We start from the raw sequence: 72,089 nt of genomic DNA, 5'->3' as shown, positions 1-72,089 counted from the left end.
GTCATTGTTATGTAATGGGGAAAATAATCGCTTGAAAGTGTCATGGTAGCAATTGGATCATTACCTGAAGAATGTCCAAGCATATATTGCCATGTAGATCAACATTTGGATGGAAGCAGGTTGTCTCAAACTTGACTTTAGGAGGTTTAAATGGGTAGTCATTTGGGAAGGAAAGTGACAGCTTGTACTCTGTTCCTTCGAACACAGTATCTTTGCTTCCTGTATGGTTCCTTTCCAGAAGAATATGTTGTCCTCCTCAGGGAAAGCAGAGATACCACTTTCTCCATTCATCTGTAATTCCAGTCACACAACAAGAATTATTAGGGTAATTTCCAAATCATAAACAAAATTTCTATTTCCCTCTTAATTGGGCTTTAATCCCAATTCCCACATGTTATGTATCCTCACTGAAAAGTAATAAATTTGCTTGCACAGCCCTCCATGTATCCAGCAGGTTTGCTATTTATAAGACCTAACTTGTCAATCTCTGACATCTAAAGCTAAATACACTGAAGAGTCTATGGAGTAAATAACAGTTAACAAACTTCACGAATAAAGAGACCTTAGAGAGAAATCTTACCATCAAAGCCATCAATTCAGACTGCAACCTGTTTGATATAACCAATAACCACAAACAGAAAGGCATGATCAGAAACAAAAACGAAGTCGAACATAAACTGCTCCAAAATCCTCTAACAGAATTATATGCGTGTGTAAAGTATAATCAAGCAAAATTCCGAGAATACTCAAGCTTAAAAAAAGTGAAGAAAAGAGCGAATGAAAAAGAAACCTTCTGAGAACAGACTGAGAATCAACGCTCTTTGCTGCATGAAGAGGCTGCTTAGAAGGTGTGATGTTGCCTGGAGCAGTTTCAGTTTGACCGTTAACAGTAGCCATAATAATGACAATTACGATCCTCAGTTGCAACCCAAATTCGATAGAATCGAAGAACAAAGAGCAGATCACAGAGAATACAGATAGAGCTTATGACGCAGGAGGAAGAGATAGAGAACCAGAAAGAGAGAGAATGCGTATGTGTGTTTCTCTATCTTCGTCCTTCGCGAAAGCAACTGAGAGCGAAAGCGAAATCAGAACTGAAAGGGATCGCATGGTGGTGGAAGAAAGGTAGATTTAAAACGTTGTGCCTCCCCTGAAAACGACGTCGTTGGGAGGTTGACGTTTGTTTCCTTTTTAGGGCATGGAGCACTTGAGCGAGGGGTGAATTTCGAGATTCAAATAATTTGAACGTTGAGTTCTCCTCTTTTTTCTTTTTGGAACGTTGAGAGGCGCAAGAGATTCTTATTCTTGTGGCCCACCTGCAACGGCTAGTAGGAACGGCGACTGTAAACGCTCCTTTTCTTCGTTTTTGTTCCCCCCCCCCCCAAATTTTTTTAATCCATAAAATGGTCCTTTTAGTTTTTTTTTAGTTAGTTTCTTTTTTCTTTTCTTTTTCTAAATATTTTATAACAAATTTAAATGTTTGTGCCCACCAAATTTCAATTTTAATTGATGATTATTAAGTATTAAGTCAACTAAGAATATAATCTAAATTCGAAATCGAATTATGTCTCATAAGATATGGTTCTGTAGAAATTCTTTGGTAGGATAAAAAAATGAATAGAGTTAAATAAAAGGGAGAAAATTGTGATTTTAGCATTGTTTTAGGAGAAATCCGTGCAACGTCGTATTGGATTGAATAAAATTAATAAAACTGACAAAATTACAAATTAGAAGTCCATAGCTACCTTCACAAAAGTATAAATTGGTCCTTTTTTTTTGATTTTTGACCAGATAGATAAAGGTACTTCATTAAAGAACAACAAAGATAAATACAAAGCCCAACAAGTACAACTGCACTAAAGACAGCCCAAACACAAAGGGAAACCAAACAAGCTCTAGACAAAACCTAACCTTACAAAGAAGAGAGGGAGCCGCCACCGTTACCAAGAATTCAGTCACCATCGACCATTCACTAGAAGCAGTAGGGAAAGAAGTGCCATTACCAACACCAACACAAAGCCATTATAAGGGGTGGGGGTTCGAAGAACCATCCAAAGGACCCATCCCCTCTTCTTGGCAAACAACCCAACTGGTTGAACAACCTCCATGAGAAAACATCATAGGAGTAAAAGCACCCACAGCCACCAAAAAAATAGACGAAGGATGAGAAGGTGTTCTCGCCGACAGTTGCTGAGCGAACAAAATTGACGGAACAAAGACGTGCCCTTCGAATTCGCATCCACGAACAAACCACAATGATTCTCTGAAAGATGAAGCCATCAATGTGTAGGACCGTAGTATCAAATCCCAGCCCCAAAAATACAAACGAAGTCGCCATGAGAGGTCTGCCGTCAATGAAGCCCTCAGATCTTAAAAAGCGCTAAAACCAGACAAACCACCGATAAAAGCCTAAAAAGACATACAAAGAAACTAAGGATAACACAGAAAAACGGTCATCTCCTCCCCCAATCGAGCCGGGGGAGGAGATACCGTGAAGAAAGCTCCTCCGCTTGACGAGGGAAGAAAACTCTCACCACCCTTGCATTTCGAGAGAGGGAGAGAGAAAGTGGGCTTTGTATAAAATTTGGTCCTTAACTTTATTAAATCTTAATATTATTGATAAGTAATGGTTTTAAAAATGATGCTATTTATTTTTATAGATTCTTTGAAACACACTCGATTAGTTGAAAATAGAGTTAAAATCATATATATATATATATATTATACGGTGTGTTGTCTCTTTTTTTTTTTTTAAACAAAATGTCAATTTTATTCAAACGCGAATAAAAAGTTACCTAAAAAAGCCACTCAGATTAATCTGAGGAAGGCCTAAATGAATTAAAAAAAAAAAAGAGTGACCGAACGAAACAGAAATAAAAAAGTAGAACGTACCAACGGCAAACATTGCATTGGTGATGACTAGAAAGTAGCAAGAAGCTAATACTATTCCAGTTCTAATTATAAGATCCTATTTGTACACTATAAATGAGGTCTTATAATTATGACCGGAGGTAGTATAAACTTGTATAAAATTCATAACAAAATATAAAAGTAAACAAGAAAAAAATTAAGAGAGAATTACCATGAGATCTCAAAAAGAAAAATAATTAAAAATAAATTCCAAAGATTATCGTTTTCTACTATAAAACTTGTTATTACATACTATTTAGATTATTATTGAAATTTTTTAGTAATTATTTTTCTTTCTAATTCTCCCAAAAATCAAAGCCCTATTGGTGATGATTAGGACAAAAATGACGTGGGCCATGATCTTGCATATGAGTCTAATGCTGATTGTACGTTAATGATGACATGGCAGTTAATGTGAGTGGCGATGGGGTCACTGACTCGAGATCATGATGACATGGCGCCATGATGTGTTAGCTGAGTAGGCATTTATTTCAGAGTAACAGGTATTATTTAAATGTGTTCCTTATACTACATCAACAAAATTTACTATATCCTCTAGTTCATAATATAAAATATTGGTTAGGAGAAAATCATAGTCCAAAATATAAGATGTTGTTAGGATAATTAATGTGATTTTCTAACTTTTGGTCCTATTAAATATAAAAGAGAGAGGAAAGAGATGAGAGATAATAAAAGTGTAACATCAAAGGCATTTTTATCTTTTTTTTAGGGGTTAAACAGAAAAACTATCATTTTAGGACAAATTTAATAAATAAATTTTTATTTTTTAATATGTGAGAAAAATTAACTAACTACTTATATTATGAACCGGAGGAAGTAGTTGTACTACTCAGAGTTACAGCCAATGTGGGCATGCGGCTTCCAACTTCAAGCACTAAGCAACACCGTAAACCCAAAGTCTGGTTCATAACGGTTAATTGTTGATCTTGTTCCCCGTTCAGTACTCAAATAGCCGCAATATTCGTACTAAAATAAATAATACTACCTTCGGTCCTAATTATAAGAGCCAGTTGACTAATTTGAGGAGATTAAAGAAGTAAGTTGAATTAGTTATTTGTCCTAAATAGATATTGTTTTTCCTAAAATATCTTATTAATCAAGTGTATTGACTAGAACTATTATTGTTAGAAGGGCTACTTTGAAAAAAAAAAGTATAAATATAAGAGATAAAATGGATTGTGATCTTATATTTAGAACCAAAATAAAAATTAAATAAGATATTATATTAAGGACTAGAAATAGTAACAAGGAAAGTCGTTTTCGTGGTACAATCAGTAACCTCACCTACAAAGTACCGGACGTATTAGTTATAACTTGTATACAAAGTGACTTCATACTTTTCACCCAAAAAAAAAAAAAAAGTGACTTCATACTTTTTTTTTCCTTTTTTATATTGATAGCTAGTTAGTATCAACAAACCTGCAAGGCAATCATTATGATATATAAAATTAAAATCAATTATCTTTATTTAGTTCCTATTTAAAAAATCATTTCGATACTACTATGGATGCACACGAGAAACATTTCTACTTTTTATTTCCTGTTTACCCCATGTAACATAACACCCAGACAAATCTTTCCCACCTCCTTTTGTAGGTAAAGTATTTTTTCTGAAAGAAAAAAAAATTCAAACTTGCATATTACATTATTAGATAAAAATAAAAATCTAAAAGTTGATACATTCATGGTCTTGCTAGACATACTCCTCATTAGGTCCTACTAGGTCATACTTATCGCAATCCTCATATCACAATATGTCCTCTCAAACATGAGATTAAAAAGATTTTGTAGTCTTTTCTGCCAGACAGATTTTGTAATGTACGAACAAAACTAAAGATGTGAATTAAAACACGGTTATGATTACTAATATCTGAAGGAGAAATGTACAGGCAAAACTAAAGATGTGAATTAAAACACGGTTATGATTATTAATATCTGAAGGAGAAATGTAAAGGCAAAACTAAAGATGTGAACTAAAACACGGTTATGATTATTATTAATATCTGAAGAGAAATGTACAGGCAAAACTAAAGATGTGAACTAAAACACGGTTATGATTATTATTAATATCTGAAGGAGAAATGTACAAACAAAACTAAAGATGTGAACTAAAACACGGTTATGATTATTAATATCTAAAGGAGATTTCACGATTAAAAGTTGAGAAACTTCTTCTCTTTCAAGCTTTCCACTATCTCTCTAAGAGATATGTCTAATGGAATAAACTCAATTCCCAAGGTTTTAGTCTTTTCTTGAGAAACTTGATACTTGGGCATCAATGGCTCATCCATGACAAACCTACAAGTTCATTGAGCAGCAAAGAAAATAAATTAGCAAAAATCAGGAAAAAACCTTGAATCAAAATATATAATTTGGGTATAAAGAAGTGCATGTAGAAGCCATTTTGGTCTCATAAAAAATGACTGAATGATTAAATCACAAGCCAATCTCATCAATCCTGAGGAACAGATGTCCATTATCAGCAAATTTAAATATATTGTCTCTCATTCATCCTCTAATGCCAACCCCACCTAGGAGATAAGGCTGTTGCTTCTACTGCTGCTACTCTGTGTGCGCGCGCGCGTGTGTGTGTGTTTTTTTTTTTGAAATAATTTTTGTCAAAATGTGTCTATGTGCATGCGCGCGGGTGGGTGGGGAGTAAAACTTGCAGATTCTCCTCTAGTCCAAGGAGAAGGGCATGGTCAGCACACGAGATGCAGTACATATCTGTGAAGCAAAAACTAGATTTTACAATATCAAGTTTTTCAGGTCCCTCCTCATCAACGGAAGAAGGAAAAAATGGAAGCTGACACAAAACCATTTTTTGATCCAAGTCACCACTTACTGTCAATTGTGTTCAGAAGCCTTTCATCTGTATTCTTGCCGATCCTACTCAGATGTCTTCCAGAACTTGGCAGGAGAATTTTTATCTTTGCTACATGGTATTGTCATTATCATCTCTTCTTAGGCTCTTTTGCAAATCTATTTGTACTTTATCTTACTGTAATTTGTAAAACTTTCGTTTTCTTAATATCATTTTGTCTTACCCCCCAAAAAAAGAAAGCTAAAGGAAAGAAATCAACAAAGTACTAATTGAAGGCAATGAGTACAAGTATTAACACCAGTGTTGTGACTTGGTGGATATTCTATCACATGCTAAATGCATAATGATATATACATGAACAAACAAAGAGTGGGCTTAATTTTTGATGCATCTAAAGACGTCAATACGAAAGAAAATTCCAGGTTGTTTGTGAAGAAACTCAGAGATTAATTCCCTCACTCTCTCTTCTGTTTGTCATCATCATCATCATTTGTTATTGTTGTTGTTGTTATTACTACTTCTTTCTTTCCTCTAGGGTGCGAATTGTCCCACCCCTTGTAAATATGTATCACTTCCGTTCAGAGTTGAATAAAGAAAATCTCAGCATTAATCTTTAGATTTAGCTTAGTCATTACAAATATCAAAACGACCTGGTGCCAAGGTGTTCATCTCTTAAAGCCAATTGCTTGGAGCAATGGGCATTATCCCTTCAGGCAGAAGGAAAAAAAAACATTTTATGCATATTGCTGTAGCAGGCAGCAATTCATAAGTAGTCTCATATAATCATATAATTGAGATGACAAGATGTGAAGTCAAAAGTTATATTGGCTTATGGAATTATGGAAACAGATAACTTACTTTTCTGGAAGTGGTAATGTTGGGTACAATTCGTGTGAAATCTTTACAATCTCTGAGAAGTGTGCCACAGTCTCAACCAAACAATATCTTCCACTAGCTGAAGGAATCTCAAATGCTAGAATATGAGCACTTGCAACGTCTCTCACGTTGACCCATCCTACAGTTAAATTCGGAGATGTTTGTGCACCTGCACCAAAAAAGCAACACAGTAATGTTTGTGTAGGAACCAAATCAAGAGGATATTCAAAAGGGATCCCAGTCAACCAGGAGTTGCTGAAACAATAATAAATTAAATCAATATTCAATCGGATAATCAGATTTATTAATGAAGAAATTTATTGACAATATGACATTAAATATTAAAGCAAGAAAATAATGCTTAGGTTAGACTATGGCTTGTTTTTTCATGACTTCCATCTGCTAAGCAGAAAATGGGAATTCAAGTAGTCTTCTTGACATTTTGTTTCTAGAATGAAATTTTTCGAATAGTATTAGCTTATATTTCTTCTTTATTTTGTTGGAGCATACAAGTGGGTTGGCTGATCCCGAAACTGCAAAACCTTCATGCAGTTATTGCACACAAAGGGAGAGAACAATTATTGCAAGTCAACAGCAACAGTTAGACCCAAATTTTCCTTTCAACTATCAAAAGCGAGACAAAAAATTTCATTTGAACATATGCTGACAAATTCCATACCAGGACTTCCATACAGTATGAACCTTGTGCGCACAAAAAATTACCAGTTAATAGCTTTAAAACTGTAGCAGAAGAGTCGTTAAGTGATGGTTGCAAAAGTGATCCCAGTACGTATGCTGGGTGGATAACAACCATGTCAATGTTGTTTTCTTTTACGAATTTCCAGGCAGCATCTTCAGCTAATGTCTTGGAAAGCGCATACCAGAGCTGAAATAGCAAAAGGAAATTGTCCAGGGCATACAAGATTAAGACTATGGTGTTTTTTTCATTTAAATATTTTTATCATATAAAACTATTGAAGCAGTTTTGACAAGCTTAAGGTGAAATCTCTGCATTGCTGCAATAAAATGATTTGACTTCTGTCATAAATGCAATAACGTGTAGCCTTTATGCAGAATGGAGTTCTATGGAAACATTGGAAACTTGAAATCCCAGCTCATCAGCATTCGTTACAATCAGATAAGCCATGATTATTAATGAAAACCTTTGTTTCAGGGATGGTCTAAGAAACATGGCACATACCTTAATCTCCCTGCAAAATTCTGGCTTTGAAAACCATGTCTCATCAACTACGACTTCAGGAGTTCTAGGTTGTCCATTACATAACACTGCAGCCATGGAAGATGTTAAAACAACTCGTTTCAGAGATGGCAATTTTGCACATGATTTAAGAAGATTAAGAGTTCCCTTGACGGCTGGGTCAATAAGTTCAGTCTGCAATAAGGAGAGCAACAGTTAGGGACTAGGAAATAAGACAGCTGTTTCGTATGAAGACAAAATGGAAACTTAAATCGTTGACAAACTTGTGATTTATTTAAACTCATGGAAAGCCTTCATATTCAAAGCAAACTCAAATCAAACTTAGTCATGGTTCTCTATTTACGTTGTTATTTTGCTAATCTCCCAAATTTGCCTGGTTGTAAATTGGAAACAATAAATTGCAAGACTAAGTCTAACTTTATAAGAGTATGATCGGTCCCTCAACAAATACTTCCAGATCAGACCACCTTCGGCTATATAAATAACAGATTTACACATAAAGATGAAACTTTAAGCTAAAATACATTACTTCAGATGCAACACACTACACCGTTACAAAGAACATTACACAAAACCCACTCTGATACAGATACAAATGACGCTGTAAAGGAAGGAAAATTATTACACTTTCAGATTCAAGCACAAAGGATGACAAAGAGCAAAGATACAAACCGCACATAATGAACTATATATAATCTCAACAGAACAGAAACTCTTGAGCATAGAACATAACAGGTTTGCCAATAATTCAAGAGGAATGGTTCTCCCCACTCCAATCCCCATGCCCGACTTAAAGTTCTTCTCCCCCCTTTCACCCCCTCGAACTCCTCTCTTTATACACCCACTCCCAACTTTCTGACTGCTCCCTTACCTTTTTCGTCATGACTGCCTATCTCTACTCCCCTAATTTTCTGTCTCATCTGGTTCTTACTCCTTGTATTTTCTTCTAGACCAGCAGTTCCTCCTTTTCGGCCTTTTTGCCATTCGTATGTCTCCTTCTGTGAGCTTTGGCGGCAATAGGTGATGGGGTCTTATCAGAGTATCAAGCGAACTAATATGATTTCATCAAACAGGTAATGCAATATGCTTAGGGACAGGGCAAACAAAGGTCCAACCCAATACGTCTCTCACCATTCTCTTTGACCCTCTAAGCTACACAAAGATGAAAACATTGGTCAAACAGATTTTTTAAAAAACATTGCTCAAACAGATTAAAGCGCTTAATAAGAGTGCTTTTCTGCAGGTCAACCACAGTCAACTATCTATCAATTTTAGAATGATATGAACCTGTGGGTCTTTAACATCAGTACGGCAGGGAGAGGCAGTGTGAAAGACACCCTCACATCCCTCAACAGCGGGGTCAAAGGAACCTTCTTCCAAGAGATCTGCTTTAAACAGGTGCAATCTCTCCTTGGCTCCATCAAGATTGAGCAGATGATCTACCTTCTTGGAGTCATCTGCAGCGAGTTAGAGAACACCACAAATTGATTACTAACCAAACTGAATCACAATTCTGATCAAAGCATGGATATAAATGAAAGCATACGAAGGAGCACTAACTAGGGTCGCGAACAGTGGCCTTGACAGTGTAACCACGAAGAAGAAGAAGCTTGACGAGCCATGAAGCAATGTAACCAGAAGAACCAGTGACGCACACGACCTTTCCGTTTCCGGCGTTGCTGCTCATTCTCTTTCTTTCTTCTTCAATTTCATCCCTTTCACTGCTTCGTCTTTGCTCTGTACCAGATCGTTTGAGTCTTTTAGATTCTTCGAGTGATTATTGGCTCCACTGTCCGTCATTAGGCGCTTGCTTGCAGCTACATTCATCTTTATTTTAATGTTTCGAGCAAGCGATCGACGTTTGAATCCGCAATAAATTATCATTTTCCTGGCGAACGAAGACTTTCTAAGGTCTTGATAACATACAAACATATATATATATATACGCGCGCGCATATATTTAAACCAAGATTCTCTTTCTTTTTGTCGGTTTCGGCGAGTAACAAATTACGTACTACCTCCTGTGTTAATTATAAAACCCAGTCTACTAATTTGAAAAGATTAAGAAATTTAGTTAAGTTAGTTATTTGTAATAAATAATATTATTTTTTTTAAAATATTTTTACTAGTCAAGTTTGTTATCTATAACTACTATTATTAGAAGGATTATCATAAAAAAAGTAGATAAATATAAGAGACAAAGTAGATTGAGGTTTTATATTTAAGACTAAAATAAAAGTCAAATAAGGTCTTATAATAAGGAGCAAAGCTAGTATGATTTATCTTTGATGCGAACTGAACTTTATGGTCTCAGATCAACCGCAGGCTGGATTATGCCATCTCCCATCGTACCTGCCTACGTGTACTTTATTTTTGTAAAATTACCAAATTGAAAATTAGCAAATGTTCAATTTGGTAATTTTTTTCTCTTAATTAAATTTTTAATTTTGTTCTATTAACAGTGTTAAGCTCTGCATAAACATTAAAAATACTAATAGAACAAAGTTACAAAAGCGAACATGACTAAAAAATAAAATTAAATAATTTAATTAAGAGAAAAAAACATATAGGTATCAAATTAAAAAATGAGAGAAAGTATAAGTACATCCACAATCCAATATGATTTTTTTCTTAAAAAAATAATTAAATTAATTATTTATAATAAATTAGTGTTGTTTTCTCTAAAATAAAATATTTTTATTAATCATTTGTATTACTATGAAAATCTTTTAACATCTATAATTATTTTAAAATAAATAAATAAAATATAAAAAATAACATAGATTAAAATTAAATTAAATTTTCAACTAACTAATCACAAACTAATTACTCATATGATCCTAAATATAAGATCTATTTTATAGTGTAATTTATATTATAAAATGAGTTTTATATTTAAAACCGAAAGAAATACAACGAGAGACGAGGTGAGATTGCTTAGAACAAATATGCCCACTTTTTTTTTTTTTGGCGGGGACAGAAACCAAATATGCTTCTTCTTGTCTTCTTTTTTTTTTTTTTTTGTGTTTTTGGACTGAGACCAAATGTGCCCATTCGAAGTCAAAAAATAGGTTCACACACGCACAACACCAACGTTTCCATCTTTTTTTGTCATCTTAACTTTTTTGAAAATTTTGATGCATCTTAATCCTTCTTCTAGGATACAAAGAACTGCAAATTAAAAGGAGGATTAAAATTGATTTAAGTCAATAAAAATGTAAAATAAATAAAATTTATTTCTTAAGAAAAACAGCTTTAATTGTTGCTGTAAAACTAACCAATAATTAGAGGGAAAAAAATAATATTAAAAATTTCAACTTTTTTTGATGAACTAGAAATCTAAGAAGATTAAGAAATTGGTTAAAATTCATCTAAATCAATAAATATGTAAAAAAAAATAAAACTTATTTTCTAAAAATAACATTAATTAATGCAGGGAGAATAAACAGTAATTAATGAGAAAAAAAAATGATACTCCCTCTGATCTTAAGTGTAAGACCCATTACAAAATAAGTGTTATATTTAGGACTGAAGGAGTAGTTAAAATTTCAAATAGATATTGATATTCTTTATAAATAAAAACATGCCATTCCTAAAAAAAAATCACTTTTTTATGTAGAAGCGAATGAAGTTCAACTAGATGGAAAATGCCTTGGACTACAATTGCATTTCTCTACTTATTGTCCATTTGAAATAGCTTATAAATAGTTTTTTTAATTGTGATTTAGGGATATGAGGTAAGTACATGAGAAAAATTTTGTTTCGACTTATGTTAAATGTGCTTATAAGTGCTACCAAATAAGCATTTATTGTTCTCAAATACATTATAAAATAGGTTTTATATTTAGAATTAGAGGGGTACTAAAATTTTCAGATGCATATTGATATTCTTTATAAATAAAACATGTCATTCCTTAAAAAAAAAATCACTTTTTTATGTAGAAGTGATTGAAGTTCAACCAAACTGAAAATGCCTTGGATTACAATAACCTTCACCTTTTTATGTTCATTTGGAATGACTTACAAAAGAAACTTTAATTATAATTTACGGAATACGAGATAAGTACATAAGAGGAGATTTGTCTCAATTTATGTGAAATATGTTTATAAATGCTCCAAACAACCACTTGTTCTCAAGTTTCCTCACTTTTTCCTTTGAAGAGGGATCTTTGTTAGTATTTATCTTATGCACTTAAATCTATAATACACTCTTTGCTTCGAGATTTTTTAGGCATTCTATATTTTTGCAGGGAAGCTTTACTTAATTTTGCTACTATCTATATGTTTCCTAAATTTCTGATGAAACTTAAGGAAGCCCTGAGTATGCAACATTCTAATTTTCATTTTTTTTTAAGACTTAGGGAACTAATTCTATCAATATTAAGGATGACTTGGCTCTAGGATTAAGTTATGTTTTGGGTAGACTTTTTTTTTAAGGCACAAGTATCCTCCTATTGGAAGTAATCTTGTTTAAGACACTGTCAGTTGCTACATATAGGCATCTCTTCCAGCGGAGATCTAAATATTGGTTTACCATATTGTAAAGTAGACTTTTCTATATGCTCAAATGACATTTCCTTCCTTACTTTCTTCATTTTTTTCTATTTTATAAGTATAATAAGAGCGAGATGCACTAGTCTCCTCAATTATCATTTGAGATCAACTGTCAAAAGCTCCGGAAGAAAGGTTCCAAGACGGCATGAAGACTTAGACCTAAGATCTAACATTCTAATTTCTACTGAAATTTGATTTTAAATATAAGATCTGTCTCTTATATTTATTATTTTTTTCTAAATTAATTTACCTAACTTATAAATTAATGTATAATCTAATGTCACATGGGACTATTTTAGAAGAGATCATATCAAATTTGTTATGATTAACTAATTTATTTAATATTTTTTAATTCACCTAAATTAGTTAAGTAACTAATAATAGCAACGTTTATCCGTCAAATTATAGTAAAAAAAATTGATCCATTCAATGTCACGTGCAAAACACAAGGAAGAATTATAGTTTTATTACAATCCTTGTATCACAATTATGTCCCGCAAATATGGTTTAACTTATTGCAAAACATACAAACATGTTTGGAAACACGCATGGTTTGACAGACGCAATCCTTTGATAGCTAAACACGACCGAAGTCTAGCATAATAAAAATGATTATGATTGCCAATATAATATTTGCAAGAGATAACATGATTAAAAGTTCAGAAGGTTCTTCTCTTTCAAGCTTTCCACAATCTCCTTAAGGGACACGTCTAATGGAATGAACTCAATTTCTAAAGTCTCTGCCTTTTCTTTGGAAACCTCAAATTTGGCAATGGCTCATCCATAACAAACCTAGCAAGTTCATTGAGTAATCAAGAAAATAAATCAGAAAAAATAGGGGAAAGAAACTTGAACCAAAATATATAACCTGGATTATATCATTATATAAATACTGAATGCACAAGCCATTCGGCTCATGAACTATGACTGAAGGATTAAAATCAGAAGCCATTATCATTAATCCTAAGGAACAAATGATCATTATCAGCAAATTTCAATAAACCCCTTATTCTCCATCCAAGAAAAGATAATAAAATCCCTCATTCATCCAGTAAGAAAAAAATTGAGATCGAGTGAATTTATACTAGATTCTCCTCCAGTCTAAATAGAAGAGTATGGTCAGCATAAATGATGTAGAACATGACTGTGAAACGAAAAGCACATTTTATAGTCTCATGTTTTTTAGGTCCAGTTTCATCAAAAGGAGATGAAAGAAATGGAAATGGACACACACCCTTCTTTTGAAGACTAAAGGAAAGGAATCAACATGGAAAAATGAAAGAAAAGGAACCTGAAAATTACTAAATCCCAAATCAGATTTGTTTTCTACACTTTAACATGTTTTGACTATACTTGACTTTGTAAATAACAGTACATTTTTTTATAGGAATTCTTGATTTGGGATTATGTAATTTCCAAGTTCTTTTTTTGTCCTTTCCCCAATCAACAAAGTACCGATTGAAGGCAATGAGTACAACCATTAACACCAGTATTGTGACTTGGTCTAAGATGCCAACATGAAAGAAATACATGAATATGTATCACTTGCGTTCAGGCTTGAATAGATAGAGAAAATCTCAACAATAATCTTCAGATTAGGCTTAGTCTTTACAAATATCAAAACGACTTGGTGCCATGGTGTTCATCTCTTAAGGCCAGTTGCTTGAAGCAATGGGCGTTATCTCTTCAAGCAGAAGAAACGAGAACATTTTATGCATATTGCTATAGCAGGGAGGAACTCCAAAGTAGTCTCATATAATCATATAATGGGGATGTAAAGTCAAAAGTTATATTGGCTTATGGAAGTATAGGAACAATTGACTTACTTTTCTAACTTTGGGTACAATGCATGCGACATTTTTACAATGTCTCAGAAGTGAGCCACAGTCCAGCCAAACAATATCTTCCATTAGCTGAAGAAATCTCAAACGCTTGAATATGAGCATTTGCAACATCTTTGACATTAGTCCATCCTACAGCTAAATTTGGAGATGTATGTGCACCTGCAACAAAAATTAAAGCGACACAGTAATATTTGTGCAGGAGCCAAATCAAGAGGATATTCAACCGGAATTCCAATTAACCAAGAATTCCAATATGGAAAGACTTATCACAGAAGAAATTGATGTATTCATGTTTTAATTTATTTTGGCAAGTGGATGGAGCAAATCGGAATAATTTATTATATTTTAGCAAGAGGTGGATTAAGCAAGGGAATTATTTTATTGTATTTTTGTAAATTGTTATTGTAAGCTGATTTGCAAGCTGTTGAGCTTTCTTAATGTGAAACAAAGCTCCTTGTATAAATAGCTTAATAGCTTCCACTTGTAATTATGCTTGGATGAATAATATTATTTTGAAGCCTTGTAATCTCTCTCCCTCCTCCCTCTGTTTCTCTCTCATTTCCCATCAAGTTCTGTTCTGTTTCCTTCGCCCCTCCTCTGCATCTATTTCTCTTTCCACTAAACCAGCTTAGTTTGCATGAGAATAAGTGTGTGTGAGTGTGTCTTGCATCAATCATAGTAGAAAAATTTGAGAGAACCAAACCCTAAAACACTACCTTATTTGGTTTGAGAACTGTCAATTCCCCATAAACAGCTCATCAGAATAGCATAGTCTCTAAGGTTGCCCAGTCTTTAAGGTTGCCCTTGAACTGAAAACTCCTATAAACAACTCAGGAATCTTTTATTATGTATTTGTAATTGGGAAGGAGGGAGGGGGAGAGAATCAGAGAGAGAACAATTATTGTAAGTCAATAACAGCATTTTGACCCAAATTTCCCTTTAAATTATCAAAAGCCAGACAAAGCATTACATTTGAAGAAGATCAAGTAATGAAGATGCTGACAAATTACATATCAGGATTTCCATATAGCATGAACCTTGTGAACATAAAAAAGTACCAGTTAATAACCCTAAAATCAGAGCAGAAGATTCGTTAAGTGATGGTTGCAAGAGTGATCCTAGTACGAATCCAGGGTGGATGACAACCATGTCAATGTTGTTTTCTTTTACAAATTTCCGGGCAGCATCTTCAGCCAATGTCTTGGAAAGTGCATACCATTGCTGAAATAACAAAAGGAAATTGAAGATGATTGTGAAATAATAAGCATGGAAAACATCGTATTTGCATACATTTGAAATTGGAAAATTACATTAGCGTAATCAGCATACAAGGTTAAGACTAAAGAGGTTTTTAAAAATTTTTTTTTTTTAATACTGGGGAAGGGAATACATAGATGTTGTCCTATGAAAAAGGAGTGGGTTCATTGGACTAAATAAAAAAGGAAAGGAAGAAGGTGAGTCAGTACTCACCCTCAAATCTACTCACCCTCAAATCAGCCCTTCCTATGAGTTATTTTCTAAATCCGAATGAATAAATAATTGTAGAAAGTAAACTCTTAATAGGATTCAAAAAAGCAAGCACAGCAAAAGTAAGTTCATAGAAAAAGATGTGTTTGATTTGTAATTTTGGGATTAAACAAAAAATATATGTTTGTTAATGAAAAACTTTGTTTCAGTAGTAGCCTAAGAAATACGGCATATACCTTAAACTCCCTGCAAAATTCTGGCTTTGAAAACCATGCCTCATCAACTACGACTTCAGGAGTTGTAGGTTGTCCATTACATAGCATTGCAGCCATGGAAGATGTTAAGACAACTCGTTTCAGAGATGGTAATTTTGCACATGACTTTAGAAGATTAAGAGTTCCATTGGTAGTTGGGTCAATGAGTTCAGCGTGCAGTGAGAAGAACAATTGTGAGAGACTACTCTGCTTGTTGGCAGAGAGATTTTTTTTTTTTTTGCCCAGTCACCTCATTAAATTTGTTATATGAATATACAATTTTGCTCCTAATTCATTATTCTATAAACTATTATTTTCTTGGAAAATACATACCACTATGTTTTTATTTATAAGTCACTTGTACCCCAAGTCCGTGAACTAAGAAATGCATTAAATTGATAATTTTTTCACCTTTTGCCCTTATTAAACGAAGGGTAGTAAAAAGATATTTTTACATTTTCTCTAACCTATTTAAGTTAATAGGGATAAAATTAAAAAAACTCAACAATTATGCTATAAGTGACTTATATTTATAGACAAATTTTTCTGTGTAAGTAACTTGTAAATAGGAATAGAGTGGTACTGCCATTTGTCCTGTCTCTTAGCATAGTCTTTGACCACAAAAGATGACAACATTGTTGAAATGATTGTTTAAACAGTTTAAAACGTTTGAAAAAGAGTGCTTTGTTGCAGGTCAACCACTATCAACTATGTATCAATTTTAGAATGATATGAAGCTGTGGGTCCTTGGGATTTAAGATGCAGGGAGAGGCAGCGTGAAATACACCCTCACAACCCTCCACAGCAAGGTCAAAGGAACCTCCTTCTAAAAGATCTGCTTTAAACAGTTTCAGTCTCTCCTTTGCTCCTTCAGGGTCACGCACCAAATCTAAGAAACAAAAGTTTACAGAATGGTTTATAAGAAACAAAAGGAAAAGGGGGAAAAAAACAAGAACTGATTCATCCTAATGAAATGGAACCTGGGATCTAACTAAGCACCAAATCTAACACACATATGCTCAGATTCATCTCCATACTCCGGTGTTGGGGGGACATATATAAGGACTTTCATATATTATAATCAAAATAGTGTTTATTTTGAAAGCCACAAGGATATGATCAGAACTTTACTCTTAACTAACAGTCACGACTTTCATGACAGAAGGCATAAGATTTCTTTCAAAGGACTCTTTCATTCTTCTAAGGCTTAAGGTGTAAATTTAACCATAAAGTATTCCCCTATGTACATGTAACATCATAAAATTTTTTTAGGGCACAACAATACACTTGAATGTTCTCAAATGAAGCAAAAATGTCATATCTATTATCTATAACTAACATTTGTTACTTTAGTGTGGTGTGGCCCACTTGGTGTCTAGGCATCATAAAGTAACGGATGCTAACTATACCAAACATCCGTTACTTTATGATGCTTCTATGCGACATGGGTCCTACCACACTAAAGTAATGGATATTAGGTATAAGTAATGGATATGACATTTTTACTCCATTTGAAAACATTCATGTGTACCTTACACTTAAAAAAGCTTTATGGTGCTAGATGCATGGGGAGAATACTTCATTGGTTTGTATAACTTCACCCTTCTTTTAATTGTCATTTGACTTATTGGCCATTATATGATCTGCTAGAGGCCAAATAAAAACCATGTAGAGATATATGTCCATGAGTGAAACATCAAGCCTCTCTTGTTACTCCATTCTCATCGCCAAACTACCCTCAGACTACTGTCCTAGTGTCCTACAACATACCAAAAACTTCTATAGCTATATGCTTGTAGATATAGTACTATATCAACTTCAAAATGTAATAGAATATCTACTTGGAAAAAAAATCTGTTTTTTTTCGCTTTTCATAATCTCATTTACAGGGGATTTATCGTGTGTTCTTCTCAAGACAACATGAGTACTGATTTATTCAAGCTGATGTACAAACCAAACTGAACCACAACTGTGATCAAAGCATGAAGAAGAAAAGCGGAAGCAAATTAGGAAACACTCACTAGGATCCCGAACAGTGGCCTTAACAGTGTAACCAAGATGAAGAAGAAGCTTGACGAGCCATGAAGCAATGAGGCAAACCACCTTCCCATTTCCGGTGTCGCTGGTCATTCTCTTTCCTTCTTCTTTTTCTTCTTCAATTTTCTCCCTGTAGTTTTTGCTCTGTACCTGATCGTTTGACATAAATAGATTCTTCGAGTGATCTTGGCTTTACTGTTCATGATTGCGCTCTTGCTCGCACTTACATATATAGGCCACGATTCTCTCTCTTCATGTCGCTTAAACGAATCACACACTTTTTCTGTGATAAACATATATGGACCACAATTTTCTCTCTTCATGTCACTTCCAGGCGAGTAAACGAATCACACATGCTTTCTGTGATACGAACTGGTTGAGTTAACTTCATTCAAATTTGTGTCAGAGTCAACACAAGACGTGATTACGCTACAGTCAACAGCTGAGCTCCCTGACAAAGGAGATGAAGGGTCAAGCGATTAGAAAAGTAGCTTATTGAAAAAATAGTTTATAGAAAAGTGAAATTGGATAAAAGCTAAATTTGGATTAGAGTTCAGAAAAGCTAGATTGTAAAAGTGAGATTGGTAAAAGGTTGTTTGGATTATGATTGAGTAAAAGTAAGTTTGGTTGTAAAATGACCAAAATAGATATGAGTTTTAATAAATAATAAAACATGATTAAAAAAATAATTTCACATAATACAATGAAATTAAAATAATTTAATATGAAGAAGTCATAAAAAATAGTTTAAATATAAAGTGAAACATGAAAAAATAAAAGTATATTTTTAGGAGCATATTTAAAAATAAAAATATATTTCTAACTTATTCATTATTTTCAACTAATTTTAACTGATTTTTTATTATCTACAAATTAGTTATTTGAGGCTTATAATAAGAACCAAAAGAGATAATAAATTTCTTAACTTTTTCTCTCTCCATATTTCAAAAGCTATAAGCCATAAGCTATAAGTCATAAACTGTTAATTTTAGCTTATAGCTTATTGTAGCTTTTCAGACAAAAGCCCGATTGTAGAAAAGCTGATCCAAACAGACCCAATTGTGTCAATCGAGCTTATAGAGCTTATAAGCTACTTATAAGCTCAAAATAAGTGATGTCAAACAGGCACAAAGTCGCTTTGAACGCCAATAGTGCCAACCTGAGCAATTTTTTAACACATCGACATTGACAATGGGACCAACCAAATTCCAACCATGTGGCTGCTGTGAGATTTCCAATGGCTTATTATAAAAATATAAAATAATAAATATGTAAGAGAAATTTTATCTCGTGAATATACTTAGGGCTCATTTTGAATGACATGAGTAATTTATAAAAATCATGATTTAAAAAATATAAAATAAATATGTAAGATGGGTTTTACCTCAATTTAAATAGACGTGCTTATTGATAATTCCAAATGGGACGTTCTACTTTTTGTAGTGGTGATGTTTATAGAATATGAAATAAATATGTAACATGAATTTTATCTTGAATTGAATAGGTGCTTTGGAATCTAATTACGAACTCAAACAGTTTCAATAGTTGCGTTATCTTAGATGTAAAAATGAAAAGATCTTTTAGTATCAATATATGAAAAAAAATATTAAACAATTGTGATAATTTCCATTTTCCATATAATTGTTATTAAACAGATAATAAGTTGGTCTCAAAAATATGTTTTCTTCTTCCCTACCAAACCCTTCTGTTTTTCAAACGAATGTTACGTCATGCCCTTTTTTATCTGGTCAACTTTAATAAAATATCACTTGCGTGTGATTTTTTCCATTTCATGACGATGTCCAGAATTTTATATGAAACTTGAACATCTCAACTTTAATTATCTGTAGCCAATAATTAAGATTCAAATTCTAATGAAAAAGGTTAAAATACAAATAACATCAGATAATTAAAGAAAGCAAAACATAAAAATCTTGTGACCAAAATCATGTCTAAACATCAAATGATGAAATTTGCATTTTCTTGAAGTACTTCAAGCATAAAGAGATGCAAGAAAGGAGTTGGTTCACACTACTGCAATATAAGATCCAATTTTCTCAAATTCTGTCTCTCTACTTTACACAGTAAAGTGTTTCATTATTAGCCAAAGTTGTCCCAATATCGGTCTTATGTGCCCAAATTCAACTTTTTCCCAACTAGGTCCTAACTACATGACTTGTATCACAATTCTGTCTTCTCAAGCGCAGCATTATTAGGCATATTACAAAGCATATGCAGTTTATAAGACCAGAGGAGATATCATGATTTACAGGTTGAGAAACTTCTTCTCTTTCAAACTTTCTACAGTCTCTTTAACAGACACGTCCAGTGGAATAAACTCAATTCCCAAGGTCATTGCCTTTTCTTTGGAAACCTGAAACTGTGGTACCAACGGCTCACCTTCAACAAGCCTAAGTTAATGAAACAAAAAATTAAATTAAAATATATTACCTAGATATGAAAAAAGAAAAAAAAGTGAATATGCCAGACATGTGTGATCAAATATGATCCAAGGATTATAATCACAAGCCATTATTATCAATTCTAAGGAGCAGGAGATCATCATCAAACAGCTCAAAAGAAATCTCTCATTAATCCCCTAAGTAGAGACATCATACTGAGTGAATCTGTCTACTGGTGTCTCTTTTAGCCCACAAACTGAAGGGTATAATCGGCCTAAAAGGTAGAGAACATATTTGGTGAGTGAAAAATTCGTATTACAAGTTACTATCTGTTGGAGATCAAGATATATCTGAGATACTCCTCCAATTCTTAATATAAGACCTATTTAACTAATTTGATTAGATTAGGAAAATTAAGTAAGTTAGTTAATTATAAAAAATGTGACACGTTTTTCCTAAAACACCATAATTATCTTTCTTAGTGTCATTTACAAGTTACGATCCAAAGCATACATTTCAGGTCATGCTCATTTTGCATAAAGAAGATGAAAGTACTCCATCCGGTTCATAATATAAGATATTAGTTAGAAAAAAATTGTGGTTCAAGATATAAAATGTTGTCAAGATAATTAAAGGGATTTTTTCACTTTCACTCCTCTTAAATATAGGAGAGGAGGAGAGAGATGAGAGATGATAAAAGTGTAACATTAAAGGCAACTTTTCATTTTTAGGGGTAAAATAGGGAAACTTTATCATTTTAGGACACATTTAATGACTAAACTTCCATTTCTTGATATGTGAGAAAAGTTAACCAACTTTTTATATTATGAATCGGAGGGAGTAATGGAAACTGATATCAATCTTTTTTTCTTTTTTTCTTTTTTTTTGGCCATGGCAGCTAGCAGTTCATCAATTGTCTTCAGAAGAAGTGAATGGGATTTGCTAGACACGCATAAGGGTTCAGCAAATGGAGGCCTGAACCCCCATGTCATATTGCATTCAAGAAATTATGGAAATAGTTGACTTACTTTTCTGTAAGTGGTAATGCTGGGAATAGCTCATGAGTGATCTTCACAATGTCTGAAAAGTGAGCTACGCTCTCGGCCAGACAATATCTTCCACTAGCTGAAGAAATCTCAAATGCTTGAATATGAGCATTCACAACATCTTTCACATGGATCCATCCTACACAAGCATTCGAAAGCATTTGTGCACCTGCATCTAACAAACAGTGATAAAATGGCCGTGAAGTGGAAGAAAGAAGAATGTTAGACTATAATTTAATTTTCTGACAGATGAAACAGTAGTTCTGAAATAGCATCTCATGTGCTCCATGTGCTAAAATGGAAAAAGGAATTTGAACTAATAATATCCTTTACACAGAATGAAATTTTAGATTAGTATTAGTTAATAGTTAGAGTACATAAGCCCCATATTGGTTCTTTCTCAAGCTACATAATCTTTAGTTCTTCACGCAGTTATGAATACATGTAACACCAGCCTTCCTCTATCAAGACTTTCCAATGCATTTTCTCCTTGTTTTCTTTTCCCCCTTTACTGAGGATCTGTTCTTATGATTCTATGATGCACTTGTTTAGAATGGAATGTCAAAATCTTAATTTTCTCTATAGCACCTGAAATTACTATGGGATAGTGTTGTGTTTATAGCTTCTATTCGATTACCTATACATGACCGTTTCAAGGGATTCCCCGTCTAAGTCATTTTGGTTCTGTAATTTCATTTTCTTACCATAATCATTAGAATAATTTATCCTCTCCCATCTTGTGATTTGAATTCGATGCAAGTCCACTTTGTTCTTTTTGGTTTTTAATCCTCATACGAACCTCGCAAGTCAACAGTCTATTAACTATCCCAAAGTATCTGTCACTAACTCTCCTATCAATTGACCAGAGCCAGCAAGCATTTCAATTGAAAAGATCACGTAACTAGGACGCAGACAAGTCAACAGGACTTCTGTACAGCATGAACCCTGTGAGTATCCAAAAATTACCATTTAATAGAGTTAAAATTATAGCAGAAGTTTGGTTTAATGATGGTTGCAAGAGTGGCCCTAGCACTACTCCTGGGTTGATAACAACCATGTCAATATTGTTTTCTCTTACGAATTTCCAGGCAGCATCTTCAGCCAAAGTTTTGGAGAGTTCATACGATGTCCAGAGCTGAAAAACCAGAACATGAAACAAGAAGGAAGTTGAAGTTCATTATAAAGTACTGAGATGAACCAGACCAAATGAGGCAAACTGCTGAAACATTCACTACAATCAACATAGGCCATTTGTGTTTTAATGATATGCATACCTCAGATGCTTTACAAAATTCTTCTTTCGAAAACCACGTCTCATCAACTACAACATCAGGAGCTATGGGCTTTCCACTATATAAAACTGCAGCCATGGAAGACGTTAGAATAACTCGTTTCAGCGATGTTGATTTTGCACAAGATTTAAGAACATTCAGAGTCCCCTTGACTGCTGGGTCAATGAGTTCAATCTGAAATGACGCAAGCAACAATTAGAAGCTAGTAAATAAGGCTGCTTTTCTTCTTAAGATAAAAAATAGTAATTCAAATCATTGTCAAAAAATTCATGAAGAGCCTTTGCATTCAACTCAAACTTTGACCGGTAATAAAAATTCACATATGACCTATCAGAGATCATATAATGAAAAAATACTAACCAAAATGATCATAGCAAAAATAACGAGTGAATGCTAACAAAAACCAACCAGTATTGATGGTTTTTGTCCCTGACAAACAAATTTCAGAGAAAACGTTAAAGTTTGTTGCCTGGAATTTATCACTTTCTTTGTATGTGAACGTGATGAGCATAAGCTTAAAAAGAGAGTTCATCCCAAAAGACTAGCCTATTAGGAGGGAGAGCCTTTTGAATTTATAAACCCCACAACACTTGTGAGAGTCCCCAATGTGAGACTCATAACAGTAAAATGCATTTGAGATTCCAAATGACACTTTGCCAATATAATAGCCCATAAATAGTCAAACAAGGTGATTAAAATGAGGATAACAGGTAGAAGCCTATGCTACAGCAAGTTCACGGATTCTGAAACACGTTGATCCAGCTAAGACAAAGGTGAAATGCACTTGTTGCAGTGATGTTTCTCTTCAATCTTTTGATCTGTTAACCTCGCATATCATGGTTGAAGGATCCCTGAGCTATAGTTATCTATTTTTAAACTGCGTAATTTTCTCAAATCTCCCAGAATTTGCCCCAAGAGGACTAATTTGAGTGCTTTGATTTTAAATAGTTGCATAAGAGATTGTTGAAAATCACTGAAGCATTGAAAAATAGTGCTCCCTGCACCCAGAACACGTTCTGTTCTCAGTCATCTATCAAATATAGAATGAAATGAACCTGTGGGTCGTTGACATTGAAATTACAAGGAGAAGCAGTATGGAAGACACCCTCGCAGCCCTCAACAGCAGAGTCAAAGGAACTCTCTTCCAACAGATCTGCTTTAAAAAGCTGTAATCTCTCCTTTGCTCCTTCAAGTTTAAGCAAGTGATCAACCTTCTTGGGGTCATCTGAAGGGAGTTACAGAACATCACAGATTGATCACCCAAAATCGTTCAGGCCAAAAAGATTACTCAAAACTGAACAGAGATAGCAAATAAGAAACAATACTGTCTAAAGTGGATTGGTGGTTCATAAATGTTTATGCAATGAAAAAATTGCTGGGAATCAAAATCAGGAAATGGGTGCCCAGAAAATCCTAACCAAAATCAAACACAGTTTTGATCAAATACATGGAGAGAAATGGAAGCAGATTCAGGAGCACTCACTAGGATCACGAACAGTGGCCCTGACAGTGTAACCACGAAGAAGAAGAAGCTTGACGAGCCACGAAGCAATGTAACCAGAAGCACCAGTGACGCACACCGCCTTTCCGTTTCCGGCGTTGCTGCTCATTCTCTCTCTTTCTTCCTCAATTTTATCCCTTGCACCGCTTCGTGTTTGCTACCAGATCGTTTGACGCTTTTAGATTCTTCGAGTGATTCTCTTGGCTTCGCTGTTCGTCATTACGCCCTTGCTTACAGCTACATTGATCTTCCTTTTTATTTTCTTTTTTCATTTTCAAATGTTTCGAGCGCATGTGATCAACGTGGGAATCCATAATAAATTATCATTTGCTTAGCCAATGAAGACATCTGAAATCGTGATAATACATAAACCAATATTTTGTTTCTCCCTTGTCGTTTTCGGTGAGCAAAAAAATCACAAATGATTTTCTCTGATGTGAAAGACTTGATTATAGTTATCTATATATTGTCAACAACTGTTCGGGGAGGCAATCTCTTGTGCGGCTAATTCACGGCTCGGACACTATTTACTGTTCGATTAAAAAACTATCAGCCTCGGGCTTTGTGTTGGCTCATGCTTTCCTTTTTCCTGTTCCAAGGCATTCTATGGCCTCTCTGCTCTTCTCTCTCGGTACCCTGTTCCATGCTCTCTTGTTCTTTCCCTCTCTTTCTCCCCCTCTTTCTACTTCTTGTAAATATAACATCTATAATCTCTTACAGGTCGCAGCCGGTGAGATTTCGGCCAGTTTGGAATGGGTTATTACAAAATACTAAGATAGCTTTTCAGTTGTTGTTTACAGAATAGGAGGGGAGTACACCAGATAAGCTTTGTCTAGGCTTTCATGAACCTACTTAGTGATCGTTAATCCAAACAAACCTGGTAAGTGATTCTAACCATGATTCCGAACAGGTTTTCTACATTTTGAAATGGTGGTACAATTTTATGTCATAATCTATTAATATATAAAAATAGAGTACAAGCCACGAGTCGCTGACAGCAAGACACGTGAGATCAGATCACCTGTAAATATATGAATAGTTTTTATTTTTTATTTTGATTATTTTTTAAAAGTCACGTTTCCATGTTTCTACCCATGTTTCCCATGTTCCTCCATATAACTCACCTGTAGTGTCAAGTAAATGTGTTTTATTTTTCTATTTTTTATAAAAACCAAAATTCCCTGCACGTCCCTATGTATAACTCACCCAATATCCGATATATGAGCTTGTAATTCTAATTCCTTTCATGTCATCACAAATCATGGATTCATGGCGCATATATCATATGGAAGTAATTATTTTAAATTTTTGTAAAAGCCATGTTTCTACTCATTTCCCCCTATTCATACATTTACATTTCTACCCATGTTATCCTATTCATGTGTTTTTTTTTTTTGGGCAAATTATTTAAGGAAAAAAAGATACTTATAAAATTTAAAATTTAAAACATGATATTTGATGGTTGGTTTCAAAATAAGAGTTGGTTGCAAGTCAACATGTGAATTTTGATCACTAGAACACGTTTCAAATCTTATGGCTTTATTATGGGTAGTTTTTTTTTTAATTCCAATTAAGAACTATTTCAGGTTTGAAATTAAATTCAATAATCTCAAAAAAAAAGATCTTAATATTTCAAATTTTAAATTAAAATTAATAGTTCATAAAAAGTGGTTCTTCATCCCCCAATTAAATCATTTTGAATTTACAAATATATTTATAAAATTTTAAAAAATAATTGAATAGACTTATATGGCCATGTTGTTACGTTTTTGGGAGAAATTTTTTGAGGTTGGTTAGTTTTTTAGATTTCAAATCAATATTTCATATTTTAAATTCAAATTAATATAAATCTTTAAAGTGAAAATGAAGTTTTTCAGCATTCAGCTTCATCAACATTCAATAATCTTCTATAGCATGTCACTTGGCGGGCTGTAATCTTAGATAAATAGAAAATTTCTTAATTAGAAAAATAAAATAAGAAAAATGAAAATAAGACCAATTCCTGCTTTTATTTCATATTTTGAGGCTTTGTTTTCGTAGACTTTTTTTAATTGAAAGTGAAAATTGGGAGGAAATTTCTAATGTTGTGAGTTTTGATCATTGCACCCAAATTGCTTCGTATTCAAAATTTCTAATTTCAAATTAATGTTTCATATTTTAAATAAAATTTAATTAATAATTCAGATTTTAAATTTAAATTAATATTTTAATTTTTCAATTAAAATTAACATTTCACAAACAATGGCTATTGTTTGGATTAACTAACTGATTAAAATAAAATTTCAACAGCTGTTATTCATGAGTACACCTCAACCAGACCTTCCCACTTTGCAAACTTTTTGGTTTTCAAATTTTGTATTTGGCAATTATATTGTACTAGTTTCCACTTTGTTGCAAGGTTTGCAGCAATAAGCCTTTTCTATAGTACTAGCCCATGGTCATAGGTGTAAAAACCCTTTACCTTAAAAACGTTAGAACTCATCACAAAGTCACTACTATGGTAGAAAAGGAAAAACTGTTAAATGAACTACCATAGTAGGAAGAAATTTGCATAATTTTGAATTCACATTTAAACCGTTGCATGCAACTGAAATCATTTATTTACATCTACTGGGCCTCCAAGCCTCCGGCCCGGGTAATAACAAACATCACATTAGCCCATCTAAATGATTCCCAACCAAATAATCCAGAGTTCATAAAACACTAGCAATGGCCTCCGGCCAACCAAAATAAGGAGATACATTCTCTCCGGTTTACAACAAGGCCGGGTACTCAAATATATCAAAAAGTAGTCCTAACTGTGGCAATATATACTAGTCATACATGTACAAATGCTAGAGGCCTAAAGCTAACCAAGCTCAAGCCTCTGCGTCTCTTTCCGATGGCCCACGCCCGGAACCTTCACCTGAAAACATTGTAAACCACGGGGTGAGACAAAGTCTCAGTAACCAACCTTTCCAATACTAGGTACTACTAAATAGGTGCTCATGAGGTGTCAAGTGGGGCAGTTCACAAGTAATATAATAACAAGATAGCCACAATAAATCATGCGAGTGAAATGATGCAAATCCCATTAACCAAATCCCTCACTTTGGGGGATTTTCAGGAGCCGAAGCCGGCCTATCCCTCACTATGGGGGACGTAAGGAGCCATAAAAGGCCTATCCCTCACTCTAGGGGACGTAGGGAGCCAAAAGGCCTATCCCTCACTATGGGGGACGTACTAAGCCAACCATCATGCATTAATGGAGGCCTTACCACGTGTCAGTAACAGACAAAACTCTCACCAATTCCCAATTAATGCATCATGCTCAAATCATAATCACAGAGTAATAATCATTTCACAATTAACCTCATTCAGTGGCATATCTTTCACAATTCCAAAATTCATTCATCATTAGTCGAAGCCCCACAAGACGGTTTTCCTTTTTATACACAACATACAGTTTAAACATAATTACTACTTAGAGCACAAAACATAAATCTACTCACAAAACCACAGAAGCAAGTACTAAGGATTGGAAAGTGGTTACCTCTCGCCTGAGCAAGGAATAACAAACCAACGATGTGGCCCCGTGCACCACCAAACTCACAACCGGTCTACACAAGCACACAAACACACAACCATCATATATTAGCTTTCAACTAATAATGTGGCCAAAAACAACACTTGGGGACACAAAATTCCTATCTCCCATCAAAACTCTACCCAACTCAAAGGGTATAACTATCAAGGCAACACTCCAAGGTCATACCAATCCATTAAAACCTTAATTCTTTTTCAAACATCAATTAAAATTCAAACCTCAAGGACCCACTATAGGAATTCAACCTCCAACATCCCATTTGAGCAATTAAGGTTCCAACAACAAATCTAAACTGATTAAACATCCAATTTAACCCTCCTTAACATAACCCAATTCACAAAACTCAAAATCAATCTCTACATTATCATCCTCAATCCCAAATCATCTATCTCCATAAACCCTAACTCCAAAAATTCAAGATTCTTTAAATCCAAGGAAACTACACCGATTAAATACTTAAACTAACCCCAAGCAATCAATTAAACTCAAAACAATCGGTCAAAAACCTCAATTCCATCACAACTTAGAAAATCCTAGGGTTCCACCAAAAATCCTCAGAAATTCCAAAAAATTCCAAGAAAGAAAGAAGATTAGAGGTTAAAATCACTTACTTGAGGTAATGGATCCTTAGAAATGCCCCCTCCAAGCCAAAAGTTCAAAATCCTAGCAGAGCTCCTCTCTCCTCCTTCAGATTTTCTTATTTTCGCACGCTGAACCCTCCCGCGACTATATAGATTCGCGACCTTTCGCCGCGGCGAACTAATCCCGAGAGGGATTATTCACCTGAAAACCCGACTTCGCCGTGACGAACTCCAATCTTCGCCGCGGCGAAAGCTTCCCGAGAGGAAACTCTCGCTTGCCCAGAAAAACTTCGCCGCGGCATGCCCTTACCTTCGCCGCGGCGAAACCTTCCCGAAAGGGAAGCCTCATTCACCTGAACAACTTCGCCGCGGCGTCCCCAAGACTTCGCCGCGGCCAAACCTTCCCGAGAAGACACTCCCCTCTGAAACTCCCGGTGCGCCGCGGCGAACATACCCTGAGAGGGGTACGTTCACCTATTCCTCTAACAAATCTCAAATTCAACCCAAACACCAAAATCAAGATTAAATCACTAATCTATCCTCAAAATCAACCCAAAAGAGGCTATTAAAACCCGATAAGACTTAGGATGTTACAATAGGTGTGGGTTCACTGAGGGTTACAGTTAGTGGGGTTGATTGTGCGTGTGATTTTGTGGCTATATATACGTGTGGTGGCTATAAGCAGCCGATTTAAGGCAATTTTTTTGGGCAATTCGTTCAGTCTCCACTTCTCCAATTTTATGTAGTCAACAATGAACGAACCAAATTTTCATTCCATTGATTTGGATAGAAACATGGAAACGTGGCTTTTAAAAAATAATCAAAATAAAAAATAAAGACCATTTATCTATGACCAAATTTTCATTCAAATGATTTGGGTAAAGAAGATTTATCTTGAGTTTGAAGGAGGAAATCTCTTCTCATTTTGAAATCCCGGTATGCGCTTTTCTTTTCCCTTCCAAGTTCTTGACCTAACCCATCATTAACTCCTTCAAATCAACAAGTTCACATCCAACCACAAAAAAAAAAAAAATCCAACAAGTTCACAAGTGAAAGGCCTTTTTTTTTTTGGCTATTAGCTTCCTTCTTCTTGGTAAATTGGGTTATGCTTATGCGTCTGCAAGATGGAGCAGTCCATCCTATCACTTAATTATCAAGAAATTCATCTGCTGATTCAACTTTGGTTTTCATTCAGGTATGTGCTTAATTACTATTGTAGATTTTTAATTCTAAAAAGTTTCTTCTTTTGTCCCTTGCTGTTTCAATTTTTCTACTATGCACCTCGAAATGAAGCGTATATAAGTGTATACATTTAATTCTGGAAAATAAAAAAGGATGGACCTAGTGCACGACAATCCTTTGGAAGCTGGTTTCGACAAAGTACTATGAATTTATGTCTACTATAGTCATTGTGAGATTTTATAACTAGAAGAAATCTATCTTTTACCAATCAGTTGCCTCTGTCCAAGATTCATTTACTGATGCTTGTCGTTTTCTACAGGTGAAAGATTTAATGAGATAGCTAGAAGTTCTTACTTGGCTCCTGAGGTACTAAAATGAAACTAGTCATATTGGGTAGGTTAGATTTGTCTTGTGAATGGTGTATTTGGGCTCATGACAATTGGATTTTTAATGGTTGAGAAATAAATTTTAAGTTGCTATGGATATGCTATTAGAAGAAAATAAATGCTTGTCTTCAAATGGCTTCAATATGGTCAGAAAAGAATAGTCTATTTGCTTCCCAAGTAATAAATATATGTGGTCTATGCCATCTGCCTGTATTGTGAGAATGAAGACTAAAGCAAAAACATATACTGAATTTTTGCTAAGGGGTTTACTAGATAAGAGTCAGATTTGTTTGGTAAATCAACAACATTTACTGACTTCTATGCTCCTAATCTGGTCATTGTCCTTGGTTTAGTCTTAGGTTGCGGCTAAATAAGTGCTCTTGAGCCTAAAAAATGGCTCATACTTATGTCATTAACAATATGATCTGCTGCTTGATCATAGTTCCATATCTTTCTCAACGTCTAAAAGCTAAATGCCGAATTACAACTAACTATTTAGTTTTGTGTATCCAACTGAAAATATAAATATTATCAAATCAAGGACTTAAATTGATTTTTTATTTGAGTTATCATCCTTCCATCTATCAGGTTTTTTTTTATTCCCAACAATTATTACATGTAAAAAAAAGAAGATAAAAAGTACCGGTTATAAAACTTTTTATTTACCTTGAATATAGCCTGTGCATTGCATGGGATTGAACTAGTTTGCAAAATATGAGGTAACTATATAAAATAAATTTTGTCTTGAATTGTGTAAATAAGTACTTTTGAGATCTAAATGATCCCAAACAGTTTCAATAGTCTAGTTTTTTTAGGTGTGAAAATAAAAATATTAAACAATTGTGATAATTTCCATATAATTGTCATTAAACAGATAATAAGTTTGGTCCCAAAATTTTGTTTTCTTCTTCCCTACAAACCCTTCGGTTTTTAAAACCAATGTTATGTCGTGCCCCTTTTTTATTTGGTCAACTTCAATAAAATATCATTTGCGTGTGATTTTTTTTTTAATTTCATGACGATGTCCAAAATTTTATATAAAACATGAACATTTTAACTTTAATTATCTGTATCTAATAATTAAGATTCAAATTCTAATGAAAAAGGTTAGTATACAAATAACCTCAGATAAAGAAAGCAAAACATTAAATCTTGTGAGCAAAATAATGTCTAACCATCAAATAATGACATTTCCATTTCTTACGTGCACAAATTCTACTTTTTTCCAACTAGGTCCTAACTACATGACTTGCATCACAAGTCTGTCTTCTCTAGCGCGGCATTATTAGCATATTACAAAGCATATGCAGTTTATAAAACCAGAGGGGATGCCATGATTTACAGGTTGAGAAACTTCTTCTCTTTCAAACTTTCTACAGTCTCTTTAACAGACACGTCCAATGGAATAAACTCAATTCCCAAGGTCATTGCCTTTTCTTTGGAAACCTGAAACTGTGGTACCAGCGGCTTATCTTCAACAAACCTAAGTTAATGACACAGAATTAAATTAAAATATACTACCTACACACACACACACATATAAAGTGAATAGGCAAGACATGGGTGATCGAATATGATCCAAGGATTATAATCGCGCCATTATTACCATGGAGATCATCATCAAACAACTTAAAAGAAATCTCTTATTAACCCCCCAAGCACAGATATCATAACGAGTGAATCTGTCTGCTGGTGTCTCTCTTAGCCCAGAAACTGAAGGGTGCAATCAGCATAAAAGATAGAGAACATATTTGTTGAATGAAAAATTTGGATTACAAATTACAATCCAAAATATATATATTTCAGGCCATGCTCATTTTAAGTTCAGTGCATGAAGATGAAAGTAATGGAAACTGACATTGGCCTTTTCTGGGCCATGGCAGCTACCACTTCATGAGTTGTCTCATATTCAGAAGAAGTGAATGGAATTTGCTAGACACACACAAGTGTTCAGCAAATGGAGGCCTGAATTCATACGTTATATTGCAATCAAGAAATTATGGAAATGGTTGACTTACTTTTCGGGAAGTGGTAACTTCGGGAATAGCTCATGGGTGATCTTCACAATGTCTGAAAAGCGGGCCACACTCTCAACCAGACAATATCTTCCTCTAGCTGAAGAAATCTCAAATGCTTGAATATGAGCATTCACAACATCTTTCACATGGATCCATCCTACACAAGCATTCGAAAGCATTTGTGCACCTGCATCTAACAAACAGTGATAAAGTGACCGCAAAATTTAAGAAACAAGAATGTTTAGGCTATAACTTAATTCTCTATAGATGAATCAGTAGTTCTGAACCGGCATCTCATGTCTTTGAGGTGCTAAGTGGGAAAATGGAATTCTAACTAGTAATATCCTTTACGTCATTTTCCTTCCCCAGAATGTTGTTTTAAAATAGTATTAGTTTATAGTTAGAGTAGATAAGCTCCATATTGGTTCTTTCTCAAGCTGCAGAATATATGTAACACAAGCCTCCCTCTACCAAGACTTTCCGATGCATTCTCTCGCTGTTTGTTTTACCTTCACTAAGGATATGTTCTTATGATTCCTTTTAGAATGGAATGTCAAAATCTTCATCCTCTCTCTTTGCACATGTAATTACTACAGGGTAGTATTGTGTTTATGACTTCTATTTGATTATCTATGCATGACTGTTTCCAGGGATTCCCCGTTTGAGTCATTTTGGTTCGGTAGTTTCCTTTTCTTACCTTAATCATGAGGATAATTTACCCTCTCCCTACTTGTAATTTGAATTGGATGCATTTGAGTCACGTACTCATGCTTTCTAAAGAGAGTGCAATACAAAATGGTTTGACTATGCATATGACTCGCCTCCCCTTTTTTTCTTGACTTATCTTCAAATGTACCAATACAGTCATTTTTGTATTTACAGCGGATCCAAATGGATTGTCTTCTAGTCAAATCTCTCTAATGAAAGTTCTATTAAAAAGATAATTACTTTGCATTTTGCGTAATTAGCCCTACATGCGTCAAGCCACCAAGGATAAAGTTATAGCATAGAGCATCATTGCTTTGTCTCAATTCTAGAAGCCAGCTAAGCATTGTGGTTTCAACGTACACAAGTCAACTTTATTCTTTTCTTTCTTTCTTTCTTTCTTTTTTTTTTTTAAATACTCATGAGCCTCACAAGTAAACAGTCTACTACTATTTATCCTAGAGTATCTGTCATCAATTCTCCTTTCTATTTACTACAGCCAGAAAGCATTTCAATTGAAAAAGATCACGTGTCTAGGATGCAGACAAATCAAACTCTTTAACAGCATTTCTGTACAGCATGAACTTCAGGGTATCTAAATCTTACCATTTAATAGGGTTAACATTATAGCAGAAGTTTGGTTTAAGGATGGTTGCAAGAGTGGCCCTAGCACTACTCCTGGGTTGATAACAACCATGTCAATATTGCTTTCTTTTACAAATGTCCAGGCAGCATCTTCGGCCAAAGTCTTGGAGAGTTCATATGAGGGCCAGAGCTGAAAAACCAGAACATAAAACAACAGGGAACATAAGTTCATTATAAAGTACAGAGATGAATCAAGCTAAACAAGACAAACGGTTGAAGCAGTTCGGCATGCTTAATGTGCAATCACTGCATCACAATTACAACTTACAAATGAATGACCTCATGACCAACAAAGAGTTGGTCTAGCAGTGTAAAGCCCTGCTAGACCAATTTGGGTCTCAAGTTCGAGTCCCAGAGGAGACATCTTTCTAGAGAGGAAGCAATGAACCCCGAACCAAACTAGCCATATGATAATATCCCAAAAAAAAAAAAAAGAATGACCTCATGATTACAATGAACTCATTTAAGTCATGACTGCATTAACATACGGTCTTCATGCAGGATGAGTGATCAGGGAATTTTAAAGCCTTACTCATCCAACTCTACATAGCATTCACTGCAATCATATAGGTCATTCGCGTTTATTACAACCTTCATTTCAGTGCAAGTTTAATGATATACATACCTCAGATGCCTTTCAAAAATCTTCCTTCGAAAACCATGTCTCATCAGCGACAACATCAGGAGTTAAAGGCTTTCCATTATATAAAACTGCAGCCATAGAAGATGTTAGAACAATCCGTTTCAGGGATGGTGATTTTGCACATGATTTAAGAATATTCAGAGTCCCCTTGACTGCTGGGTCAATAAGTTCAATCTGAAATGAGGAAAGCAACAATGAGTAGCTAGTAAATAAGGCTGCTTTTCTTCTTAAGACGAAATATAGTAATTCAAATGATTGCCAAAAAATTCATGGAAGTCTTTGCGTTCAACTCAAACTTATAATCACAAACTCACAAAGTCCACATATACTTAACCAGTGATAAAAATTCATATATGACCTCTCCAACATCATAAAATGATTAAAAAAAAAAAAAACTAAGTAAATGATCATAACAGAAATAACGAGTGAATGCTAACAAAAATCATTAGCCAATGCTAGTTTTTCTCCTTGGCAAATAGGTTTCAGCAAATATGTTTAAAAACTTTGCCTAGAATTTGTGACTTCCTCTATTTGTGAATGCACTTGAGATCCCAAGTTGTACCTTTGCCATTATAATAGCCCATAAATAATCAAAACAAAGAGATTAGAATGAGTATAACAGGTAGAGGCCTATGCTACAACAAGTTCAGTGATTATGAAATTCGTTGATCCAACTAAGCAGCACTTGTTGCCGTGATGTTTATTTTCAATGTTTTGGTCTGTTAACCTCACATATCATGGTTAAATGGTCCCTGAGCCATGGTTATCTATTTTCAATCTGTGCAATTTGCTCAAATCTCCCGGAATTTACCCCAAGAGGACTAATTTGAGTGCTTTGATTTTAAATAGTTGCATAAGAGATTGTTGAAAATCATTGAAGCATTGAAAAATAGTACATCCGGCACCCAGAACACCTTCTGTTATCAATCATCTATCAATTATAGAATGAAATGAACCTGTGTGTCTTTGACATTGAAATGACAAGGTGAGGCAGTATGGAAGACACCCTCACAGCCCTCAACAGCAGAGTCAAAGGAACCTTCTTCCAACAGATTTGCTTTAAAAAGCTGTAATCTCTCGTTTGCTCCTTCAAGTTTAAGCAAGTGGTCAACCTTCTTGGGGTCATCTGAAGGGAGTTGAAGAACATCACAAATTGATTGCTCAAAAATGTTCAGGCCAAAAAGATTACTCAAAATGTACAGGGATAGCGTATAAGAAACAGTACTGTCTAAAGAGGATCGGAGGTTATGCAATGAAAATATTGCGGGGAATCAAAGTCAGGAAATGGGTGCCCAGAAAATCCTAACCAAAATCAAACGCAGTTCTGATCAAATACATTGAGATAAATGGAAGCACATTAAAGAGCACTCACTAGGATCACGAACAGTGGCCCTGACAGTGTAACCACGAAGAAGAAGAAGCTTGACGAGCCAGGAAGCAATGTAGCCAGAAGCACCAGTGACGCACACCACCTTTCCGTTTCCGGCGTTGCTGCTCATTCTCTTTCTTTCTTCTTCAATTTTCACTGCTTCGTTTTTGCTCCGTACCAGATCGGTTGACTCTTTTAGATTCTTCGAGTGATTATCTTGTCTTCGCTGTTCGTCATTACGCGCTTGCTTACAGCTACATTCATCTTCCTTTTTTTTCATTTTCAAATGTTTCGAGCGCATGTGATCAACGTCGGAATCCATAATAAATTGTCATTTGCTTAGCCAATGAAGACATCTGAAATCGTGATAATTTACATATAAACCAATATTTTGTTTCTTCCTTGTCGCTTTTGGTGAGCAAACAAATCCCTTTATTATAGTCATCTATAGCATACGTTACTGTAAATTTACAGATTTCACAAATCAAGGCTGCGAAGTGTGAATTATAGTTCAAATTTTGGTCAGTTATGTCTGTTAAAAAAAAAAAAAAACTTTGGCCAGTTATGTTGACGAGGAGTAAACTCTACCTGCTAAATTGGAAGAATTAGCTCGAGGTCTCAAGGTCACAAGGGGGAAAAAAAAAACATTACAAAACAAGTATTAGATATTATCATTTTTCATTCTGAAACTTATCATTATAAACTGTTGAGATTATTTAGAACTTGTTTGGTTGGGCTTATTTGAAGTGAAAAGTAGCTTATTTTTGCTACGAGTCTAATTGCAAGATGGTAACCTGTTTGGTTGGGCTTAAATCCAACATGAGCTTATTTGTTTTAAACTGTCAAACCTGTGTTGGGGGAGAAGCTGCATTTTGTAGCTTATTTTTGAGCTTATTCTGCTTTTTCAGTGTTGTACGTGTCAGGGCTTTTATTTTTCTCTAACTTTGGCCATATTAACACATTTTACTTTCTTAGTTTTTTTTTTTTTCACCTCAGACTCTCAGACCTCTCCCATGTCCTCTGTCATTTTTTTCACTTTTTTTTTTCATGTTTCACTTTATATTTAGATTACTCCTCCAGTCCTAAATATAAGACCCCTTTTATAGTATAAATAACATATTTATACTATAAAAGGGATCTTATATTTAGGACAAGAGGAATATTTTTTATAATTTCTCTAAAATTTTAAAATTTAATTCACTCAATCAATTTCACTTCTTCGTATGAAATTAATTTAAATTTATTGTATTATCTCAATTCATTTTTTTTTCTATGTTTCACTTTATATTTAAAATATTTTTTATGATTTCTCTAAAGTTTTAAAATTTAATTCACTCATTAAATTTGACTTCTTCATATTAAATTATTTTAATTTCATTGTATTATGTGAAATTATTATTTTTAATCATGTTTCATTATTTATTAAAACTTATACCCATTTTGGTTATTTTACAACCAAAATTACTTTTACTCAACTATAATACAAACAATTTTTTACTAATCTCACTTTTGCAAACTAGTTTTTCTGAACTCCAATCCAAACACAATTCAACTTATCTAATTTAGCTTTTACCCAATAAACTACTTTTTCAATAAGCTACTTTTCTAATTGCTGATCCAAACAGATCCTTAGTAATTATTTCTCTTCCTTAAAATTTGATTGTAATTCTCCCAATTCAATCTCGTTGGTAGTAACTATGGGCTCTGGTCTGTTAGTCATGCGTTCTTCTCCCTCAGAAGGTTTTGAACCTTAGTTTTGGGTCTTTTTGCGAAGGGTTCTAATCCAGCACTATTTCTTGCGTAGACAGCTTTCAAGTTCATAACCATTTGTAAATTCCATTCCATACTGCTACCTCTGGATTGACATGGTATTAGTTGCATCGACGGGCTGATTTGGGTTGAATATCGAGGGTATATATTTGTCTTTTCCCATTATTTTTTCCTTTATTTATTATACCGCTGTTATTTTATTTTAATTAAACTTCACAATTGTGGCACTATTATTCATCTCCTTTTGTTTATTTAAATTTGTATTGGGGCATTGTTCATTGAAAAATATTATTGGACTATAGTTGACCTTGTACTTCCAGTCGAGTAGTGAGGGGCTTCATTGTTGAACCGAAGTTTGTAGATTCATCTTCAACGGCTTTAGCTGATGTAAAATTAAATTTATACACTTAATTTGGTAACTTGGGTGCTCCACATAGAGTTAGAGGTTATTTATGTTTTTTATATCTATTTGTATACATTGAAGGTTTAAGATATTTTAATTCTTTCATATTTCAGGATGGTCACTCCTTAGTTTTTTGTTGTGGGTAAATTATCACTTCATCATACTCATCACATTCAAGGTATGTCATTTTTTATGCACTCACTTGTGTTCATTTTCCTTCCGACGAGTAATCTAGTATACCCATGCAATATGGAACCACATGATCGACACTCTACGAGTTACTCTTTTGATTTTATTTATAAGTTATTTTCAACATGTTTCATACAAACTAATAAAAATCTTAAATTTTATTAAATCTCATTTAAAATTCAATAATTTTTCAATTTTATTCCTATTTAGTATATAATATACTCATTCCAGTCGTTGTTATAAGTTTCAAATAACTAATTCACAGATAAACGAATAATTAGTTAAAATTAGTTAAAACCAATAAATAGCTAGGTTAAAAATATAATTTTGTTTTTAAATATGTCCTTGTAATAGATGAGAAAAAAGGATAAAGACATGTGTAAAGAAATGTGATAAGAGAGAAATAATTGAGAGCAACACTAAAAAAATGTATTAGAAGTTGAGACAAACCCGAATTGAAACTTATAAAATAACCATACTCTTTTTCAAATTTAAAACTTATAAATAGGACCAAGAAGAGTATTATATAAGAACAAAGTCAATACAATAATAAATGAAGAGTAAAATTGTACATTTATAAAAAAAATTTTTCTCTTTCTTCCTTATAAATAGGATTAAAGTTTTCTTCTCTCTCTACCTTGTAAATAGGGCCAAATAAGCATACAATAAATGTCAACACACAGAAAGCAAGGAGCAAACTAAATTGAGAGAGCAGTTTTCAAAAAAAAAAAAAAAAAACAGAGACAAATTTATTGTGAGTTACATAACTAACTCATCCCATATCCTAGATAGTAGATATCATGTTCAAAGTTTGTGATTGAGAGAGTTAGTTACATTTCCTATACCAACTATCATATACGGTAGTTCCATGGATTCAGTTCAGGGAAAACTAGTTCCTAAATACTTATAATTTATTTTAATTTTAAATCAAGTCTCTATCGTTTATTTCTTTTAAATTGGATTCTTATATTTTGATGCATTGAGCCCATCCATCTCTAAAAACTAATACCGTTACATCGTTAACTTTTCATGATGTGGCTAAAGGGATGCTTACATGACTGGCTTACATGTTAAAAATATATATAAGATATTAAAATTATTTCTCTTTCAAAATTTTCAGGCAGACACAAAAAGATCAAGGGTTTGTGCTTCTCGACCTTCTGTCTCCATTTCTGTGCCGGACTGCGGCAGAATCCCCTGCAGATCGAAAGGACGTTGGAGCAACCTGCAGCAGCCAACTTCATGATGATGTCCCGATTTAGTTGGATGTTGAATACAATTTAATAGTGAGAGAGCAGTTTTCATATGTATGCCGGCAGTTGAAGAGAAAAATCAAAGTCATGTTTCAGATATAAATTAAAACTTTTGAGTTTTGTTATCTACTCAGATTGCCAATTTCTTCTTTGATAATGAGGAAAACAGAGAATGCACAAAACATTAGAAAGTTATAACTTTGAAAAATCAAAATGATTTATTTTGATTTTGATTGGAATTAATATTCAATTTATATGGTTTTACTTTCAAAATGATTCAGACTTTACTGTCAAATCATGAGTGACTATTGTTGTTATGTTCTTATTGAGATGAAGAAAACCCACATTATTATGAGTGCATGTTTTCATTATATTTATCTGATTCTTAACACAAGAGCTAGTTTGATTTTTCCCAATCTATTTTGTTTCTCTTTTTTATTTTATTTTTTTAAGGTGATCTTTATGGTAGTTGCACATGTTAAAAGTTTGATTAAATGATAGTTCTAATCAATACACATGAATAGCAATGATATTCTAAAAAATATAACACCCATTTATTATAAATAACTAACTTAACAAATTTTCTTTCTACTCAAATTAGTCAACTGGCTCTTATATTAAGAATCAGAGGTAGTATATACTAATGCTATTTTTCATTTATAAAAGAGAAAGATGGGCTACTATGGATATGAATATGGGTTATACTTCATCCAAGACCTTGAAACAGGATTTGAGAGATAAAGCGCAGGAAACACAATGAAGTGGGAATTGAGAGAAAGCACCAGAACGCTGCCTTACTTGGATGATCTTCTCCTGGCTGTTGTCCTCGTCCACACTCAATAATCACCAAAACTGAAGGGTGGGCTTAACGAATCAAAGTATAAGGATCCGAATAAAAAAGAAATAAACTATAAGGACTTGACTTAAAATTAAAGTAAATTATAAGGACATACGAATTAGTTTCTGCTTTCAATTTAAATTACAAAGAGAGAACTACCTCAATTGTCTCATATTTTTTTCCTATTTTTTGTTGGAGCCCACTGGTATTGGGTTTGGATCTTAATCCAACAATATGCTTAAGCATATTACAAATGTCATGAGATTATTAAAATGAAATAAAAACCTGAAATATGTGTCATGACGGCAAACATTTAAATTAAATTTCAGGTAGATATCAAAAGGGAGAGCTAAAAGTTTACAAAGTTCTTCTCTTTCAAGCTTTCTACTGCCTCTTTGAGACTGGTATCCAATGGAATAAACTCAATTCCTAATGTCTTTGCCTTTTCCTTGGAAACTTGATACTTTGGCATTGAGGGATTATTGTCCACAAACCTAACAAGTTACATGGAGAAGTTAAAACAACGAAAACTAAGATACGAATAACTTGAAGGCCCCCCCCCCCCAAAAAAAAGTGTCAAGATATTAATATGAAGGCTCAAGCACCACTATTTATATCATATATCTATAAAATCTCATACAAACTAAACTACTCATAAGCCATGTATAGGTGCTTGCATGCCTCTATTTTATAATTATTATTTTTATTCTTATTTCTTGTTTCTATTTGTTACTATTCGGATTTAAATTTTAAATTCCCAATCTGAATTCCTGTTCGCACTACTAAAAAAAATACATGTAATGACACAAAACAACAATAGTTAAGAAGAAAAACACTGTGAAAAAAAAACTCGGTGGTATTTTTGTAAATAAGTGCTGTGATGCTTCACTTTCCATGGTGGTTATTAATAAAACCGCTGTGGAAAGTACTTTTAACAAATGTTATTTATTTAACCGCTGTTAAAAGTTATTTCCATGATAGCTTTATTAATAACCGCCATGAAAAGTTTTAAAATATACTGTGATAGGGTTTAGTTTTTCACATTTTCACAGTTTCACCTCAGTGCGCCATGGTCTCCCTCTATCTCACAACCACTGAACTATCATTATTGGCCATTCCCCTCTCTTTCCCACCGTTTAAAGTCCTTCATTTCACTTGTGGTTGCTTGCTGCTATCTACCGCCATCTTTGCCGCCCATCTTTTCAAATTCGAATCATCTCCACTAAGTGAGTATCCTCTTCTTTCATTCTTTTCATTTTTTCTTGCTTTCTTTGATGTTTTGACCATGAAAATCTATTGTATTTTAAATAAGTTGATTGGTTTTACATTTTGGATGTCTTGCATTGTTTATTTTGCATTTTTTATGTACTTGAGGTGTTGATTGGTGACATTTGGTGTTAGAAAACCTCAATTCCTTCCTATATAGGCATCAGAAACATGTTTAAATATTTAAAGTTGATTAGTTTTGAAGTTTTTTATTTTTTTAATAATTTTTTGATATTTATTTTGAGTTTTTGGTATTTTTTGTAATAAACTTGAGAATTTACTAATAAATAATCTATTCAGTGTTTTGTGATTTTTTTTTGTTATAAACTTTGATTGATGATAAAGTGTTGTTTGAAATTTTATGGTAAATGAATATCATTTATATTCCCGTTTTAGGTTCAGAAGTTTTTGTTTTAAGAATCTTTATTTATTGAATTGGTTTGAGATTGAATTGTTACTTTTGTTTTATTTGTTATATTTCTTCAAATTTATCCTGTCTCTGTTTATTACATTGTTGGTTCGATTCATTGATTGATTTGTCTATTTTTTAAATAATTTGGGACTTGTTATAGGGAAAATTAGAATGGAGGACCTAAAGGGAATAATATTTTTACAAAAATTTATTTCTTTAAGTATGTGTTTTAATTTATTTTTACAAAAAGCTAAATTTTATATACAAATCTAATTTTAAATAATAAAAATAATTTATTATTAACTATTTTACAAAACTTATATATGTTTGTTTGATTATATATTTTTATCAACATTTTCACTCACTCACTATATATGACTATTTTTTTTAGAAATTACTTAATCTAATTTTTAAAAGTAATTACAACTATACTCATTGACTCTGTAGAACAATAGATCATATTGGATGAAAGCTAAGAGAATTAATAAAGAATATAAGGATGGGGTTGAAAGATTTCTTGAGTTTGCTCAGAGAAATGCACCTAGTAAAAAAGATGGATTGTATTATTGTTTTTATGTCAAATACTTAAACAATACTCGGCGGAGTATTTCTAAGATAAGAGAGCATCTCATCTATGATGGGATAGATTTGAGGTATACAAATTGGATATGGCATAGAGAAATTAGAAAGACTACACTGTTTGAAAAGGAGAAGATTGTGAATGAAAACTTTGGTGATAGAATTTCATATATGTTTTGTGACATACAGTTTGAGTCCTCTACACAGTTCTATCCCACATGTGAAACCTTGTGTAGTGATACAGAGACGCCTTTGTACCCAATGTGTAAAGATGATTACACAATGTTGACAATTGTGTTGAAATTGATAAAATTTGAAGGCAAGAAATGGTTGGACCGATGCTAGTTTCACAAAATTGCTTGATATAGTTTTCATCTAGTTGGCTATTTTGTAAGTTACAATATCATTTTATTGTTTCAAGTTATATTTATGCATATCCTAATATTTCTTATTTAAACAATAGGCACTTTACTCAAGTCTTTCGGCAGAGAGGATTTGAGGGCACATATGGCTTTATGTGTTCTCAAAAGGTACAAAAAGAAGTCAATAATATGGAACCGAAGTCGATCTACATGATGACTACAATGACTCAGTCGAAAAAGAAAATATATTTTGCACCTTATGTGGAAGAGTAAGTGTATTATTATATTTGAGATACACAAATTATATATATAGGATTATAATTAACATGGTTCGTATTTTGCAGTTATTATTGGACTCTAATTATTTGTGTCCCTTTTGATAACAAAGTCTATTGGTTAGATTTTCTCTGTGAAAATCCAACCAAAGAAACTAGAGATGTCATTGACACGTTAGTTTATGCTTATATATTTATTACATGTAAAGTTTATAAAAACATGTTCTAATATCACGTTTTTTTAATTACTGATAGGACTTTTCATAGTTTTAATATTGTGGCCAACCAGCAAAATAGGCAACCACCAACATGGATTCTCCCACAAGTATATTGTTTAGGGCTAGATATATACTTATAAATCTTTTCAATAATTAAAGTTAATGTTTATAAATTTTTTTAATATAATCAAAGTCTGATATTCAATTTTATATTTTATTTTGTTAGTACTGTTGTCAACCCCGGAGTGTTGAATGCGGATATTATGTCATCCGCTACATGAATGACATCATTGAGATAGGGGTGACTAAGAAACTAAATGAGGTAAATGTAGATTACATTGCATGTAATTTTTCAATTCTTTTCATATTTTTTATCAAGTTAACTAATGACTATGTTATTTTTGATTTACAGACATTCCAAAATGCTGTGCCATATGACATAGAGGAAATCAACTTGATAAGAGACACTTTGTCAACAATATTGCTAGAGAATTTTGAAAATGTGAAATAGTTAGGTCATTCCTCACATTTTAATTCATTGTTTGATTATTAACTAGTTGATTCTTTGTTGATATATTAGGTGATTCAATAAGAATTAGATGTTAGTGTTCATATAGTCATCTTGAAATTGTTCTGCATATTCTTCTGCTCTGCTAGTTGATTTGGGTCTATAAATTGCAGGGAGGTAATAAAAAAAATTCATGTAGTATTTTTTAAAAAAATTGATTTTTTAACGGCGGTTATTTTTATAATCGCCGTGAAAAACATTTATCACAACAGTTATATTAATAACTGCAATGAAGAAATGACTTTCCACGGCAATTTTCTATAAAACTGTCATGGAAGTCAATTTTTCACGACAGTTTACAACTGCTGTGTTTTATTCTCCTTTCAATGTTGACAGTATCAATTTCGCTTTCAAAACTGTTATGAAAAACCTTAATTAACTACTATTAAAAGTTTTTTTTCTCTGTCAGTGTCAAATCATAATACCAATGAGTCAAAAAGCTTATATCAGGCATTGTATAGGAAAAAACCTAGTGTTACACACGATGTGGCTACATGGATATTCCTTTACATGCTATATACAAAACTCATTAGATTCATATTGGAAGAAAGAAACCGTACTTCTTAGTTCTTATTAATGCAATGATGGAAGAAAATGAAAAAGGATTGCCAAGGGAAGGAAGTTAAAGGTTGTTTGGCTAAGTCATGATGAATCTCAGAGTCTACTCATCAATACACCTGGTCACATTCTTATCTGTCTTTAAAAGCCATTTGCGTGAAGCAATGAGAGTTTTAGCTCTTGAAGCAATATAGGCGGTCTTGCACACAATTCAGAAGAAATGATGTGCAGTTTATGAATGATACTGTATTTAGAATTTAGATTAAGGCAATATTTGGATGGAGGGAAAAGTGGGAGGACAATAGTGGAGAGGAAATACTAAGAAGAAAACTATTTTTGGGTGTTTCTCCTCCCAGTATTCTTTCCTCCCTAATTTTCCCCTGATCCAAACATAGTGTAATCGTGAGGGTTCAGCAAATGAAGATTTGAATTCACAAGTTATATGCATTCCTAGAAATTGTTCACTTACCTTTCTGGAAGTTGTAATGTTGGGTAGAGGTCATGCAAAATCTTCACGACATTTGAATAGTTTGCAACTGTCTCAACCAAACAATATCTTCCTTTAGCTGTGGGAATCTCAAATGCTTGAATATGGGCACTTGCAACATCTTTCACATTGATCCATCCACCATTTATGTTTGGTAACATCTGTGAGCCTGCATCAAAAAAGCATGTGAAGAGTGTTTTCAAGGAATGTGAGAGAGCAATTCCTGTTCAAGTGGCAGAATGAGAAAATAGTCTTAACACTTTCAAATCAACCAAGATTCTTCAAAAAAAATAAAGGGAGTAAATTAAATCAAGCGGATTGAGAAATTGAGGCTAGAGATTGTGACTAATAATAGATGGATGGAATCTGAAAAAGAGATTAGGCGAGTGAGAAGTTGACATGTGGATCAACTGTGATGATCACAGGCCCAATGAAGAATGAGGATGAAGCTGGCCCAAGTCGATCACAAGGGTCCAAGGAACAAGGCCTGATTTGGCAAAGGATCAAGCGAAAAACATGGAAGCTTCGTGAATTAGAGTAGGACAAGCAACATATGTGTCAGAGGCTTGAAAAATAACTTGGCTTAAAAAATATCAACTGATAAAGTACATAAAAAAAATCGTATAACAGGACTTATATGCATTGTAGAGCATGAACCTCGTGATTATATTAGAATTACCATTTATTATCTCTACAATTAAAGCAGAAGTTGTGTTCAGAGATGGTTGCAGGAGCGGTCCTATCACAGTTGCTGGGTTTATGGCAACCATGTCAATGTTGTTTTCCTTTACAAATTGCCAGGCAGCATCTTCAGCCAAAGTCTTGGAAAGTGCATACCATTGCTGAACGGGACAAAGTTAATCAATTGGAAACTTAAAAAAGAAGACTGAACAATACTCAGCATTACAAACACCATATTTCAATACGTGGGAATTTGCAACAAATATATCAGCACAACTGTCTAGTGAATTGAGAGTACTAAGTTGTCATCCAACTGCTCTAGTCTTAAATGCAGGGCAACTTCTAAAAGATGTTTTTGGTTCTAATAATTCCTCTTTTGATCCTATTTATAAGACACTTTTAGCATGTTTCACACAAACTAAGGAAAACCTTAAATTTCATTAACTGTCATTTAAAATTTAATGACTTTACAACTTTATCCCTATTTAACATACATTATACTTCATATAAACAAAATTAACACAATAATAAATGAGGGGTAAAATTGTATATCTATACAAACAATTTCTCTCAGTACCCTATAAATAGGATCAAAAAAATATATTATCTCTCTGCTCTATAAATAGGACTAGAGGAGTATAAATTACGTCACATAATTTTAGGGCATTAACTATTTTTCTTCTGTGCATGCCATTAATTTAAAGGCAGCGAGAGAGGGGACATTGGTATGGTAGAATTTAGCGTGGCTAATAAGAATAATATTGAAAACTAATTGAATTTTATGATAACTTTAATCTCTTATTTAACTTTCAACTGCATGCAAGGAAGTTAAAAGTGACTTGTATTTAGACTGTATGTTTGATCTCAAGATTACAAGGAATGGCTTTTGTCAAGATTACAAGAAAACTTGGAAACTTGAAAACTCATCTCTCCAGGATTCACAATAGTCATGTAGGTCACCATCATTATAGAGCACATACCTCAGATTCCCTACAAAATTCTGGGTTTGAAAACCATGTCTCATCAACTACAACCTCAGGAGCTCTAGGATTTCCATTATATATAACCGCTGCAATTGATGATGTTAGAACAACTCGCTTCACAGATGGTGCTTTTGCACATGATTTAAGAACATTAAGCGTTCCAGTGAGAGCTGGATCAATGAGTTCAGACTGAAATGAGAAAACCAAAAGTTGACAATCATTAATTTTAGTGGTTGTCAAACTCATCATTTATGGGTCCCGTTTGGTGGGATTGAGAAAATATATTAAAACAGTATTTAACATGAGAAATTGCTCGTTATATAGAATTGAACAAATCTATGTATGTGATTGGAAAATACTATGAGGAGTGGTGGTATTCCCCAATCTCACTTCCATGGGTATATCCCATCCCATATAACAAGCAATTATTCTTGTTAAATAATTTTTAAATTATTTTTCTCAATTGCAATCACAGTCTGTACCCCTTATTTTCAATGCTTTGTGCTAAACGAGACCTTATACTTGAATATAAATCCATCAGTGTTTATTCATACCATTAGAGTGCTAACAAAAAATTCATAAAGAAGTTACAACACATTATCAAATGAGAAAAATACATAGTAGCATGACCATGAGAATGATCATTACTGAATTCTAGTGGTTCATACCAAAAATTGGTTATGAGATTTTGTGGTTTGTCTGGTTGGAGAGGGATTGATGTCCATGCCTTCAAGGGATTTGTTTCATCTTTAAATAAGTTTTTGGATAGAATTGAGTTTAATATCATGGCTTCTTTTTGGAGCTCTACATATGGACTTTATAAGGAAATTACTAGTTTGACCGCTAAAAGATATTGGACAGCCCTTCACTGATCAGCTTCATGAAGGCTTTGTTATTTTGTTCTGTTTCAAGATTTTTTTTTTTTTGTGGTTGGTTTGAGGCTCTTTCTAATCATTCCATTTATTGAACTTCCTTCTCCTCCCTCTCCAATTTCTTAGTTTATTAATGTAGAGATTCTTGATATTACTTTGCTAGTGCGTAGCCCGTAAAAGAAAAATCAAAACAAGGAGACACATATTGTGCCTGAGATGTAAAGGCCCAAGCTACTGTTATTTCTTTAATTTGCTTGATACATTGCTCCATCTAAAGAAAAGTAGTGCAGCAAATGAACTAATGCCTCCCTGGAATTTCTTCGCTGACCTGTTATAATTGTATACATCATGGATAGCAGGCACCTAAGACATGGTCCTCTGATCTTTACTATGTCCCCCCCCCCCCCATGTTTTTCCCAAGTTTTGTGCAGTAAAACCTTGGGTTAACGTTTAATTTTGGTCCGAAAGTTTACAAAACATAACAATATTGACTTGAGGGCTAGAAAGAGTTAAATTTGACTATTAAATTGTGTGGTTTAGCTTATACTTTCACATGACATTCTCATATGGTACTTAATGATCCAAGTCATTCCCACCTCAGCATCAGCGTCACTGAACCCCGACTAACATCATCATCATCCAAACCTAAGGCATTTTGAATGTTTTAGTTGTTATACTCTTGTGAATTATCCACATTTGAATCGGCAATGGCGGAATCGAAAGACACACAAAGTGGAAATCCCAGTGGCCTTGGAGCATCCACGAGCAAAAGAAGCTCCTCCCTGCAATTTCCATCAAGCGTGATCTTTCCAACTCTCCTCCTTAGTATTTATAGTTTAGTCATTTAAAAATTTAGTTCCTAAATTTTTTTAAAAAATTAATTCTTATAATTTATTTTCTAAATGTTGAAACCAATATTTTAAATAATTAAAATTATAGGAATTGGATTGTATTAAGTCAAATTTTTGGAACTGAATTTTAACCTATTCAAAACTCTGGAGAATGATTTGTACTGAATTAAAGTTTAAGAAATAAATGGCAATCGAGTTAAAATTACAAGACCAAATGATTAATTCTTCCTAAAATTTATATTAAAGCAACCGCAATTAGTGTCAACTACTACAATCATGCTCTTTTACTTTCTATTAATAAAATGTATTTATCTTTTGCATAGTAGTGAAATTCTTAATGGTAAATTTTCCAATTTGAATAGTTGAATAAATGGGTTAATATTACCTTTAGTCCTTACAAATTTACACGTTTTAACTTCTTGAGTTTCAAACCGTAGGTTTGAGTTTCTCAAAAAGCAAAATAGTCCAGATTTTTATTAAATGATAAGGACTAATATTTTGAACAGGAAGAAACTTGGGAAATCAAAACCTATATTTTAAAATTTGAGAAACTAAAATCAAAATGAAAAAAAAAAATTGAAGGATGAAAATTATATTAGCCCTAAATAAAATTATATGTCAAATCTAATTTTTTATTTTATTAAAAAATTGGAAGTATATAAGATAAAAGTTGTCAAAAGTAGAACAATCTTAAAGTTATGAAAGAGTAATGATAATATAATTAAAAGCGGCATATAATAAGTATATACTCCTCCGGTCCTAAATATAAGACCTTTATATACACTAATATAAGGATCTTATATTTAGGACTGGAGGAGTATCATGATAACAATACTACTTAGGCCCATACATCCTTGATGATACTTCAACTAGATTCTGTTCCGTAAATGATCAATAATTCAATATTGTATGCTAGCAACACATTTAACGCTTATTTCAAATTTCTGAAGGCCTCTGATTTTTTATAAGGTTTAATTTAAATTTTTCCGGTGATTTAATATATTTTTTATTTTTATCTTTAATCAATTATATGTCTCTCTCCTATTTTTTTCCCACTAATTTACTCTTGTATCTTTTTCCACCTATTCTCTTTCTCACCTACCCTCTCAATGTTTAGGAAAAATAAGTTATATTTTTTTACATATTTATTATTTTTAACTAATTTTAGCTAGTTTTTTGAATTGGTTGAGCTTATATGTATTTTGAATAGGAAGTAACATCTTCACATGAGATCAGAAGATGAGAAGAAGGATCGGAACCTGTGGGTCTTTGACATTAGCGAGAACAGGAGAGGCGGTATGGAAAACACCTTCACAGCCTTCAACAGCAGAATCAAAGGAACCTTCTTCCAACAGATCTGCTTCAAACAGGTGCAATCTCTCCTTCGAACCATCAAGTTTAAGTAAGTGGTCTACCACGCTCGCATCATCTGCATGGCGTTGCAAATAATCATATCATCATCATCATGATCATCATGGATGGATATATAATACTTACCCAATCCTTAATGTACAACCTAATTAAGAAGTTAATTTTAATCCTATATATAACATCTGTTTTATATATTTATCAATTTTCTTTTTTCAAATTAACCCAATTGAATATTCCACAGCAACAATCAAGTAGGGAGGGAAAGAATTAAGGAAGATGTTTAGGGCGCGTTTTAAAAAGAACATATCATATTCTTCCTATTCTTAATGTAAGACCTAGCTATTGAATTAGTTTTGGTTCTGAATATAAGACTCAGAACTCATATTTATTAATTTTTTTTAAATTGCTCCTATTGATACTCTTTCAACTATAATCAAGTAGGAGAGGAAGGAAGAGTATTAAGGAAGATGATTATAGTGTTTTAAGAAAAATATGTCATATTTTTTTTTATAATTAACTAACTTATCTAATTTTCTTAATCAAATCAAATTAGTTAAATAGACCTTACCTTAAGAACTGCAAGAATATTCACTAACTTAACTAATATTCTTAATTTATTCAGATTACTTAATTGGGCCATATATTAAGAATAAGAAGAGTACCACCTCATGTTCTTAATAGAAGACCCAGTTGACTAATCTGGAAAGATTAGGAAAATTAGCTAAGTTAGTTATTTATAATAAATAAGTATTGTCTTCTCTAAAATTTTCTTACTAATCATACAGATTAATTAGTTAGAACTCCTATTTGATAGACATCTAATATATGTAATTCCTATTAGGACTACTATAAAAATATATATAAATATGAGATACAGAATGAATTAGAGTATTATATCTATAATTATATTAAGCGAAAACTAATTTAGAGGTCCTTATAGTTTTCTTTCATTTTGAATTAGGTCTTTAATTTTTTTTAATTGAGTCTTTTAATTTTCTCCTGTTAAATTAGTTAGTCCTTACCGTTAATTATCACTAACACTGTTTAAAAATCTCTATTACCCCGTCTAACCAACCTCAGTCTCCCCTCTCCTCTGATTCCAAAAATGGTATTTGGAGGGGCTGAGTTGAATGGCAAAAGCGATAAGGGAGTGCGTGTGACCGATGTGCTCACGTCGCTCATCAAGTATACAAAGCAGAAAAGGTTGAAAATTTGGGCTTACCTAGCGAGGTTTGAGGATTATGGGGAGCCATGAAAGAGGACTCAAAAGGGGCACGAGACAGACGAGTGGATTCGGGGTTGGAGACATGGGTTGAGTGGAGAGAGCTGAGCTAAGGTTGGGGATCACTACTGATGAGATAGGAAGCGAAGAAGTAAAAGGAAAAAAGGAAAACTTGAGAAGCCATTTGTAATAAGAGTGAAAGCTGCTTCGTTCTTGTTGCGACTTGGAATGTTTGTGCAAGAGCTTCACCCTAACATAGAGCACTCAGTTCTTGGTGGGTCTAATAATTTGTTCCGCCATTGTGTTTAAAGATCAAAGAAAACGGCAGAGAATGTGAAAGGTGAGAAAGATGTGGAAGTATAAGTGGAAGTAGTTGAGAGAGAGCTGTCGGATTCTGGTCAGGAAGGAGAAGAAGTAGGAAGTAAGGAAGAGTGAAAGGAATGTGGAGGAGGAGAGTTTGTTAGCACTTCATTTAAGCATGAGTTCCAAAACTGGAATTAGCTGTCTATTTTGCAATGGAGGGAAGGTGTTCTGGAGGTAGGAAGCTGAGCCATTTACAGGGGGTAATGGTGAGGAAGAAGACAAAGTTGAGGATTGGGTGGAGAGAGGAGACTGAGGTTGATGATTCAAAAAGGCCTAACGAAGATTTGTTAACAGTGTTAGTCATAATTAACAGTAGGGACTAACTAATTTAACATGAAAAAATTAAAGTACTCAGCAAAAAGGAAGCAAAATCTAAGTATCTGATTCAAAATCAAAGAAAACTATAAGTACCTCCAAATTAGTTTTTCCTTGTATTAAACGAGGTAGTAAAGATTCATGAAGAAGTTAGAGAGGAGAGAGGATCTCACTCAGGTCGCGGACAGTGCCATTGACGGTGTAACCACGAAGAAGGAGGAGCTTAACGAGCCAGGAGGCAATAAAACCAGAAGCACCAGTGACGCACACTACTTTTCTCATTATCTCTTTGTTCTTCAATTTCTTCAGTGACTAAACCATCTCATTCTTTTTCTTCTTCTTAAGATTCTTCCACTGCTGTGTTACTGTGCTTCTTCTCTGTGCATCTCCATTATTTCCCTGGGACCATACGGGTCCGCTTCCAGCTGTGGAGGTGGATTGGACGAGGGAAAAGGACAAAGGGGTCCATTTTGCCAACACGGCTCAAACCAGATGAGAGAGAGAGAGAGAGAGAGAGTTTCAATAAATCTCCAGTTAAATGCTAAAAGGGAAATTATAACTAGATCCCAAAGTTTAATTTGAAATAGGTCTTCACCGTCCCTAAGGCTTGCTAGTTTTTTTTTTTTTTTTTTAACCAGCAAGGCTTGCTAGTTAAAACTTCATGTTTGTCTGTTTTAGATAATTTTGGATTAGTAGTGTTTATATTTGTCTGTTGTGATGTGTTTCTGTTTTTAGACTTTGAGCCCTAATGTAGTCCCGAAGCAATATCAGTTGTTACCATTTTGTTAGTTAAATAAATTGGCTTTTATAAAAAAAAATTTAATAATAATCATGTCTTAATACAAATATACATTCAACAACCTGTAAATCATTTTTATTTTCAGGTCATCCTATACAATTTATAAGCTATCATCTAAATTTTAGAGGCCAACATGATGTATAGACTAGTTGAGTTGTAAATATTTTTTAAGAAACTTTATTAATTATCATACTAGCTTGATTTCAACTCAAATAAGTAAATATGGTCAAATATTTTAATATCTTGATATCCAGAATGCTGGGGCATGGGAAATAAAGGAACATCAAACATTTTTACTAATAATAAGATGGCAAGCTAGTCGCTGACAGTGGCTTCATGACAAGAAATAATACGATAGTTCAAATTTTTGTTAAACTACAAAGAATTCTTTCCAAAGAAAATCACCGAGGTCATATGAAAAAAAAATTATAAAAAATGTTAAATGACAAATGAGCAGTATCGATTTTGTTATTCCTCTAGTCTTATCTTATTTATAACTATAAGATACTTTTAGTATGTTTCATAGAGTACATACCAAAAAAAAAATCTTAAATTACATTAACTCTTCACTAAGATATAACAACTTTTTAAATTCACCTCTATTTAATATATATTTAAAAAAAACCTATCTACAAAATAAACTTAAGTATCATTTTCTATAACGAAATTTATTATTTACTTATTTTTCGGAAGTGGTCTTATGCCGTAGTCCGTCCATATCTTTTTATTAGGAAACAACTACTGCTTCTATCGTATTCCTATTATAAGAAACATTTGTAAAATGTTTCAAAATTTCTTGATTAGTTTTCTATTTTATCCTTATTAATTATTTATTTTAATTCTTAATGTATTATTATTTTATTTTTCAGACTATCATCTCTTTTTATCACACATTCTCTCTCTTTCATAGTTATCTTTACTTTAATAATTTCCTTATTCTCTTTTATACTCTTTCTCCCTCATAAGTAAGGGCATTTTTGAGAAAAATTTATAATTTTTACATAATTATTTTCTTTAACTAATTTGTTTATGTATGTAATATAAAAAAAAGAAGTAAAAGATAAGTATATAAAAAAAATTTAAGGAAAGAAGAGAGTACAAGATAAGTATATAAAAAAAACTTGTCTTAACTTATATGAAAGTATTTTTTTAAGTAATTTTAAGAGCCGTCAAACTTGTCAAAGACTGAAGAGAATGAAAACTAAAGGAATGAAATCACTGATAGGTAATTACCATGCTCTTACCTAAAAATAATTTTAAAACAACATAAAATCAACTTATTACATGTCCTTCGCGTGATCGTACAATATAATTCCTCTTATTCATAATATAAGAAGTTGGCCCAAAAAAAATTGTAGTTCAAACTATAAGACGCTATTAGGATTACATTTGTGCCTATTAAATATAGAAAAGAAATGAGAGATAATAAAAACATGACATTAAAGGAAATTTCATCATTTTTCTAGAGATAAAATAAAAAAATTCATTATTTTAGGACATATTTAATGATTAAACTTTTATTTCTTAACATGTGAGAAAAGTTGGTTAACTTCTTATACTATGAACGAGAGAAAAAAATCAACTAGGCTCAATTTAAAAAAGCATTGTTTAACAATAATGCTATAGCATCTTAGGTACTAGCTGTACCACTATGTTACTATACATAAATTACTTGTAGGAAAAAATATTTATTTCTAAATATAAATTATATATAGTATAATTAATGACATTTTTCTAATTTTATATTAAATATAATAAAAAAATAGGTGAGAAAAAATGTGCTTACACCCTTTATTTAATAGGAGAAAGTATGAAAAATTATGAAGAAAAAGACACTAAAATACTCTAAAAAAAATACTAAAGGACAAATGAGAGTAGGTGAATTTCAAATTCTCGATTTAGATCCTATGTACTATTTTGAAATTTTTAAATCTTGTAAAATTACACATATGCCTTTTACTATTTTTTTAGTACTACCACCTCAACACTTCCAGCCACCAGAACTCCAGTAATGGCAACCCTGCTAGTGGCTAGCTGTCAAAACTCTGGTGACCAGTTGCTAAAATTCCAATGACTAATCTTCCCTATGAATTAACTTTTTTTTTTTTAACTATTGACTATATTTGTTTTTAAAACTCTGATGATTACTCTTTTTTAGCTATTGATTACTTTAGTATTATGATTGACTGTTTTTATCTTTAAAGTTTTGATAACTATTTTTATTTAGCTATTGATTACTCTAGTTTCGCTATTAACTGCTCTTATTTCAAAAATTTTTAAAATATATTAAGTGTTAATGGAGATCTAGTAACTACTTTTTGTTTAGTTATTTACTACTTTATGTAGTCAATAGTTAGATAAAAGTAATCACCAGAATTTTAAAAATAAAAGTAATTAATAGTTAAACTAAAATAGTCAATAATTATATAAAAATAATCATTGAGAATGAGGAGAGTATTGTCATTTCACAAGATTTGAAAATTCCAAAATAATGTTTAGGGTTTGATTTTGAATTTTAAAATTCACCTATCCTTATTTGTCTTTTTTTTTTTTTAGGATACTTTAGTGTCTTTTTTCCAAAATTTTATCAATTTAATACATTTTCAACATGGTATAAAATGGCTCATAGTACTCCCTCCATTCTTTATTATAAGAGACAAATAACCAAATCACGTTGATAAAAAAACAGTTAAAATTAGTTAAGGATAATTAATGTGTAAAAAGTATAATGTTTTTTTCAACAATACCCCTATTAATAAGGAGAGAGAGTATGATAGAGAACAATTAAATTATTAAAAAAAGAGAAGTGGGAGGGAGAGAGAGTATGAGTTGGAGACAAAATAAATAGGGGTAAAATAGAAAATCAATACAAAAAAATAGAGACAACTTTTAAGTGTCTTTTATATATGAAAACATACTATAAACATCAAATATCTCTTATAATAAGTAAGAGAGGGAGTATGTTTTAGCATATTACAACAGAGATATGGTTACAGACATTTAATAGTCAAAGAGACTTTACATGTCAGAGCTCAACGTTAAAAAAGTTTCTCTCTTTCAAGCTTTCTGCAATCTCTCTGAGGCCTACATGCAGCGGAATAAACTCAATTCCCAACGTCCTTGTCTTTTCCTTGGAAACCTGATACTTTGGCACTGAGGGCATACTGTTCACATGCCTGGCGAGATTTATTGTGAAGTCAAAAATTAAAATAAGCAAAACTCAAACAAAAATTTGATTACGAGTAATAATCAAAATCCACTATCACCAAGTTCAAGGAAAATAGTCTCAGATTCCAAACATATTGATAAGGAAAATTAGGCAAATACTCCTTTTGATTCAAAATACAAGACATTGTTAACCCATACAAATCAAGATATGTTAGTTTAAGTGCCTTAAATTGATGAAATTCATTCATTTTACCCTTATTAAAGAATATGATTGGAAAATTCTCTCCTCTCTTACATTTAAAACTCTCTCTCCTCTTTATAACAAGAAGTAAAAGTAAAAAGGTATGATTAATTATCCCGTCAAGAACAGATGGAGTATATCAGGGTAAAGTAGTACTTTAGTTAGATTTAACCAGGTGACAGTACAGATAAAATTGTAACTCTTCTCTATATAAACACGCTTGTACGCATTACTATTTAGAAAATATTATTCCCTTTTCATATACTTTTCTCTCTCCTCATCAAATCGTGTTACGGTATCAGAGCGGGAGTATTAGACTCCAATCTCATCTTTTCTATTTATTTCAGAGGGTAGAGTATTCGATTCCGATCTCGTCTCCTCCGTTTCAGAGTGTGGAGTATTCAACTCTGATCTCGATTACTTCATCACAACGATTATTCTTTCTTCATTCTAATTCTTTCTTGATTTCTTCCTCCTCTTATTTTCATCACAAGTGATTCTATTCCTAATTCTCAGACTTCTTCTCTTTCTTCTTCATCTACTAGAGCATTTTCTTCTACTCTTCTCCATGCTACTCAGAATGTAGCAAATCCACTTTATCTGCACCCAAATGACAATTCGTCTATTGTTTTAGTTTCAACAGTTCGGTCTGGCCCTAATTACCATTCATGGGCCCGGGCAATGTGGACGGCCCTCATGTCTAAAAATAAAGTCTGATTCATTAATTCAAGTGCTTGCCCCTATGGATCCGGTCTTTCCTTCCTGGGAAAGATAGAATACGATGGTATTATCTTGGATCACTTGTTCTTTGTCACCATCGATTGCACAAAGTATATTGTGGATTGATCATGCGTCTAATGTCTAGGAAGCGGGACAACTTCTCCCAGAATGGCATATTTCATCTGGCTGATTTACAAGAGGAAATCCACAGTTTGGAAGCAGAGCGACATGTTTGTAAGTGACTATTTCACAAAGCTTAAGATACTTTGGGATGATTTTCTCACCTTGCGACCTGTTATTCCATGTTCTTACTCTCCTAAGTGGTCTTGTGGTGCGACCGATCCTTTTAAGAAACATATGGATCACGATTGTGTCATTCGTTTCTTGAAAGGATTAAGTGATATTTTTGCTGTCAAATAATTAATCCCCTGCCTACTCTCAATCGTGTTTTCTCACTAGTTTCCCAACAAGAAAGGGCGCTAGGTATCTGAATACAGACACTATTGCTTTGTTGAGTAAGGCTACACGGCCTCCATTTGCTGGTTCGAGTAAATCGGGATCTTCTTCAATTAAGCAATGCACCTACTGTGGCAAAATGAAGCATATTGAAGCTACATGTTATCGTAAACATGGATTTCTTCCTGGCTTTAAGTTCAGGAACTCTTTCTGTGAATGCTATTTCATCTACTATTCCTTTATCTGGTAATGACTCTACTGATCCTCCTAAGGGTGTTAATCAATCATACAGTTTCACTCCAGAATAATATCAAAAATTGCTAGCTCTTGTTCAAGCTAACAAATCATCTCCCCAAACCTCAGCTTCTATTAATCACATCTCTGCTAATGGTACTTCTCATATCACTGCTCCTTCTTTCTATAACTCTTGGATAATCGATTCTGGAGCCACCAATCATGTTTGTTTTTCCTTATCTTTATTTTCTTCATATACTAGCATGTCTCGTATTCTTGTTAATCTTTACTGCCACTTATAGTGGCACAATCACTTTCTCTGATTCTTTCTATCTTACTGGTGTTCTTTATATTCCAGAATTTCATTTCAACCTCATTTTTGTTTCTAAACTTACTTTCTTCGTTGTGATGTTTCCTTTTAGAAATCAATTTGCCTCATAAGGCTCCTCTCATCATGGAAGATGACTGGTTCAGCTGATGTCATTAAAGGGCTATATATCATGAAGCACACTGCAGATTCAACATCCCATCTCATTAGTAATATCTCCACTGCTTCTGAATCTAATACACCATTTGATCTGTGGCATTTCATTTGGGCCATTTGTCCAAGAATACTTTACATGGTTTGGCTCAACAGTTTCCCTGTATTACTTATGATTCTTCATTTTCATGTTGTGATGTATGTTACTTTGCCAAGCAACAAAAGCTTCCTTTTCTGGTAAGCAGTACAAAAACTTTTAAAATTTGCAGTTTACTTTATTTTGATAAATGGGGTCCTTATCATTTACCTTCTATACATAGTCATAAATATTTTTTAAAGATGGTAGATGATTTTTCTCGATATACATGGGTTTTTCCTTCTTAAACATAAATCTGAGATTTCTACACAAGTTAAATATTTTGTCAATTTTGTTGAAAATGAATTTCATATATCTGTTCAAATCATTCGGTCTGACAATGGTCCTGAGTTTAATTTACCTGATTTTTATGGGCACCAAAAGTATCATACATCAAACATTTTGTGTAGAAACACCTGAACAAAATAGTAAGGCTTGCAAGGAAAAATCAACACATTTTAAATGTCGTTAGAGTTTTAATCTCATCTTAAAGTTTACTGGTCATATGCCATTTCTCATGCCATTTATCTCATAAATCGTCTTCCTACACCTGTTTTAGATAATAAGAGTCCTTTTGAAATATTATATAATCAAATTCCTGATTTTACCAATTTTAAGAGTATTTGGATGTCTTTGTTTTGTTTCCACTTTGACTGATAAAGGAGACTCCAAATGTATATATCTTGGTTTTAAACAGGGTACTAAAGGTTTTGTTTTTCTAAATCTTACCTCTAGACATGTTTACTTCTTTGAATCCATTTTCCCATTATTTAACTGTGATTCCCCTGCTTTATCAAACTCTATTCTTTTACCTTAAAAATTTCCTTCTCTTGACTTCTCTGATAATTCTCATACTATTTCTATTCAACCTGATTCCTCATCTACATCTTCTCCTCCTTTGCCTCAACCAATTATTCAACCTAGACGTTCCAGTAAACCCAAAAGACTACCTTCTTATCTACAAGATTATCATCATTCTCTTCAATGTGTATCAGTTGTACTGGATTCTATGGAGGCAAGTAATTATCATCCTCTTTCTAATGTCCTTTCTTACCATAAACTTTCCCCTAATCATTGACACTTTGGTTTATCCATTTCTATTGATGATATACCTCATACCTATTCTCAAGCTATTAAACACGAGGGCTGGTAGAAAGCTATAGAGGCTGAACTTGATGCTTTACAACAAAATAGAATCTGGGTGTTAACTGAAGTACCTCATAGAAAACGGCCTATAAGTTGTAAGTAGGTCTTTGCTACGAAATATAACACAGATAGTGGCTTAACCAAATATAAAGGATGTTTAGTAGTTCAGGGTTATACTTAAATAAAAGGTATTGGTTGTGCTGATACTTTTTCCCTGTAGCTAAATTAAACACTGTTAGATTGTTACTTACTCTTGTTGCTGCTGATAATTAGCATCTTAAGCAATTGAATGTCAATAATGCCTTCTTACATAGGGATCACAATGAAGAAGCTTATATGCTTCCTCCACCAGGTCTTCCTGTTTCTTCTCTAACTCAGGTGTGTAAACTATTGAGGTCCCTCTATGTCTCAAGCAAGCGAGTTGGCAGTGGTTCTTTAAACTTTCAGAAGCCCTTATTTCATGTGGCTATCATTACTCACAGGCAGATCACTCTTTATTCATCTGGAATGTTGATAATTCATTCACTGCATTACTTGTTTATGTGGGTGACATAATTGTGAGTGGAACTGATTTGAATGAGATTAATCAAATCAAAGCTTTTTTATATTCTTCTTTCAAGATTAAGGATTGAGGTGATCTTAAATACTTTCTTGGGCTTCAGATTGCTAGGAGTTCCAACGAAATTTCTCTTTGTCAGAGAAAATTTGCCTTGGATGTTTTATCTGACACTAGTTTTCTTGATTCTAAACTTGTGAAAACTCTCATGGATAGAGATATTAAATTGACTAAAGATTCTAGTCCACTTCTAGATGATAGCTCTCCTTATAGCACTTTGACTAGGAGGCTTCTATATCTTACCAACACAAGGCTAGACATTTCCTTTACGTCACATTAAAGGAGAACCAAGCCTTGGATTATTTTTTCTTGCAAATTTGGATATGAAGAAGAAAGCACTTAGTGACTCAGACTGGGCTAGGTGTGTTGATACAAGACCTTCCATTACAAGTTTTTGTGGTTTTCTGGATCAAGCTTTGATTACATGGAAATCTAAGAAACAATAGATCGTTTCATGATCTTCCTATGAAGCTGAATATAGGGCGCTTGCAGCAACCACTTGTGAGATTCAATGGCTTCGTTACTTACTTCAGGACTTTGGTATTCCTCATTCATCTCCGGGTGCCTTGTATTGTGACAATCAATTAGCAAGACATATTGCAGCCAATCCTACATTCCACGAATACAGCAAGTATATTGAGATAGATTGTCACGTAGTCCGTGAAAAGCTTTAGACTAGATTGATTCATGTACTTCCTATCAAGTCAGAAGATCAACTAGCATATATTTTTACTAAGCCCCCATCTCCTACTCCTTTTTGTACACTCATTTCCAAGCTGGGAATGATAAATATTCAATCTCCAGCTTGACCGGGGGGTATTAGGGTAACATAACTATTTTAGTTAGATTTAGTTAGGTGACAGCTGTACTGATATTTATGCAGCTCTTCTCTATATAAACACACCTCTTCGCATTACTATTTAATAAATATTATTCAGTTTTCATATACTTTTCTCTCTCCTCATCAAACCGTGTTAGAGTATAAGCACACTAGCATAAATCAAGAACAGTAACGCACAAAATTTCAGGGGGAAAGAAGAGAAAGAAACTTCACAGGAAGGAGAAAGCCGAAACATATCAGAGAGAAGAGGAGACTCCATTGAAGCCTTTGAACCTTGTTGTTAGAGAATCCTCCACAAACCATCCGCTTAGCATATATGTTAGTGAGATTACAGACTTACTCATGAGGGATCAGACTATGAGCTATGGGCACAATTAGAAAGACAAATTCGTGGGCAAACTGGCTGGTGATTGATGGAAACGACTCCAAATTTACTGTATTACGTAATGAAACAGAGAACAATCCACAGGGGAAATCCTAATGGAAGGATGTAATCACAGAAACTAGTGACCTAGTGCATTCAAGAGCACCACTCTCCTCATAAACCACTCATCATTTTTCATGCCTCTCTCATACCACTAGCCGTGACTTATATTCGTTTCCTCTCTAACTACCTGCTGGCTAAAACCACAAATACCCTTGTCACGCAACTCACACACACGCCCTCATAAACCGGGCTACATTTTGGCTTTCTTTCTAATATACGTATACTTAGGCCCATGCTCAACAGTGATCCAAACCCATGAGATGATTTTTGAGTTCATGGTGGTTCATGTATTTACACTTATATACTGAACCTTCTCCTTTAGGACTTTTGGTTTCTCTTTTTGTATGACTCATCATGAAAGCACTTCTGTTCCAAAAAAATAAGCTAAGCACACAACTCATTAATCCATAGTTGAACGAAGACACAGCAGGCCATTAGTTGTTGGACAACGCATCTCATGATGCCAAGTCAAGAAAATTTTAGCATTTTTGGCTTAATCGTGATGAATTTCAAAGCTCATATAAGGCATGGGCACATTCTTGGTCGTCCCTGAAAGTCATTCGCTTGAAGCAATGGATGCTTTTAGCTCTTCAAGCAATAGAGAAGGTCTCACACACAAGTCAGAAGAAACTAGATGTTAGCATGCCAATATTAAAGAGGTAACAATCCCTGAATAGTCTTTTTGCATACAGGGGAGGTGAATCTCCTGTCTGCGCAGCAAAAGAAGATCTAAATATGTGCATCGATGAAATAACAGAAATAGTTGACTTACTCTTCTTGAAGTTGTAATCTTGGATACAATTCTTGCAAGATCTTTGAAACCTCTGAGTAGTCTGCCACTGATTCAACCAAACAATATCTTCCATTGGCTGTGGGAATCTCAAGTGCTTGGATATGGGCATTTGCAACATCTTTCACATTGATCCATCCACCAGTGATCTTTGGTAGTGTTTGTGCACCTACATCAAACACGCATGGGAATAATGTCAATAACGAGTTACATCAAACAACCATTTGTATCTCAGCATTTTCACTCCTTTTCCCCTGTCAATTAACTGGAGCTGGAAAAAGCAATTTGTTTAAAAAGATATGAAGTAATTAAGATTAGGACAAATCAAATAGCAGGATTTCTGTACAGCATGATTCTTTTGATTACATGGAAATTACCATTTATCAGCTTTAAAATTGCAGCAGAAGATTCGTTAAGCGATGGCCGGAGGAGTGGCCCTATTACAAATGATGGGTTGATAGCAACCATGTCAATGTTGTTTTCTTTTACAAATTTCCAGGCAGCATCTTCAGCCAATGTCTTGGAAAGTGCATACCATTGCTGAAAGAACAAAAGGAAATTGAAGAGGATTGTGAAATAATGAGCATAATAAACATCGTATTTGCATACATTTGAAGTTGGGACAAGCACATTAGCGCAATTAACATTCAGCACACAAAATTTTTTTTTCTTTTTCCTTTTTTTTGGGGGGGGGGGGGCGGGGAAGAAAGGGATACAGTGATGTTATCATGTGAAAAAGAAGGGGGTTCATCTTCAGCCAAAGTCTTTGAAAGTACATACAAAAGCTGAAAGAACAAAATATTAACAAGAAGAAACTTGAGAGGATTGTGAAAATACTATGCATGTGTTGGGAATCGGATTTTAAGAATTGAATTGTAATCATTTAATTTTTTTTAAAAGAAAAATAAAAAAGGAGAACTGTTGAAATAGTTCAGCAACTCTAGGGTTAACCTCCGTGTGACATACACGTGTTTGATCTCAAGATTACAAGGACATTATTCATAACTGAACAATCAAACAATATATATTTTTTATGCAGAACAAATCTACTAGCAAAAATCAGAAACATGAAATCCCAATTCTTGCAGTATTCACAATAATCGCATGGGCCACCTGCATTATTACAAACTTCATTTTAATGTCAGCTTAGGCACATACCTCAGATTCCCTACAGAAACTTGGGTTTGAAAACCATGCCTCATCAACTACAACTTCAGGATCTCTAGGCTTTCCATTACATACAACCGCAGCCATGGATGATGTTAAAACAACTCGTTTCACAGATGGTGATTTTGCACATGATTTGAGAATGTTAAGAGTTCCCTTGACTGCTGGATCAATAAGTTCAATCTAAAAGGAGGAAAACAAACGTCAGAAGTTGAAATAAGGCAACCATATCTTTCAAAATAACTAAAATAGTAATTTATATGGTTATCAAAGTCGTCATTTATGTGAACTCATACAATTCAAACTTGAATATAATTATGTCCGAGTTTATACATGCCATTAGATACTAAATTGCTAATAAAAATTCACATACAAACACGTCATAAAATGTTGAATAGATATGACAGCACCTTGCCACTGTAGAGCCCATCAATAATCAAAATAAGGAGATCCAAATTGTTCCTGAGAGTAAAGACCTAAGCTACTTTCTTTTCTTCTAAAGTACATTTGTCCAGTAAAGAAGAGGCAAAAGACAGCAAATGTAGTGATGGCTTCGAACTTCCTGGCCTGTTAACCAATTATATCATGAATTGCAGTCACTTAAGACATGGTGTTCTGTTCTTTACTATGCTTTTGGCACAGGACTCCCAAATTTAGCCAGTAAAACACAATAATTGTGATACTTCAAGTCTAAGAGTGCAAAGTGAACTCATAGGATTATATCATCTTGATTGTTAGTTTATTATCTGCCGAGGCCAAAGAAAAGGAAAAGCTTCTGGAAAAAGCCAATATGACAGTCTATATACATGTATTTGGAAGATTAATAGCCTCTTTACCAGATACAATGACTATTCAATTTTTGGTTTTTTTTATTATAGGATCTTTGTGTCTTTAGGCAAGACTAATATCTGAATTTCTCATTTAGAAATGGAAAGAATAACTCGTCATAATGCATTGACTCTTCTCTCTTCCCCCCAACCATAAAGATAATGAAAAGCGCCTCTAAGATTCTTCAAAAAATTCGAAGCGTCCAAGACAGAATGCTTAGCTGAAGGCGAATGGCAGTCAACTTCAAGTCATTATCAACAATTTAAGAATGATAGGAACCTGTGGGTCTTTGACATTAGAAACAACGGGAGACGCAGTATGAAAGACTCCCTCACACCCCTCAACAGCTGTGTCAAAGGAACCTTCTTCCAGGAGATTTGCTTTAAACAGATGCAATCTCTCCTTTGCCCCATCAAGTTTAAGCAAGTGGTCCACTTTTCTTGAATCATCTGCAGGGAGTAGCAAAACCATCACTGCTTGGTAAAGTCTTATAACATCCTTTCAGCTAAAAGCAGGCCAGACATTTAAGCACGAGGGGGCCGAAATTAAAAAGTATGTATAACCAAAACTGGATAACATTTATACAATACTGAGAAAAAATTATTCCCTCGCCCCCAAATATAAAACCTAAACATAGTTTTTTTTTTTTTTATAATATCAATTCACTCTATCTTCCAAATTTATAATCATTTCCTGTAAGGTATCATTATTGATTATACGCATTAAAAGAGTTTTCATCAAGTATAATGTCAATAAACATAATTAAAAATAATATTTTAAGAAAATATAAATAAATAATTTAACTAACTTGTTAATCTCTGCAAAATAGTTATCAAAAGGTAATAAAAAGCCCATCCTTCCAGCACTGTTTCCCTTCTAATGACTGGAAAGCTAAAGCCAAAATTGGGTCTTCAACAAGCGTTCAATTACGCACAATCTGAAGAACAATTTCAGTAAATTCAAGGAGATCAATGTGAGAGAGCACTCACCTAGGTCGCGAACAGTGCCATTGACGGTGTAGCCACGAAGAAGAAGGAGCTTAACGATCCATGAAGCAATATAGCCAGAAGCCCCAGTGACGCACACCAGTTTTCCGTTTCCTGGGTTGCTGCTCATTGTCTTTCTTTCTTCTTCAATTTTGGTAAGGCCACCGTTTCTTTCTTTTTTCCAGATTGATCGAGGGTGTTCCCCTGTTTATCTCCATCATTATCATTATCTAGCAACAAGACGAATAGTGGGCTTGCCGGGTGAACGAGAGTAGTGCAGCAGACACGTGGTCCCACTCAGATTTTGCATCCATGGATTTTTATTACACAAAGAATCTGCAAATCAATCAGTTTCTGATAATAACGCTTTACCAAATAACATAGGTGATTCAAGAAAATTCAACGAAAGATTGCACCTTTTTGGATGCAGATGCTTCAGCATTGTTTAGAATGGCTATTATATTCTGCCTTCAAGATTTTAGAAGTAATTTACGTACAAGACTTTTATCTGAATTTACACGAAAGCATATTTTTAACAGTATTTTTGGAACATCACGTGCTTGCTTTCAAAAGATTTTTTTTTGGATAATACTTTCGAAAGATAATTTTAGTCAAGTCTAAAAAAAAGCTTTTTTTCTACCTACTAATTTTGTATATTATAAAATTACTTTTAAAATTAAAATTTGATTTTTAGTTTCCATCCAAATACTTTTATAGAAATACTTATAAAAAATGGCTCTAAACAAGTCTCTGTTTTCTTTTTCACCTCATATCATTTTATCTAAATAATAGATGAATAATTCATATCCAGTATATTTTGGAATGTAATATATATTTATACTAAAAATCTTGAATAAATTTTAATATTGAGCGTATATACACATAAACTTTTTTAAGTGCATAACATTTTAGTTAAATACATTGAAGTAACAGGTAATAATATATAAAATGAAATTTACTTATATAACTTAATTTCATTTCATCAAATAACAAACTAAAGTATATTAAAGTTAACAGTGGCCAAAAAAAAGCATTTAAAGTTAAAATCATTTAATCAATATATGTGTTTAATTAAAAAAAAATCAATATGATTGTGTATGCGTGTGCTCTGTTCTTTAGTTAATATTATTTCCTGTGCTAAATATAAGAATTAATTTGTAGTGTAAATTACATTACAAATTAGATTTTATATTTAAGACCATACTACTTTTGGTGTTCAGCTCAAAAAAAAAAAAACTACTTTCAGTGCTTAGCATAAAAGTTAGTTTAACATTTAATTTGGTTATAAATATAATATTTCTATTCATTTTGTTTCTCATATTTATCTATTTTTTTAAAATAATTTTTGTAGTAGTTGCATATGTTAAATGTTTTATCAAATAGTAGTTTTAATTAATATACATGATTAGTAAAGATATTTTAGAGAAGACAATTCTTATTTATTACAAAAAGGTAACTTAACTAATTTTCTTAATCTACTTAAATTAGTCAATTAAGCTCTAATGCAACTTTAGCCTTAGAGATTAATTATCATTTTATATTTACAATTCGAAAAAGGGTTAAGGTGCAATATTAACCCTACTTTTATTTTTCAGATATAATTTTGTCCCTGATTTTTTTAGTAGTACAATTTTGACTCTAATCTTTTTTTTTTTTGGCGTAATTTTGTCCCTCATGATCAAAATTACATCCAAAGATCAAAGACAAAATTGCACCCAAGAGAAAAAGATCAATGATAAAATTGCACATGAGAAATAAGATCAGAGGTAAAATTGCACTACTAAAAAATTAGAAGCAAAATTATATTTGAAAAATAAGATCATGGTCAAAATTGCATCTTAACCCTTCCAAAAATTGATAGGTCATCTTAAATATCTTTTTTTCCATATTGCGTCGAGTTAGTGTTAATAAAAGTCTAATTCGCAGTTGTGGCCTTTATTTATTATGAATATTTATGCAATATACTACTCTTTGTAATGTACGTTACTTGTAACATATTATCACATATCAAAAAATGTATTAAACTAATAAAAAAATTTTAATTTTACCCTTATTATTAAAGTTTTTGCTCCTTATATTTACAAATCATTTTCATATATCTCTTTCTTCTTTCTTTCTTTTCAACATGGTATGAAAAATCGGACCAGATTGGTGGGTTCAGACTGGAAACCTGCGAACCGGTAGAAAAAACCAATCCGGTTGAACGTGTGAACCGGTATGAACTGGACCAAACAAGGGTGAACCAGAAACAAACCAGTTGACATGACGGTTTAGTGGGTCACACCGTTGTTTTTAAAAAAAACAATCTCTGTGACAAAACGACGTCGTTTCAGTATTTTGATTTTTTTATAAAAAAAAATCCACTCTAACTGACTGGATGACGCATGAGCCCCCCCTCACCCTGTTGCTTTAGAGACTACTCCTCTTCCCTTCGTTTTCCTTTCGGTTTTCCCTCTCAATTTTCTCTCTCCTTCTCTCCCCTGTAAACCCATTTTTTGCCCTAGCTTCCCTCTTGTTTACTCTGCCACCAAGCCATTTCTTCTTGCATTTTCAGAGTTCAAAGTGGTGGTAGTTTCACCGTGGCTCATTCATGACTGGTTTGGGTTGACGGAGATAGAGTGCATTCAGCGTTCTCATTGACGGAGTTTAATCGCCGTTCAGAGTTCCACCATAGTTCAGAGCTCCCTCTTGTTTACTTTGCCGCAATTTCTTCTTGCATTTTTAGAGTTCAAAGTGGTGGTAGTTTCGCCATGGCTCCTTCATGATTGGTTTGCGTTGATGGAGACAGAGTGCATTCCGCGTTCAAAGTTCAACCACCATTCAGACCTCCAGCGCCGTCGTTCTGGTTTGTGATTTTTTTTTTCCAGATTGTGAATGTGGTTTTGATTTGCTCTGCTAGACTTTAAAGTTTCAATTGTGATTACTGTTTTTTCTGTTTCGATTGTGATTACTGCTCGTGAGCACCATTTCTTTCCTTTTCTTTCTCCTTGGACCTGATGAGAAGTAGAGCTAATGGGAGAATCAAGCAATGTAATAGTATTATAGCTTTCATAGTTTCATCTCATCAAATTCACCTTACCTCACACGACTGTATTGTCTATTCAGTTTATTTGCAAAAATTCTTCAATAGTTTATCTGACTTTATGGTCTAGAGTTTTTCATTTATTACTTTATACTTGTTGCTGTGATTCAAATTGCTTTATACTTGTTGCTCTGATTTGGATTATTAATTTGCTATGGGATTATTAATTTACTCTAGCTTTATGATTTTGCTCTGACTCTGCTTTAGTATTTTATTAATTTGTAGTTTTTATTAGATTATTTGGGTTGAGATTATTGATTATGGATGATACAAATACTGAAAGAAATGAGAATCTGAATCCCACTTTTGGTTCTGGTTCTGGTTTTGGTTCTGTAAAAAATAATCCAAGAAATGAGAATTCGAATCCCGCTTTTGGTTTCACTAATAATTCAAACAGCACTGCACCCTCATATGGACCCAGTAAAACTAATCCTACGTGGGCATATGTTTCCCTTAAGAAAGAGGAAAAAATAAATATCTTTCCCTGTCTATTTTGTGCATCAAGTTACAGAGGAGGTGGGATAAATAGAATGAGACAACATTTAGCTGGTGTATCTGGTCAAGTTTGTTCTTGTAAAAAAGTTCCCCACAATGTACGTGCCAGAATGAAAGAATCTTTGGTAGGAGGGTCAAAGAAAAAACCTGTTAAACATGTAGAAGATGACACTAAAGTTAGGAAAATTGAGGAATTGGTTGATTCACCTCCACTTAGAATAGGCATTGAGAGTAGTGGCAACAAGAGGAAAGCTCCTGAGGCTAGGAGGGTTAACAATTATTTTGCTCTTAGGCCAACTCTTGGTTCCCAACAAAATCTCAAGAGTGTATTGTCAACTAAAGAAGCACAATATAATGCCAAGATAGTTATTGCTCAATGGGCTATTGTTAGTTGCATTCTATTTAATGCATTGGATTGTCCTCTTTTTCAAAAAGTTGTTGATGTTATTACTGCAATTGGGCCTGATTTTAAAGCCCCTAATGCTTATGATTTTAGAGTTAACTTGTTGAAAGATTGGAAGAAGGAATGTCAATTACTGATTGAGAGTCATCATGCAAAATGAAAAGAAAATGGTTGTATGATCATGGCTGATGGTTGGACTAATGTTAGACAAAGAACTTTGATTAATTTCTTAGTCTATTCCATAGATGGTATGGTATTTGTCAAATCAATTGATGCTTCAAATATAGTTAAGGATGCTAAAAATTTAATTACTCTCATTATTTTGTGAAGTTATTGAGTGGGTTGATCTTGAAAATTTAGTTCATGTAGTGACTGACAATGCTGCTAGCTATGTAATATGTGGTAAATTGATTAAAGAGAAATATAAAACTATTTATTGGTCACCTTGTGTAGCTCATTGCTTGAATCTTGTTTTGAGAGATACTGCTTCTATGCCTCATGTGTCAAATCTTGCAACAAAGGCATCTAAAATCACTATATTTGCATATAATCATACAATCTTCTTGTCATGGCTAAGGAAAAGACCGGTCGGAAGGAAATTGTCCATCCTAGTGCAACAAGGTTTGCAGCTACATTCATTACCTTGCATCGCATATATTTGCATAAGCATGATTACTTGGCTATTAATAACTAAATAAGTATTTTGTGGATCACAAATTAGTAAGAACTAAAGCTGGAAGAACTTTCAATGCAATTGTATTAGACAATTAGTTCTAGAATGAATGTTACCGAGTTGTGAAGATTGTGTCTCCACTTATGAGACTTCTAAGGATTGTTGATTCGAATGAAAAACTCTCATTGCCTTATGTCTATAAAGGGATGCAAAGGGCTAAAAATGGAATTAAGGACATCTTTTAGAGGAATAAGGAGCTATACAAGCCTTACACTAACATTATTCAAGCTCGATGGGACAAGCATTTGAAGCAAGAACTTCATGCCGCAGCTTATACGTTGAGTCCTGTATTTTGTATAATCCAACTTTCATAAAAAAGAACAGATTGCAAAAAAAATTTGATTGATGTCTTTGAGTCTTTCTCAAATCTTGATTTTTGTACAATGATGCAGCAAGTGTTTATTTACCATGATTGTAGGGATTCTTTTGATAGATTTTCATGTGAAAAAGTAGCTCAAAAACTAGATCCTTGTAAGTATATTTCATATGATGTTTAATAGCACATGTTAATACATATTTAATATCAAATATATGAATATAACTAAATATCTTTTATTCTATTATGCAGATCAGTGATGGTCATTTTATGGGAGTTCAATTCAGGAATTGCAACAAGTTGCAATACTTATTCTTAGCCAAACATCTTCTTCTGGATGCGAGAGGAATTAGAGCCACTACTACATATTTGATTATATACGACGCTTAATACTTGACGGTTATTAAAAAAAGCATCAAATAAGAAGAGGTGGATGTTGAAAAAACACTTATTTGACGGTTATTCATTAGAACCATTAAATATTATATACATATATTTGACAGTTAAATATAAAAGTGTAAAATATTTGTTAGGGAAGTTTTTTAAAACAATTATTTGACGGTTGGATCTAATAACTATAAAATAAATATATCAATTTTTAGTTTATATTTAACATTTAACGGCACAGCTCAGGTTTCTATATAGAGCTCCATCAACTCGTCTCTATGATCACCGTTCCTCTTCTTCTTTCTCCATCACCGCTTGGCTTCACTCTCTATTCTTGCATTCTTCTAATACAATCTCTAGTTTGTCTGATGCTTGCTCGGTGTTCATTGTGGGAAGTGCATGGGAAGCGATTTCAAAGAGTATGGAGCCCCAGGGTACAACAACAGAGACAAGGGAGAAGCCTAGGTGATGCTCTCACTAACATCTCAGGTTCCTATTCTCCTCATTTTTTATCTTTGATTCAGTCTTTTGTCTCATGTTAAAGTTTATTGAGGGGTTTTAATCTCTCTTGTTTTACCCCTTGCCATGGTGAAATTTGGGCAACACTATTGCTCATTGTAATTAGGTTCTATCTCAACCGATAAAGTGATTCACTGCACCGATTTTCTCTCGTTTGCCATTTTTTGTTTTGAACCTATGAGCCCTAGCGAAGTGATTCACTCACCTCCTTCTTCCACGTTTCTTCTTCAAGCTTGTCACTGTCACAGTCATGCTTGGAGTTGGAGCTCAAATTCAGCATGTTAAAAAATCAAACAGTCACAGTCGCACTTCTTTTGGTAAGTGTTTCACATCCCTTCCTTGAGTAATGGGATTTTCTTTGAATTTTATAACACACACATGTTTGTATATACTTTCACTTTCATTGCTTGGTTAATTTCTATTCAACACTGTGAAATAATCGCAGAGTTTAAATTATGGTTATGTATCTCTTGCATTTAGCAAAAAACAAAAACTATAAAGGGGAAGAAGGAAACCTATGTGTTCCAAAAAGATTAGCTCATGAGTTTGAGTCACTGTTTTTTAAGCAGAATTAGGGGCAGAGAATTAAAGGTACCTTAATGATGGAGATGGGTTGAATGAAATAAAAGCTGGATAATTATTTTTGTTGATTTGACACTCATTTCAATTTGAATGTTAATCTCTTCTTCGTCTACTCCTTCATCTTTTGCATAATTCTGTTTCCCATGTAGTAAGCAATGACAAAGAAATTGGTTTATAATTTTGATACATTAATTAATTGGTAATCAAATAATTAAGTATTAATATGCTGATAATTAGTGTCAGCAAATTTTTGCTCATTAAATTTTTCTAGATTTGAATTCAATTTTTGAATGTTTTGTTGCGTTAATCTTTACTCTGTCATAACAAAGTATAGGCCTCTTATTGATATATGGTTTGTTGGATGCATATTTGCTTATTAGTTTGTGTTTTTTTTTTTTGATTTAGATTCAAGTTTTGAATGTTCTTCTGCTTTTACATTTTAATGTGAGAATCTAAGGCATTGTTTGGTTCGAAGGTTTTCAAAGGGAGGGGAAGGGAAGGGAGTGGAGGCGATGAAAAATTATGTTTGGTTCAGAAAAACAGAGGGGAAGGGAGGGAAAAAATTTTGTCTTTTAGTGCTCCCCTCCCCTCCTTCTGCTCCCCTCCCAATTTGAGGTTTTTTGGAGGGGAGAGAAATATTGTGCCTCATTCTGATTAAAATACCGATATTATTTTTTACATATACCAAGTTTACCCTTTTTTATTGAAAAACCCTTTTTTGACTTCCTTTTCAGCCACTATTCTTCTCCCAGTCCTATCGCTTGCTTGGCGTCTACTCCTCTAGTCTGTCCGCCATTAGTGTTGCCAACTGCTTCTACCTCTTCCCACGTCTTCATTCAGGTAAACTAGATTGATGCCTTCATCCATAATTCTTTGCAATTGTAAAAGCGTTTTACTTTCCAGATAATATTGAGTATGAAATTGTATATGACCTTGAATTCATTGGTGGAGTTCTTTTTCTCTACATATTTTTTATTCTGATAAATGTTTTCACTAGTATGAAGTAAGAGATGAGGCGTAGGAATGAATCGGTGCAACAACATCAATTCATTGTTTTTGCTGCTATTGGTTTGCGTGTCCATATATATCCACATGTTTATTTAGTTTCAAATGCCACGTTTTCCAATTTAGTATATATAATCGAAAATTTTCATTGTTGTCCAACATGTCATGTTGACCACTTTTTCTTTTGACTTTGGACATATGACAACTTCAACATGCACATGTATATACACAAGCGCATGCACACACATATACATCCATGGATACTTGAAATTT

The 72,089-nt window shown here is 33.4% G+C and overlaps 4 protein-coding genes, 1 long non-coding RNA gene and 2 pseudogenes across 5 annotated transcripts; 1 reads left to right on the top strand and 6 right to left on the bottom strand.

Moving 5' to 3' along the window:
- The window catches only part of LOC114717787 (ubiquitin-conjugating enzyme E2 20-like), a 1,461-nt pseudogene extending 417 nt beyond the window's left edge, over positions 1-1,044 (bottom strand).
- Positions 1,045-5,028: 3,984 nt separating this feature from the next.
- Positions 5,029-9,594, bottom strand: LOC114717786 (cinnamoyl-CoA reductase 1-like). The gene is made up of 6 exons (XM_028902980.1): positions 9,411-9,594; positions 9,138-9,307; positions 7,833-8,024; positions 7,355-7,517; positions 6,614-6,800; positions 5,029-5,229 (listed from the first exon to the last, which is right to left on the bottom strand). The coding sequence occupies exons 1-6, from the start codon at positions 9,535-9,537 to the stop codon at positions 5,085-5,087; spliced, it is 984 nt and encodes a 327-aa protein (XP_028758813.1). The 5' UTR covers positions 9,538-9,594; the 3' UTR covers positions 5,029-5,084.
- A 4,670-nt stretch (positions 9,595-14,264) lies between these two features.
- On the bottom strand, positions 14,265-18,171 carry LOC114717768 (tetraketide alpha-pyrone reductase 1-like). Its single transcript, XM_028902963.1, has 5 exons — positions 17,991-18,171; positions 16,705-16,858; positions 15,952-16,141; positions 15,307-15,469; positions 14,265-14,407 (listed from the first exon to the last, which is right to left on the bottom strand). The coding sequence occupies exons 1-5, from the start codon at positions 18,169-18,171 to the stop codon at positions 14,265-14,267; spliced, it is 831 nt and encodes a 276-aa protein (XP_028758796.1).
- Positions 18,172-19,957: 1,786 nt separating this feature from the next.
- On the bottom strand, positions 19,958-24,371 carry LOC114717789 (tetraketide alpha-pyrone reductase 1-like). Its single transcript, XM_028902981.1, has 6 exons — positions 24,230-24,371; positions 23,802-23,971; positions 22,729-22,920; positions 22,421-22,589; positions 21,437-21,623; positions 19,958-20,417 (listed from the first exon to the last, which is right to left on the bottom strand). The coding sequence occupies exons 1-6, from the start codon at positions 24,354-24,356 to the stop codon at positions 20,273-20,275; spliced, it is 990 nt and encodes a 329-aa protein (XP_028758814.1). The 5' UTR covers positions 24,357-24,371; the 3' UTR covers positions 19,958-20,272.
- Positions 24,372-31,200: 6,829 nt separating this feature from the next.
- LOC114717779 (uncharacterized) lies at positions 31,201-51,519 on the bottom strand (annotated as a pseudogene).
- A 3,441-nt stretch (positions 51,520-54,960) lies between these two features.
- Positions 54,961-64,586, bottom strand: LOC114717776 (tetraketide alpha-pyrone reductase 1-like). Its single transcript, XM_028902972.1, has 6 exons — positions 64,298-64,586; positions 63,588-63,757; positions 62,472-62,663; positions 61,691-61,853; positions 61,296-61,482; positions 54,961-55,161 (listed from the first exon to the last, which is right to left on the bottom strand). The coding sequence occupies exons 1-6, from the start codon at positions 64,422-64,424 to the stop codon at positions 55,023-55,025; spliced, it is 978 nt and encodes a 325-aa protein (XP_028758805.1). The 5' UTR covers positions 64,425-64,586; the 3' UTR covers positions 54,961-55,022.
- Positions 55,625-57,538, top strand: LOC114717783 (uncharacterized). Its single transcript, XR_003737748.1, has 2 exons — positions 55,625-56,360; positions 57,239-57,538. It is a non-coding gene; the product is annotated as an uncharacterized LOC114717783 (long non-coding RNA).
- Positions 64,587-72,089: the final 7,503 nt, after the last annotated feature.

This window comes from Neltuma alba, unplaced genomic scaffold, assembly GCF_004799145.2.
Source record: "Neltuma alba isolate B1F8T4 unplaced genomic scaffold, ASM479914v2 tig00011775_pilon, whole genome shotgun sequence".
NCBI classification, from domain to species: domain Eukaryota; kingdom Viridiplantae; phylum Streptophyta; class Magnoliopsida; order Fabales; family Fabaceae; genus Neltuma; species Neltuma alba.
The sequence above is the reverse complement of the archived record's forward strand: the minus strand, read 5'-3'. Positions and strand labels throughout refer to the sequence as shown.

Excerpts from the sequence above, each read along its gene's own strand:
- LOC114717786 (XM_028902980.1), bottom strand. The coding sequence starts at position 9,537 with ATGAGCAGCAACGCCGGAAACGGAAAGGTCGTGTGCGTCACTGGTTCT. Across the intron at positions 9,308-9,410 it reads GGCCACTGTTCGCGACCCTA|ATGACTCCAAGAAGGTAGAT; the intron begins GTTAGTGCTCCT and ends AACTCGCTGCAG. Across the intron at positions 6,801-7,354 it reads AGTTTTAAAGCTATTAACTG|GTGCACAAACATCTCCGAAT; the intron begins GTAATTTTTTGT and ends TTTTTGGTGCAG.
- LOC114717768 (XM_028902963.1), bottom strand. The coding sequence starts at position 18,171 with ATGTCAAACGATCAGGTACAGAGCAAAAACTACAGGGAGAAAATTGAA. Across the intron at positions 16,859-17,990 it reads GGCCACTGTTCGGGATCCTA|ATTTGGTGCGTGACCCTGAA; the intron begins GTGAGTGTTTCC and ends TTTGTTTCTTAG. Across the intron at positions 15,470-15,951 it reads AATTTTGCAGGGAGTTTAAG|CAATGGTATGCACTTTCCAA; the intron begins GTATATGCCGTA and ends TTGTTATTTCAG.
- LOC114717789 (XM_028902981.1), bottom strand. The coding sequence starts at position 24,356 with ATGAGCAGCAACGCCGGAAACGGAAAGGCGGTGTGCGTCACTGGTGCT. Across the intron at positions 22,590-22,728 it reads AATTTTGTAAAGCATCTGAG|CTCTGGACATCGTATGAACT; the intron begins GTATGCATATCA and ends CTGGTTTTTCAG. Across the intron at positions 20,418-21,436 it reads GCATTACCACTTACAGAAAA|GCTTGTTGAAGGTGAGCCGT; the intron begins GTAAGTCAACTA and ends TCATTAACTTAG.
- LOC114717776 (XM_028902972.1), bottom strand. The coding sequence starts at position 64,424 with ATGAGCAGCAACCCAGGAAACGGAAAACTGGTGTGCGTCACTGGGGCT. Across the intron at positions 61,854-62,471 it reads GTTTCTGTAGGGAATCTGAG|CAATGGTATGCACTTTCCAA; the intron begins GTATGTGCCTAA and ends TTGTTCTTTCAG. Across the intron at positions 61,483-61,690 it reads AATTTTAAAGCTGATAAATG|GTGCACAAACACTACCAAAG; the intron begins GTAATTTCCATG and ends TGTTTGATGTAG.